The sequence below is a fragment of the Triplophysa rosa genome, linkage group LG10 (assembly GCF_024868665.1).
Source record: "Triplophysa rosa linkage group LG10, Trosa_1v2, whole genome shotgun sequence".
NCBI lineage: Eukaryota > Metazoa > Chordata > Actinopteri > Cypriniformes > Nemacheilidae > Triplophysa > Triplophysa rosa.
In genome coordinates this window covers 4,430,391-4,491,338 of record NC_079899.1, presented here as the reverse complement: position 1 = coordinate 4,491,338, position 60,948 = coordinate 4,430,391, and the positions used below count along the sequence as shown (strand labels likewise).

Below are 60,948 nucleotides of genomic sequence, written 5' to 3'. Positions count from 1 at the left end.
AACGTAGGTTGTTTCAACCTGACTGGGTCAAATATGAACATTTTCGGGGGTTAGTTTAACCCACGATTAGGTTCGTTCTACCATAGCTTGAAAATAACCCAGCATTTTTATAGTGTAGTAAAGAAGCAATAAAAGAAAATCCTGGAAGTATATCAAGATAAATTCCTATGTAAAATGTTTGCCTTTTGTAAGGCTGAGTCACTGTTACATGATATCTTCATAAATGATACAAATGAATTTTACATGATAAAATGGATGAAAACACCACTTTTATAGATAGCTTTTCTGCTTTTTAATTTTTGTTGCATAAATAACTCATAAAGTGTAGTCATCTGCACACAAATGTTCAGTCTGGAAAAGGCTAACCTAATGGAAAATAAAACGATTATATTTAAATTCAAACCCAAATACAGTATGTTACATTATATACATAAAAAATAATACCGACCAGGACAAAAGCAAGAGCACAGAGTAAAATTGGGGTAGTCAGTGCTTCAGCATTACTTCCTGTCCCTGTAAATGGTTTGTAGTGGTCACAAAACTACCCTCCAGATGTTAACGTTCCTTACAGTATTGCCATATCCTCTGTTAAAAACAAATATTAACCATATACAGCATCAGTTAACGGATATTAACCAACCTTTTTTACTAGGCATGAAAACATTGGTACATACTGTGGATGTCAAAATAACACAAAACACTTGACAGATGTTAAAGTCTTTTATCAGATTTTTGATAAATTGTGTAACTGAATTAATGCTTGAAGGGTTTTTTAAATGCACATGGCCTTTTTAGCATAAGTGTTTGTTTATTATTTTCATCATAAGTTAAATGTCTAACAAAAGTCCACCTGAACAGTATGGGGCTTAATGAGAAAAGCACAGGGCACATCAGCCTACGCAAGTCAGCTAAAACAAACAACTGATTCTGGAATGCAAGTCCCCAAAACAGAATCAACATCTTTGAGATTAACAGTTATGAGCAGTGATAACGTGTCTAAGGTCTCTTTGTCAAATATATAAAATTATCAATTACAAAGAAAAGATGTATACAATGTATAAACAAAACAAATAAGCAATAAATATATATATTCTGTTATATACACAACCTTTCCTGATCAGTTAAGGCCAAAGGGGGTATATATATATGCAGTCATTCACAAAATCTCAGTCTAATATGTTCCATAAAAGAAATCCAGCTGTTTAAGACAAATGCAGGACAAGCATCTTGACTCTTAGTTAGGCCATTTATTTATGCCTGAACATGGCAAGAGAGGCAACAGAAATGAAAAACTTATTTTTTTAAAAATACATATATACACAACTTTTGAATCCTTCCAGAGGAATTTTATGATCAGAGTCCTAACTTTAAAGAATACACTGGAATGAGATGTCCATAAAGTGTGGACAGATGTTCAGAGCATCCCAAAGCCTTCGCTCCCCTCACTAATCGCCAGCTTCAGCAGCTTGTGCAGCTCCTCGTAGGAGTCGTATGTTGGGAGGCACAGCTGGTTAAAACTGAAAAGGACAGGAGATTGAGAAGAAGGTAAACATGAATTCAAACAGATTTTCTAAAATCTAAATAAAACTGCTGTACACTTCATCACTGTGTTTGTAACATTTCTGACAAGTGGAACAGTTAGTCTGCATTTCCTATAATATGCTGATTAATTTAAAGGAATTATCCTGCCAATTTAGCTAACAACTAAATGACATCTGATAATCTGTATACATCATTATTATGTTTTTTCATCAAAATTACAGTTACGATACAAAACATCTGTTCAGCTAGCTACTATGAATAGTATTCACCCCTGTGATGTTTTTCCTGTTTTGTTGGATTACAACCTGTAATTAAAACAGATTTTCAAGACAATCACTTAATAGGTGACAGGCTATAGTTTGATGAAATATTTGACAGCAATATTTTAAAAGTTTGATATAAATAAACCCTTTTATTACTATAAGTGATGCACCGAAATAAAAATTCTGGACCAAAACCTAAATATTTTAGATGCACAGGTTTGAAATGACAAGAGGGTGAGTAAATGATGACAGAAACCATCACTTCAAGAACAGGCAAAATCTAAGTGGAACATTAGAACAAGAAAGAGCCACTGACAGTGTTGGAAAGTGATAGTGTTGGAAGGTAAAGTAAAAAAGTAATTAAGAACCAGAAGCAAACAGAAAGCCACAAATAAACCTAAAAAAACCCAAATGTTTTATATTTGATAAAGCAAAAAAATCACATATATCTCAAATATCTGCAACTGACCACTTTATAAACTCCATATAGAGCCTAGCTTTATGAGTTCAGCCCAAAAGTGTTTTTAATACAAGGGGCAATGCCGTATAATGACCACTTATCATGTGGTGTGACCAATAATATCAATAATTGTAATAAATTAAAAATAAAATATATCTAATTTTTGTGGCTGAAATATGAATCACTGATACAGTATCCTTAAGTGAATGGTATTTTTAAAACATTTGTATGCGATTTTCAGGAAAAATAAGTTTTGTTAAGACGGTAAAATTATAATGAGATGATTACTTATCAAAATTCAAAGAAATGCAAATACTTTGTTTCTAAACTAGGGATGCACGATAAATTATCAGCCATATCGGTATCGGCCGATAAATGGTTGTTTTTAATGTTATCGGTATCGGCCGGAAGTAAAATTTAGGCCGATATATTATAGCTGATCAATCATAAATCATTTCCTCTTGTTAAACTTCTTCAGCAGCACACTACTGTACAGTACAGTCTTTCAGCAATGATCATTCACTTACTGCTATTAGCAAAACATTGTTGATTTAGGTACAGTATGTAGATACAGTATTTATGAATGTGTAAATTACAGGAACAAAAGCATATTGCTTGAATCAGACTGCTGTCTGAATGCTTTCTGTCTTGAGACCTGTTAGACTTGTGGCTATTGAGAACATTTTTCTGGGTTGCTCTGGAAGAACATCTGTAATTTGTTTATTAAATAAAAAATACACCAGAAAAGTTTGAAGGTTAAAGAATCGCTAACTAGGTTAAAGTAGGCTTGGTACATGATTTTAAGAACCTTGTTCTGCAGTGAACGTTTTAAAATAAAAGCAGTTGTCCACTTTTTGCCTTTTGTTTCAGTCTTAGGGAATTTGATATTAATATTTACATACTGTATATCGGCAAATATATCGGTTATCGGCTACCAATGTTAAAGAATTATCAGTTATCGTAATCGGCCGAAATTTACATATCGGTGCATCCCTATTCTTAGCAATTTAAATACTAAATTTACATTACATTTAGTCATTTAGCAGACGCTTTTATCCAAAGCGACTTACTAAAGATTTGTATACAAATCAAGGAAATTGATTAATTTTAAGATAAATCACGGTCACACCACATGACATTTTTTCATGTCCAATTTATAAATTAAAAACACAAAAATCACTTAATTGACCATTTTAATCTGCATTTACTAGAAAACTTCAAGGCAGGTGTGTTGGAGCTAAACTCTGCAGGACAGCGACTCTTTAGGACCAGAAGTGCCCATCCCTGCTTTAAATCTTTCTCTGAAGTGAGGAAATGTTTTGAGTGCATACATGTGTGCTTACCAGGTATGTGCGGTGGGCAGCGTACTGTGTGTGGGAGCTGCTATGATCTGGAAGGATGGGCAAAGTGTGTTAAAGCCACCGGGTGGGAGTTGTGAAGAGCCAGTAGTGAACTGCAACAAACGTGCCAACTCTTCCTGTGTGAAGGACGACACAACTGCCCAGAACCACTTCATCACCTAAACGGTAGAGGCTTGTATTAACCCTTGGTTAAAAGGTTCATGAACGGTGAGCTAGCCTCTAGCTAATATATGGGACCAATTCACGACATTATAAAATGCCTGTCACTCACCTTTTCTCTGAAGTGCCATGACCCTCCAACAATTATGGCATGAGCTTTGAAGTCCTGCACATTAATGTCTCCTGTACCACACATTAACAACTAAAAACAGGAGAGAACAGTCAGATATCATGCTTAGATTTTAGAGAATGTGTAAAAAATGTGATTTGTTGTACTTTCAAGAAAAAGACATTACCTCCAGTTCATTCTCATCAAAAATAGCCAAAAGGTTTTCGGGTACAAGTTCATTCAAACCTGAAAGAAGATTCAATTTTGCTCAAGACCTAGTCTTCTCAGAGAACAGGAAAGAATAGTCTCAGAGAATACTTCAATTATGGGTTCTTACCTTTCAGAAAGTGCTCTACTTCATCTCGCACTTGACTGGCTAGTCTATATTGGGCCAGCAGGTTCAAATAGTGAATTTTATTCTCATTGGTCACAACAATCTGAGCACCACCAGTTATCAATTCCACCACCTGTAACGTTATGACACTGTTTTTACTGTGAGTGAAATAAACACACCCACATAGTAAAAAGGTTAGACCAGGGGCTCAAGGTTTGCCTGGTTGATTTCTACCTCCTTCACATTGTCAACACATCAATATCTATGTTACCTTGTTACCTCCATAGTAGGGGTGGGCGGAATGACCAAAACAAATTTTCATCATGAAGCCCAATTTGCAGAGCGCTGAGTTAACCACGCCTACTTATTTACATTCGGCAGAATACACGGAATAGAAAAATCTCTTACGGTTGACATTTTATTCCGCGGTAACGGAATATTCCGTGATTCCGCCCAGCCCTACTCCATAGCCTACCCAAAAGCAGCCATTAGTAAGGTCAAGGTGACAAGGAGAAAGAACAGTAAGTGACTCGGGTCACGTCTATCAACAGTTAATAGTTTTAATGAAACTATGTGCAATTTGATCAGTTTTTCAAGCTGCACATGCAAAAAAGAGCCAAACTATATTTAACATGTAGGTGTGACTGACATCAAAACCAACAATTCTTATTTTCTATGTAATATCGCAGTGTTTATTATAAATGATTTATCCGTATAATCGTTCATCAAAAACATGAACCTCCCTTTAACCTCACGTTGTCTCTTTTCTGCATGACATACTGTATGTCTTGGCATGAGAATGAAACTATATTATTGACTGTCCAATGGCCAGACTTCTAACTTCTAAAGTTCAGTCCATCAACTCCTAAAGGACGAAATCAAAGCTCTGTCATTCCAGAAGCTGGGATGAGTTTCACCCCAATGGTGTTCAAAAACACCATTGTGAAAACTCCAACCATTCCATTTTTATAACCCTGTAACCTTGGCCCTGTGTAGATCTCACTTTCACAAAAGTATGTAGTAGCAAACTGCAGTTATGTCTTTACATGTCAACATTTCGAATGTTCTGGGTCCTGGTCTTTCTCAAGTCATGCATTAGCTATACATTTCCAAGTGAAACCAGGCATCATTACGTCAGCATTATCCTGGCACTGCACACATGTACTCAAAGCCTACAGAAACTATGCCAGAAAACATTATGTTGGGGCGATCAGTCATGTCACATAATGTTAAGTATTGTTTAACCAATATCTACAATTTCATTTCCAGGCCAAATAGATGTACATTACCTTCTCTAGCTGTCCTGACTTGTTGTATTTTTCCTCAGCAAACACCAAGTCCATTTCACTGACATCGTTGTTCAGGATAAAGCAAACCTTCGTTTTGTAAAATTCTTCATCGTCAGTTTCAAAGTACTGCCAAAACAACAAAAGAATGAGCCGAACTACATGCAAGATTCACATCTAACTCTATAAGTACACACAGTGCTGAAAATGGCAAAGACTCACTGGGGAGACTCTAGATGGGGACATTTATATATTTAAACAATATATGCTGGAACATCATGCAATTTCCACAATGTTAAGATGTTATTTCATGGAATAAAAACGGAATAGACTCTATGCACGATCGCTTCCGCGTTTGGTCTCAGTCCGCTCAGTCACATCCGGCGCACGTAGTGTCCATAAGGAACAATGACGTTTTCACTCAAGATGTACACAGGGTTACAGTCAACGACGTGAGTCAAATTCTCCAAACACTACACCATACATCGACAACCAAAAAGAGGAAAGGCTTCAGGCTATCGTTTCAAGCTACATCCACAAATAAATATGATTAAAAAAAGGAAGTCAACTTTTGCCATTACTTGAGGCTTGATCACTTAGGCACTCAACAATGGGGAGTCACTGAAATTTGTTTTCATATCCTTATCACTTGGTGAAAAATGACCTCAGCCCTATGAGAGCGGAAGTGGCTTAGCCAGCTGAGATTTTAGCGGACGTACGTCATCACCCTACGTGCATAGAGTCTATTCCTATGCATTGTGAGTGGAACTCCGTCCCCCCTTAAAATGGACTCCACAGACTCAGTCCCCCTGTGTCCCCCCCATTTCCAGCCTTGGGTATACATGATAAATGTATGTGAAGTTTCAGCATATTAATACAGAAAGGAAGACTAAACAAAATAGTGGTAAGCCTGCATGCATCCGTGTATGTTATAACGTACGTTTATTTGCAGACTTTGAATCAAAGCATTTTCTCACCTTGTAGTTCATCCGTAAACCAATAATCTGGGCCAGGAAGGAGCGGGTGAACCTGGCCCGTACTAGCTGCTTGTAGGCCCCACCTAAAGCCGACTCATATAGACACTTCCCCACCACTCGCCCAGCAAACTCATACATCTTCCCTCTTAAGTGAGGGGAACGTTCAGCATTTGGATGGACCTGCTCGAAAAACAAAGGACAACATACCACCACCATCCTATGGCCGATATTATGTTGCTGATAAATGAAATCAACACCCAAGCAAAAAATGTTCGGTATCGGTTCATGTTGTAAATGGTTTAGGTAATGTCATGTTACATACTCAAATAGTTCATAAATAAAAATATTTGTAATGGTTCTATTACTCAAACTTCAAAAACTCAACATAGTATATTTGCCAAAATACCACAGCTACTGAAGTAAAACTGAGGTACTGTGGCATTACTCATTTAACATAAGAAGCAGAAATTCACGGTTATGTTCAAGGACAAGACATTTCCAAAACACACTCCAAATCAGGCTAGACGCTAGACACTTTGAATGTACGGTGAGAGAAAATAATGTTTTGAATTATTTTGATTTTTTTATAATAAATCCCCCTTAAATAAAATTATGAAAATAATATGGGCATTTTTTACCATTTTAGCTTTATCAAGGACGAATGAGAAAACAAGAAATAAGAAAAGCAGAAAAGTTCGTTTTACTTCAGACTGTAACACAATGCTTCTTGAACCATCATAAATTCAAGGCAGCACAACAAATAGTACCTTCACGTACAGTACACTATGTTTAGGGCTGGGCACATTTTTTTTTAAATCGATGAATCGTGTTTTAAAATGCAGTCGATTCAATATCGACTCTCAAAAGCTGTGAATCGATTTTTTTTCATTGCTTAATTAACATGGCGGATGCGGGTGTGTCGTCGAATTTAACATCACCTTCACATAAAAGGCAGCGGTTCATACGATTTACAGCTAATTTTGTGAAATTTTGTTCGTTATACTGTATCTTAAATGTAAAATAACCTGTTCTGTTTCAATATACCCAAGTGTGTTTATCAGAAGTTTAATACTGTATACAGGTTAGTGGGTCTTCATTTCATTTGTTAATTCACCATTGTAATGTGATATTGATCTTTTTTAGAAATATCTATAGGATTTGTATTAAATCTATAATCATTGACTCGAATCGACTCGAGAGCTTATGAATCGGAATCGAATCGGAACATCAGAACCGATGCCCAGCCCTACTATGAATATCAGCATCAACATTGCTTATCCTCTTTCTTGAAAACTGTAGAATATGTACGAGTATGTGTATATGTATTCAATCTTATTGTTATTACAATCATGATCATTTGTGTACTAAAGTAGGATTTTTTGCGACTTACCAAACCCTGGTTGTTGTCACTAAAGCGTATAAAGAGCTGGTTACTGGTGTCAAACAGAGCTTTACAGATGAGCTCAAACCATTCACGCCTCGGTCCTCCCCAGTCCAAAGCTAAACACACACATCAAACAACTCAGACATTTAAGTGAACCTCTAAAATTCCAGAATATCACAACCAATATTAGCTGAACGGACTTGAGACTTATTTTAAAACATGTATTTGTCAATTAGAATTTGCTGATCCATCCGTGCACAAATGAATAGTATTATTCAGTAAACTTACCTTCCTCATCCTGGAACACGACTTCAAAGTTCTTACTCCAATCAGACACTGAAAAGTTTCTTGTGGCCTTCAGAGACTGAAAAAGAACAAAATCGTCACTCACCGATTTACAATCAAGTAAATACAAAACATACCGTTTTATAGCAAAGACAATGTTTTGAAGAGATTTCAGACTCACCGACTCGAGGAGGGAGTGACGGTTGATTTTCAGGCAGGTTTTAGTACGAGGTCTTTTGGAGTGAATGTTTCTCAGCTCTCTCTGAAAGAAGTTCACCTTATCCTGAAACGTCTCTGATCCTCCTGCAAACACATGAAAAACAATCAAATAAACACAACCACATAGGAACGTGTGAAAATTCACACACAACAGGACTCATACTTACCAATGTTCTTGTGAAGAAACCGTATAAAGGTGGCAGCCATGATGTTCCTGTCCTTACAGCTGAGCTCTACTGGAGGCTGAATCCCATCATCCACCACCAGTGTCAAGTACTTGTGTACAGGGTCTGGCCCATGGTATGTGAACTGTGGAGGACGACAGAACGAAAGAAATCAGAAATATTTCTGGAAGAATACACAAGGCAGCAAAAAAAAGTCATTTTGACTAAATAACACAGAAAAGCAGAAAGTACAAAATTGACTTGAATTATTTCCGGAAAAATAAAGAAGAAAAGTAGAGGTAAGAGCAGAAGAAATAAAGAGGGATTTCACGGTGCAAGCACTACAATACACATCTTTGTGAGCTGATTTTAGGAATTATAAAAATGGTATGACCAATTAAAAGCAATCATTACATGATAAGATGATATTACAAAATAAGATATTTGGATAAACAAACATAATATAAAAATTGAGAATTCAAACAGAATACATTTTTCAAGTTGACTTCAAAGACTCACTGTAAGTAGTAAGCAATGTTAAGACTCGATGTCTAACCTTAGTTCCAGGACACACGCGAAAGGTGAAAAGGCGCCAGGGAATAATTTTCAGGTAAAACTCCTTTACAGAGAATTGCTAAAACGTATATAAATATGGGATAAATGTCGGTATCTAAATATGAACAAACATAACCACTTTCATAAAACAATTTATCCGCAAATTCTTTACCTTCGGTGAAATATAGCAGTAAACTTTTTTGGGTTTCTTGATCTTCTCTGACTGACCCTCTGCTGTGGAGTCCTGTTCCTCCTCTTCCTCACCCATAGAGGGCCGTCTCTGTGGAGCCAGCTGGGAGGATGCTGGGAACTGCCAGGGACAACTACTGTAGTTGCCCATGTTGTAGAGGTAAGCCTCAAAGCAGATGCTGATACCTGGGGTAGACACGTTTTTCTCCACACAGTTCTTCTCGTTTTCTGATACATAATAGAGATGATTATACAAATGATTTAGGTGTGTTCATTCATTTACACTGCTACAGCTATACGTAAATGAGCAAAAAAATATACTATTACGTACTTCACAAAATTACAAAGATTACATAAAATATTTTAGACTACAGCATATGTGGAAAGGTTCAAACTCCTACATAAACTTCAATGATTTTTCAAAGCCTGGGAACGACTATTAAAAGTCCTCAGCCAGTAATTATGAATTCTTAAAAGGTTATTTACAGACAGTGTTGGGTGTAACTAGTTACTAAGTAATTAGTTATTGTAATTTAATTACTTTTTCCTTGAAAAAGTAAAGTAAGGAATTACTCTTATTTTTTCTGTAATTTAATTACGGTTACTTCTGATGTAATTAAACTAAATACTTTGTGTAATATATGTGTGTGCAATAGTGGAATTGACATCAAAATTCAAAGTCTAACTTTAAAATCCATGCTTTAATGTATAATTCTCACATTTGTAATACTTTGGTCAGTTAATAAGAGAACTTTATGTAGTTTAATATTATTTATTTGAATGAATATGAGCCGTTTCATGTCTATCCTTGAATCACTTAACTAATCAAGGTGGATATAGAAAGTCATTAGTAATAAGTAACTAAAAACTTTTTGGAGAGAGTAATTTGTACAGTAATCTAATTACACTATTGAATATGTAATTAGTAACTAGTAATTAATTACTTTTTCAGAGTAACTTACCCAACACTGTTTACAGAGATGCTACAAATGCTACCCAAAGGTTCTTACAACCAAAGAAAAAATAGAGACCATTCAGTATCAGTTTTCCTGAATTTACTATTGACCATTTATAGGTATGTGTTTTTCTGTGAACTACTAACAATATATTACTACAAAATGTCAAAAAAAAGTTTCTCTTTGCATTTACTTGCAGAAAAAGAAAACTAGAGAAACAGGTTAAAATAAGAGATGCTCTATATTTTTTCAGACCTCAAATACTGCAAAGAAAAATAAGTTCATATCCACTTTTAAGCAATGCAACAGTAATATTTCTACATGCATTTAAGAATATTCTTCAAGTAGGAACTCGTGGGCAGTGCTCTGACATGTGGCGCGGTCGTGCATCAGGCAACCCGGGTTCGATTCTCGTGGTCCTTTCCTGAACCCACCCCCTTCTCTCTCTCCCACTTCACTTCCTGTCCCCTCTCTCACTTAACTGTACACATAAAGCAAAATTGCCAAAATTCAATCTTAAAAAAAAAAAGAATATTCTTCAAAATTCTTTTTTGTGTGATAACCTGGATTTTCCTAAGTTTTCATGTGTCTTATCATGCTGTCAGTCTTTCACATCTTGTTGGATGACTTTGTCACTCCTGAGGTTTGATTTTGTTAAAATTCAACAGACACTGGACTGGAATGGCCACATACATCTAGAAATGCTGATAAGATGAAAATGTGGAATGGTCTCTTATTTTTTTCTGCGGCTGTATAAAAACATTTTTTGGCTTCATTTTTAGTTTCCACTAAAAATAACTCTTTAGTTCTTAGGGAGGAGTAAACAGTTCTTTATGGAACCATTCAGCCAAAAATGGTTCTTCTATGGCATTATGAGGCAACTATGAGGGAACTTTTTTAAAGGGGATGTGCAACAGAGTTTCCAGCATTCTGACTTCTTTACAATGTTAAAGGTGCCGTCTTCTCATGCTTGACATGGTCAACTTGTCAAAAAACGAGTTGGCCGTATTACGTAGTATTTCTCTGCTCGATACACTCCCCCAAGGTTCGTACAGGTTTAGGAAAGTTTTATTCGAACATGAAAAACCGTTAAGCAACAACTTTTCTCAGTCCCTGATCGGGCAATTCTCCCGGAAAAACATGCCTACAGAAAGGCGAAAGAAATAGCCCACCCACGCGTCAACCGCCGAGCGATAGGAAGACCCGCTTACCATCAAGATTGGCTGCGCTGCGTCAAGATTGGCTGCACTGTGGTCCTGCAGCTGCAGCTCGTTACTCTTGCAATAGTGAGAGAAGTTGAGGTGTCTTTGTTTGTTCACGGCATTCCAGTGATGGATGTTATATAAACGGTGGATATAACGTTGGATTTGGAGATTGTTTGAAACTGATAGATAGAGCCATCCCAGTGCTAAAAGATGCAGGACATGAACCGCACGCGGTAAGTCAAACTAAGTCGTATGTCTTTGTTTTGTTGGCAATGGGTGCGCACGTGCTTTAGTTCCACACAGCCCCCCCCCGCACGCGTCGTATGTTTTCTGAAATAATCGTACAGCTGTATTTGTCTTTTATAAATGTGATCAAACTAAAGACTCTACGGATATTTGAAGGGTACGATACTATTCTGTAAATCCTCAAGATTAACATGAGATATGCAGAAACTGTCTGAGTTATGGCCACTTTAAGATTATACCTGTATTCAGGGGTTAAATTGGGATTTGTTATGTGCCGGGGCTCTGTGGGGATTTTGAGGGGTGTGTATACAAAGCTTATAATCTTATTAAATTCACAAACTGTAAAATATAAATTGAGATTGCCCTTGCTATGAACATTAAAATGCTGATCAAACTCATTCTAGATGCCAGCAGTTTACAAAGCTACATGTGATAAGAATAAAATCTTTCTGTAGGCCTGTGCCCTTTCCTTGTGTCAATATCAAATATCTTCATTTATTAATGTCCACAGAATTGTGTGTATGACCTGTGTATTTCCAGCACTATTCTGTCAAAACTTGCTATAACATTCACAATGTTTGAGATGACCCGTTAACTTGTGCATCGTTGCTGCTGTACACACCATGAACAAACCGCTTTAAATGCTTGAATTTGATTAAAGCAGCCCTAACATACGCGGTTTCTGCCAATCTCATATTAATATTGAGTACCCATAGAGTAGTATTGCATACTTTGTATCTTCGAAGAGTATTTATTTTGATCACATTTATAAAAGATAGATACAGATGTACGATTTTTTCCGAAAGCATACGGCGCGTGCGGGGGGAGGGGTAGGCTGAACTAAACCACGTGCGCACCCATTGCCAACAAAACACAGACATCAGTTTCACTCACCGCATGCGGTTCATGTCCGGCATCTTTTAGCGCTGGGACGGCTCCATATATCAGTTTCAAACGATCTCCAAATCCAGCATTATATCCACCGTTTATATAACATTCATCACCCAAATGCAGAGACCAAACAAACACCTGAACTTCGCGAACATATGCTCTCTCTCTCTCTCTCCTGCACACAAGTGAAAGTGAAGTCTGCGCATGCTCCTTCTCCTGCTCTCCTTGCTGCCGCGTGGCGTGCCGCGTGCTTTTCCGGGAGAATTGTCCAATAAGGGATTAAGAAAAATTGTTACGAAACAGTTTTATATGTTCGAAAAAAACTTTCTGAAACCTGTACGATCGCTGGGGGAGTGAATCGAGCACAGAAATACTACGTAACACGCCCAACTCGTTTTTTGACAAGTTGACCATGTTACGCATGAGAAGACAGCACGTTTAACATTGTAAAGAAGTCAGAATGCATGACACATCATTGCACCACCCCTTTAAAATGACATCATTTGGAAGTTGAGCCTTTCTTCACAAACAGCTCATTATGATTTGAAATGTTAAAAAAAACAGTGCGCACCAGACTAGAAACGGCGCCACGCGTCATGTCTACAACTCGCAAATAGGCAGGGCCCTACAGAAAGGAAACACAAGCGCGCATAGAGACACGGTGCGTTCCAAACAGAATAGATCTCCCTCCGAAGGAACCTTCAGGAAAGGGACCACCATACAAAAAGTCACTCCAAATAAAGAGAAAATGACATGGTTTTTATTGCTCCTTCTGCCAAGTGAATTTTTAACGGACAATTGCGTTTTTCCCTTCAGATCAAGAGCTTTACTCTTACTTAGCTTACTCTTCGAAGAGAGTAGGGCATAGGGATGATCACTTCGGAATGGAACGCAGGGAATGATTTCTGCGCGCACGCGATTAATGTGCGACTGCGAGTTGGGTTACTACGTTGCATATAGATCCGTTTTATCCGCGATTATCAATGCAAGTGTATACACTGACAAAAAGGTAAATTGTTACTTAAACTTGAGATTTATACTGGGGCACGACGGAGTGCTGCTCCATAACACCAAAACAGCCTATATGTGCCAGGGCTCCACCCCGGACAGCCCAGGCCCAATTTAATCCCTGCCTATTATCAAGCCACTGAACTTTTGAGAGCATATAATAAGTTGGTTACATTTTATTTCAATGTGTCCTTGTTACAGTATAATGATACATTAGTATACTGAGAACGAATAATTAACAACATGCACCATACAGTTGAAGTTACTGCATGAAATAATGCAGAAAATGGTATGAGTAAAATCTGTCCTCCACAAAACAATTTGAACTTACCACTGAGTACAATGATGTCAAACTCGCCATTGCTAAGGGGCTGCTCCTTGTACGAAATACATGCTCTGAAGCAGCCTTTCTTCCTGAATGTGAGCTTCATCAGAACCTGACACTGTGGCTTATTAAATGATACAGATGTGTTGTAGTAATCCTCGGAGCTCTCCTCCTCTCCAGGGCCCAGCTGCAGGAACACAAAGGAAATGCTGGAAACACACTACACTAGCAACATTATTCAAGATTACACTAATACACAAACCTATATATCTTTATAGGTTCATATCTTCATGTTCATGATCTGCTTCAGGAAGAAACATTTACATGACATAAATTGTGAGAACACCAACTATTTCTGAATTACCGAGTGGACATGCACACTGTAATTGACGTCATCCACGAGTGAGACTGTGTTACTGGTGGGGTTGCCATACTCGTCCCGTGGTTCTATTTGCAGCGTGTGTTGGTGGCCATAGGTCAGCACTATTGTGGAGAAATGATACGCTATCTTTGTTTTGGATGGCACCACTGTACCTGCAAAACATACATGCAATTCGTGAAATGTTAACATACAGCTTATTTCTGAAAGCCCTGAAAGACAGTGCTTTCTACAACACAATCTCATGGGAATTCGTAGGTATTTTATGGGGTGGATAATTCATATGAATTCATACAAACTTATTTGTAGAACAATTTGCTTTCGCACCAGTGATGTTAGGTTTAGGGGTGGGGCTTCAGTATTGCTTTTTTCTCATATTGTGCATTTTTGTAAGATTCTCGTCGTACGAATTAGCCACCTCATACAACATGTACAAATTCCTATGAGACTGGGTCAATCGAGACAGCTAACATCAAAAGTGTATTTCACACCTGTGAGGAACACTACAAAAGGGTATCACAATATATTGCAATGTTATCTCAATACTTAACATTAGGGCTGAAACGATTCCTCGAGTAACTTACTCGAGTATTTTACTTAGTTTTAGTCTATTTTGCGAGTGAAACTTGTTTTCCGGCTGCATTGAGTCCATCAAACTAGATTCGGACTAACGTTAGTGGATGCCGAATCATGTTATTTACATATGCCATCTGTCTGTTCTGCGTGTCTGAGTGAATGAACTGCACTTTATGAGGACATGAACTTCATCTTCAGATTTGCTCTGAGTTTATTTCAGAACATTTTACTGAGTGAAGCTAACACACTAAAAAATAAGCGTCTTCCGACGACCTGCCAAAATAAAAGTCCGGTAAACTCTGTATTTTTATGTGGACAAATATATTACTATTTAATAGTATATTATTGTATATTATTATTATTATTATTTTTCATCTGTGTTCTGTCCTGATGCTGTGTTTCTGTTGCACTGTGGAGCTTCTGTCACTATAACAAATTCCTCGTATGTGGAAACATACTTGGCCAATAAAGCTCATTCTAGTCATAAAAAATAAACAAACTAATTTAGATAACCTAAATGCATCATGCATAAGCTGAAGTTAGTTGTTTACCTTTGAAATGATTCTTTCTATTTTTATTAATGTTTCTTATTTATACATTTGTATTAGGCCTATATTGCATTTTGAATTTAATATGGCAATGGAACGTACTAAATGAGTTTAGTTTTCACAGATATTAATGTACGCAATTTCAGCAATAAATATATAAATTATTCTAAAAAGGAAACAAATTAGTTGTTCATTTTAAGAGACCCGTCTTATTTTCTCTTGTATATTTAGTATTGCTCTTTAATAAAGAAAAAGTACTTATTATGCGAATACCCGATTAATCGATGGAAAAATCAGTAGAATACTCGATTACTAAAATAATCGATAGCTGCAGCCCTACTTAACATAACAAAATGTTTAGAATTGCCAAAATTATATTGTGGCTTAAGTACAGTCTAGTATAGCAGAGCACCCTGCAGTGTATGTAGTACAGTAGTACAATATGCAGTTCGTAGAGGCGTTTAAATCAGATTTGGATGAGAGACACTCCACAAATGCTCATTTAGGAGCACCACAGCACTGGGATGCAGTAAAATGTTTCATCACTCTTTACTGTTTTCTTTCCCTCTCCCTTTGTAATCTAAAACATTATCACACCAAAGTTATTAATTCCCCCAGTAACATGTTATGGCTGATGCAAGGAATTATACATTTTACACATGTCCTCTTTCCTTGTTACTACTTCTTCGCGTGAACCTGAAGCTTGTTTTTCCAGCAAATGACAGTGAAGAAAGCTCCTGCACAGAGAAGACCATATCCTATCGGAACAAACCGAATAAAGCCGCGTTCGTCACTGGACTTACGACACGCCTGCGTCATTTGCCGGAAAAAGAACCCTCTGGTTCACGCGCAGCCGAGGGATAATGAAACCTAGACATCAACGTTAATAGCGCTCAACATTAATAGCTATGGATATTTTCGATTCGCTTCAGAAGACCTTTGTTAAGACCACAGAGCCGTTCTTTGATCGATGGATGCACTTTTTGGAGCTTCAAAAAATTGTCCTCCATTCACTCCCTTTCCCGCTTGAAAGAAAAATGATACGTGGTAGTATAACTCCGACTGCATTATTCTTCAAGAAGAAAGTCATATTCAGTCAGGATGCCTAGAAGGTGAGTAAAACATGGGGAAATTTTGTTTTGCCTCTGAAATATCGCTTTAGGGTAGAAATGTGCCGCACCGGTCTGATGCAGTGTCCTAAGTGCCTGGGCTCACATTGCTGTTGCAAAAGGATCAATTTCTAACATTTGATTAGATTTTATTTGATTTAAACAACAACAAAAACTAACCCTCCGTCTTGTCTTTTGCTCATTTTTTATACTTCACGGCACACTGCCTGAACTGAAAAGCCCACAGGTAAGCATATCTATCGAGAGAAGAGCATTTTACCTGGTTGGAATATCTTGTAGTAAGGACTGTAGGCGACATTGAGGCCTCCAAGTTTGACAGCTATCTCATAGCGTCCAGCCTTACGCACAGTAAAGGCCACTTTGACTACATTGGACTCGGGCTCTAGAAGAACCTCATGGGTGACGGGGACTTCTAAAGCCAGCTCTATGTGAGTGATGTTTACCCTCAATCCCACAGGCCTGTGTGCTGGAAACGGCTGGCCATTCTTGTAGAAAAGCTTAAATGGAGATTTTAAAAGAATTAATAAATCTCCATACACACACTGCAGGAATTTGAATTGAGACATTGGATAAAATAAGCAGTTACTGAATAGTCAGTAAAGAGTGTAATGAACTCAGAATGCTCTCACATGTGACTAAAAAAGCTTGGTTACCTCTACACGGAAACTCATGGTTTGGCCCACTTCCTGTGGCTCCTTCCAATCCCAGGAAACCTTGCAAGAGCGTGGGTCCAGATAGTTTCCCCGCACATAGTCATAGATACTGCGGTCCCCATGTCGGGCAGGATCGTCATTTTGTAAGAAGCTGACCACACGAGCAGCAAGTTCACACAGGAACTTAATAGTGAAGACGAATGCGATGATGGAAACAGTTATTCCACCTAGAGAGTGGAGTCATGTTAAAAGTAACCCTTTAATGTTTAAAATGCATGAAATTCATTATTCTCGATAACCCAACCGCAAGTAGTCTAAGCTAAAAAATGGTTTGAATTATTGAAAACTGATTTATGAACAATATCTCAAAAGTACTTGGTGTATTTGGTGAACAAAGCCGAGTATGTTTTGTTGTATGGAAAAGAAGTTAATTAGACATACTGGAAATAAAAAACTAAGATTATGAACTCACCAATCACGTAAAACATGAGGTCCCTTATTAGAAAGCACAGGGCAACGGTACAGCCAAATATCAGAGCTCCAGCTGAGAAGTGACACATTAAAAGGAAATTGCATATTAAAATGTTCTTGCTCCGATCCGTGCCTGTAAATTGCCAATTCTGTAAATCCACGAATTCATCATTGCTAAGGATTTTTTAAAATACATTACTCAAAAATGACACAATAATTATTAATAAGCGCCAGTGTAATACAATAACAGTATTATTTTTCTCTTAGTAAAGGTTAATATATTACAATATAATACATATAACACTAGGGCTGTCAAACGATTAATCGCGATTAATCGCATCCAGAATAAAAGTTTGTGTTTACATAATATACATCTGTGTACTGTGCATAATAATTTTGTAGTTATTAACACATACACATACATGCATATATTTAAGGAAAATCTAAAAATTAATAATTTATATTTTATATATAATTTCAATTATTAGTAAATATAAATAAATACATGTAAATATTTCCTAAATACAGTATGTATTCATGTGTATGTGTTTGTATTTATAAATACAAAATTCATATGCACAGTACATAGACATATATTATGTAAACACAAACTTTTATTCTGGATGCGATTAATCGCAAGTAATCGTTTGACAGCCCTAAACATAACATAAAAAAATATATTAGTATGACACTTACCAAAAGACCACTTCTCATTCAGTCGTCTTTCAGCGAGGCTGCGCACCAGCTGAATCTCGTAGTCCTGGTCTCTGCTTTCCTTGGATGCCTGAAGAACCCTGACACCTGTGGACAGTTTGATGTAATCTTCGTAGTAATAGCCCCAAGCTGCCAGAGAGAGTTGAAGCTGGCTGTCACACTGTGCTAGATCATCCAGGTTGGTGCAGCCCAGTGTCTTTAAACTGCCAAGATACAAACAAATATTTTATATAGGAAAAGATGGGTGGATGTGCCTTAGCAGAGATACCGTCACTTTCCCTTTTCGACTACAGGCTATTCACAACTTGAGCATTCTTGGTTTTAACAACAGATGATTCCCAAATATATTCAGAGTGAAGACTTGAAAAATGAGGACGTCCCCCATGTTTGCAGAGGTCAATTTACGGGCTATGTACAACTATTTGTAAAAATAAAGATTTTCTCATCCTCATTTTTATTCTGTCAAAAACAGTCTGAAGAGCCACCTGTTGCCTCTTCCAGAAACAGAAAAGTAACATATGTGTGTATGTGGATGGCCGTAGCCAGCTTCATTTCACTTGATGCGAGAGGCTGGCAGCGTCATCCAATTGAAACAGTTGTGAGTGAGTGAGTGCGACCGTGCGTGGTAATGCAATCTCCGCACTGCATACCCGTAATGTAGGGCTGAAACGATTCCTCGAGTAACTCGAGTAATTTGAATACAAGAAAATCATCGAAGCAATTTTTGTTGCCTCGAAGCTTTGTTAATCCATTTAACTACAGTACGCACGGAGCACTGAGTTTCCCCACGGACCGTTATTACTGACGCACAGCCCGCTAAACTCTATTCATGTTACAGGGCTCTCAAGTCTCACGCATTCACCGTGAGACACACGCATTTTAGTCTGTTCACACGCTAACACGTATTTCTCATGCTGATAAATGAGTGATAGCTTATTGAAATGGTGAACTGCTATTTTACTTAGTTTTAGTCTAGTTTGCGAGTGAAACTTGTTTTCCGGCTGCATTGAGTCCATCAAACCAGATGCGGACTTGTGGACACCGAATCCTGTTATTTACACATGTCATCTGTCAGTTCTGCGTGTCTGCGTGAATGAACTGCACAGTTTAATGTGCTACACGCGTGATGCTCATAAATTTGTCTGCGTCTGCGCTGAATGAGGACATGAACTTCACCTCCAGAGTTGCTCTGAGAGTTTATTTCACGAACATGTTATTGTTTGAATGAAGAAACAGACATACTAAAAAATAAGCGTCTTCCGACAACCTGCCAAAATAAAAGTCATAGGCTATATATAACTATTTAATAGTAAAAAAAAGAAACAGGCTATATATTACTATTTAATAGTAAAAAAAAAAGAAACTAATTTATATAAACTAAATGCATCATGCATAAGATGAAGTTAGTTGTTTACCTTTGAAATTATTCTTTCTATTTTTATTAATGTTTCTTATTTATATATTTGTATTATATTGCATTTTGAATTTAATATGGCAATGTAATGTACTAAATGGGTTTAGTTTTCACAGATATTATCCGAATACCCGATTAATCGATGGAAAAATCAGTTGAATACTCGATTAGTAAAAGAATCGATAGCTGCAGCCCTACCGTAATGACACACTTGCATACTCGTTTTCACGTAATGAAGTTAATATAGTGGGGAGTTGCGTATGGGAACATTTTCGTTTTTATTTTGGGCATGTTTTTCGACGAATGATCTCACAGCATGCCATTGTCGACTTTAGACATAAAATAACTTCCCAAAAACAAAATTGTTGACAGTGAGAATGCTGGTTGGCTAGTGTAACGGAGGCGAGTGAGAGAGAGAGCTGTCCAAGTAAACCTGACTCCCCGACTTCAAGGGTTGCTCTAGCAGCAGACGATTAGCATCCTCGTTAGAGCACTCGTCTCCCATACCGGACAGACTCTGGTCGAGTAGGACCAGTTAGTCATTTTGGAAAACCACTAGCCACAGTATCAAGCCCTGATTATAGATATAAGTTTATCATTTGTTAACTTTATTATTCATTATATTTATTAAAGTTGAATGATTTATAGCATTTATTGGTAATATTAGGTACAATTATTGACACACCACCAGAGACCTCGCTAATTTACAAACCCTGGCTACAGCCATGCATCCGTGTACTCATTTTACTGACATATTTACATCTACAGATGGAAAACATGGTATCCTCGCTGTAGCGTTAAGAGAACAGGTTTGAGTTGAAACCTCTTGATGTCAGGTATTTTGACACCAAAAAAAATGGCGGCCTCCGAGTTAAAAGTATTATTTTAGGTTTTCTAAAAAACGATGACAGTTAAGGTCTTTGCACATACAGTCCGAAATTTTCGTATGCGTTTTTTCGTATTTGGCTCTCGTTTGAACAGTGTCTCTGAATTGTTATAAAAGGCCACTCAAAATGCTTGCTACGGATGCGAAAACGCAGAAAATCGAACCCGGTCCGAATTTTTTTATGACGGACGAAAATATCGGAGGCAGTGTGTATGTGATTGACACAACGTGAGGTCGTATTTATTTTTTAACGTCGGGAAATTTCGGACGCAAATATCGGACTCAATGTGCAATGGGCTTTACACGGTTATTTATTTCACAATTATGAAGTCAATGCTAGTCTTGATCAACATACATCTCTCTGTAGGTGGGGCACTCATTAATGGTGTTAAACGTTGGCTTGATGTAAAATAAATGTTCTTACAGATATTGCCTATTGGGAATAAATACTTGGCCCTGTCTAAGACTGTGATACTTAGAAAACCCCGCAGCAGCATATTCTTGAATGTTTCTGAACTCACGTGTGGTAGTAGTGCTCCAAGCTCTGGGAACAAAGCCACTCCTGGAAGGCAAAGTCTCTGAGGAGCTGTACATGTGCCTCAGTGATCTCCCTCCAGCGACGCTTCTCCTTTACCACCTCCTCAAGTCGAGATAGCACACTCAAACTCAGCTCCTCCAGAGTCTGAACCTCTATACATATAGGAAGAGGAAGCAAACTCAGCACATTATACACATATTGCTTGCAGGACTAGTGTATTTTTTTAAAATCTATAAAAATAGATCAAATGCAATAGATAAAATAGATTCGAAAAAATGTAATTGTGTTGTGACTCAAATATGTTCATATTGCGTAAAACTGACCTTCAAACAAATACATGTATTCGGAGAGGCTGTGTCCCTGGAGCCATTCTTCAAGTTGACTTTCCTTGCTTTTCTTCCAGCTCACCTCCCAGAAGGAAGCCCACAAGACTGAACAAAAGATGGAGGTCAGCAAAAAGCGGCTGTCCATCAGATCATCTTTAAACTCCAAATTAGACCTCCAACTGTGATCTCTCCAAGCTGTCTTATTTGGTGCCGAGTATCTCGCTCATGTTCCTCCAGTACTGGGAAGATAAAAGAGATGCATATAAATCAGTTTGGTTCTGCCTTTGTAAAAAAAAAAACGTAACAAAAAAAATGCAATAAACTCTATATATTACATAACTTTCTGTTTTCCCTCATGTGTTTACTAAAAATGTATGTGCTGTAAAACTGCTTTTTACAACACTTCAAAATTGTCCAAGGTGTTATAGAGACACGTCCACGTATTTTAGGTAAGAGACAATGGACTGAGACTAATAATATTAAATCCAAAATAAATGGCAAGATGACAAAACAGTTTTATAATAAACATGACTCGATCATATTGCATCCGCCAAAAACACGTCTGCAATTCCCTCAAGCTGCGGGGGGAAAGTGTGACAAGACATCAGTTCTGTTCTTGTGGTCCTACATTTCTACTGCTGACAATGCAGACTCTGACAACACGTAATACTGTTTGTTTAGGGCACAATTAAAACAAACGAGAGCACCCTTAATATGTGCTCATCAAAAGACAATGTAAGTTAAAGCTAAAATGTTTCATAGTGAATTAAAAAGCTCATTCGATGCAGAACAATCACATAACAACAGATACAGACATAGTACCAACACACAGCACTGACATAAGATGCATTGAAAAGAAACCAATACGTCTGAAAGACAGATTTAAATAGTTCATATTTAGAAAACAGCATTGATATAATCATTCATCATTTTTACCTTGCTTTTATCTAACGTTACTGAGAACCGGAAAGACCGCAATATCAAATACGCCAAAGGACGCAGGAAATGACGTAGGCGTTTAATGTGTCGAAGGATGATGACGTCGGAAAACGCTGTGAGAAACACACGAGGGTTGGATTGAAAATCTCTGGTGTATTACACCGTGATGGTACGTTACATTATTAAAATAAACCGAATATTCAGACTTGGTTGGAAATATAGTTTTAGTGTACATCTATTTTCTGCTTGGTTGCTTGATGACGATGATTTGTCTCTTTGTGTATTTTTGTGAATTAGGGTAAACAGAAAAAACAGAAATATGCTGCGATGAAAAGAATGATAAATCTAAAGGACAAGAGAATGTGAGTATCACTAACTATTTCCGTAACCTTTATTTACAATTTTGTTTAAAACGTATCCTATACACTGAAGAGTACACCGAAATAGTATGAGAGATGAGTTTGTACCCAGAAATCGTTGTTTACAGATTGTAAACAAATACAAATCACAGAAAATAATTCACAAATGTATGCCTCACATATTCGTTACATATATAATCACAGTCAGTTTACTTGCATATACATAAAATATATGTGACTTTTTTATCTTTGAAAACCACGTATGTTGTACATACGTCTTAGTAAATAAGAGAGCAGCCAGATAATAACACTACAATATACTAAAAGTATAGTAGAGTAATACAATCTCGAAGATATACATTATAAACAAGGCCTCGCATTTACATATTGACTTACCATTTTCACAATTTACATAATATGCACAGTGATCACAATAATCTATTGCAGGGCTTTCCAAACTTTTTCATTCGAGCACCCATAGATTAGTAGTGTTTTATATCCCTTGTCATTATAGGCCTTTTTGCAAGATGTAACGAAGACTGGTCCAGAAGAACTTGCCGTTTCAGTTTTCTACACGTTTGAACACAATACAACCACCAGAACATTAAGAACTGAATTAAAATGTTGAACTAATATTTTTAAGACTCGCTTATATGTGTGAAATAATAATAAAAGAATCATATAAAACTGAAACAGGAAGTGCTTCTGGACTAGTGTGGTTTACATTGTCTAAAATGATGTATATGAATGATGAAATATTTTATTGTAGTACCAACACACATTACATTTAGATATCAAAACCATTGTCATTGCTGGATATTCATTCATTTTTAATTTAAAGGAGGTCAAAGTAGGGCTGTGCACGTTAATCGCGATTACCAATAAATCATGCTGAAATCGAGCTAGCTCGATTATGCAAGGCATCGATATTTTTTTTATGCGTAGCTTGTCCGTGTAGCACGGCTCTGGGATCAGTAGGAAATGCTGCTCGATTTAAAAGCAGTGCGAGTTTGAGTCGCTTATAACGTGCATTTAAAAAAGCAACACCCGTCAAACATGATCGTTATGAATATACTTTATTATCATGAAAATACCGGAGGAGGCTTGAGGAACAGTGATAAAAACATGTCCTTAGGCATTTCCTAGAACTACGTGTGTTATGGTCTTCTTCTGCAGTGCGTATTTGGAGTTTCTGCACGAGAGCGCCCTCTGGCTTTCGGGTGCAGCTGCAATTTACCGTACTTCACTCACAAGCTGTGCTTAAATCACGTGATATATATTTTGGTTAATCATGCACGACTTGCAAGAATAAATTCAAGGAATGGTTCACCCAAAAACTTATTTTAATTAATAATTTACTCATTCTCTTGCAAGTGTATTTTTGCGCAGACACAATTTGAGTCATTTTGAAAGATGTGCTGGCTCTTTCCAGTTTGGCAATGGCATTGAAGGGTAACCCTTTTTTTTTTTTGAGGCTCCCAAAAGCATATATATCCGTCATAAAACTAATCCATACAACTCCAGTGGCCTGTATCACTTAGCCGGTTTCAGTTTTTATCCAGGTAAGTTCGTGTTTAGTTTGAGCATACTCTTGAGTTTTCGGGCAAGAAGGTGGATTGGTTTTGAGCGGGTTGCGACACCATGGTAACTTACGCTTCATACATAACCTGCTCCGGAGCAGGTTTTATTCTGGGTTAGACGTCGCAAACCAAAACTGGACCAATCAGCTGTGAGTAAAGTGACATATCTGAGGCAATAAAGCCACTCCCCTCGCATCTCGCTCCAAATTAAAGAAGTTTAAAGTGATAAGAGGGAAAATCTTTATTTGCACGGTATATTTATTGATTATTATTCACTATAAATAAAAACATATTCATATAATTATAATATGAGTTGATTATTAATATTAAACATAGCATTTAAATTAATATAACAATATATGTATCAATACAAGCTTCAATATATAAAGCTTTTAAAACTGATGAAGCATACATATAATGAATTGTCGTTGAGTTACGTGAAGCCGGCATATCGTATCGCCATGTAGGGCTGGGCGAATAAGAGTTTATTTCTATTCCGTATATACCGGAATAGAATTGAGCTGAAGCAATGGCGTTTGACGCAACGTTCACGCCTAATACAGTCACGCATTTGACAAGAAAGATGAGAACAGTACAGGTGCATATTTAATAGAAACGAAGAATAAGAAACACGACGAGTTTTGTCATTTATACATGTTCAAAGTCTTGAAAACAGAGTTGTGTGGATTAGTTTTGTGACAGATATGTGTGCTTTTGGAGCTTCCAAAAATTGGAGGGTTACCACATGAGAGACAGTAAATTATGGATTTGAATTCATTTTAGGTGAACTATTTCTTTTACCATTGTAATGAATAGTGCAATTGTTGCTTTGCTTTTTGAATATGGGTCGAAAAGTACAAAATGTGTCCTACAGTTTGACAGCAACAATTTGGGAAACAAAGTGTTGATAATATAATTTTATATTATTCATATATTTATAATATAAAATAGCATAATAGAGATTTATCTTCATTGTTGTTGTTGTTGTTGTTTTTTCTCAAATTTTCTGTCACACCGTAGGGCATGTGCAATTTTTTAGTCAACAACCCATATCCTGACGAAAAGTTGTTTTGGCTATATTTTCTCTAGAAAGGAAAAGGATAGAGCAAAAACACAAAAAAAGAAGAAAGAAGATCCCTCTGCCATTAAAGAGCAAGAAGTGTAAGTAATTCTATAAATAAATCTGTTGTTGTGTAGTTTTTCAGCTTTAAACACCATTCCAGTTTGGTTTTGGGCAGGCATATCTGTTTTTCCCGAACAGTGACGATGTTTAGGAAATCAGATTGTGTCAGAGCCAATGACTTGTGGGCAGTGTTCTGACATATGTGGCTCGGTTGCAAAGTAGTGTTGCTTTAAACTAGATTGGCATTAAAATAAGCATCTGAATAAGGCTTTTTTCCTTTATTAACCGTTTATATTTTAGGTTACAATGAACGAAACTACTGATCCATTGCTTTATTTGTGATAGACGGACATCTGCGGATGGTTCAGTTGTGCTCTGAAAGTGCTGACAGTAAGGGCGTTTTCACACCTATGTATCGATTGCTTTGTTCCGAAACCGGGGGTTAAATCGCTACAATATTGAAATTTATTTTAGTTCGGTTCGCATTCACAAGGCAATATTTCCAAACGGACCAAACTTTGTTAATAAAAGTCACGTGGGAGTAAACTCTCATTCGATTGGTCTGTTTATTTTCCGGTCGGTAACGCGAGTGAAAATGAGCGTCAGCTGCGCGTTGCGAGTCTCTCACGGTGGAGCTCGGGAAGCATAAAAGGAGGAGAAGGATGGAAGAGAACCAGGCCTGGATTTTGTGTTGTTTTATTGTGTTTGTGTGGCCGGCAGTCGACTGTGAGGGAGCTGTCAGCACTTGTTTACTTTCGTTTTGTTGTTTGTTTATTTTATTAAAAGTTTGGTTTAACGTTCGCCGGTTTCCGCCTCCTTCCTTCCTTACTTTGAACATTGTTACAGGGAGCCATTAGCAAAACAATCCCTTTTGCGTCACGCAACTTTACATAATTACCCATCATACATTGTGATACAGTCTGGTTCGTTGGGTCGGATGGCTTTCACACATATACCGAACCACTCCAGAGTTCGTTTGCAATCGGGTCGAGACCACCTTGTTCAGGCGGTCTCAGAGCGATTGTTTTGGGGCGGATCCTAGCGCGATTGCCGTGTTCACATATGCCTAAACGAATCGAACCAAGAGAGAAAACGCACCAGGTTCCGAAACAAACCCTTATGTGTGAAAACGCCCTAAGAAAGCACAAGTGTTTTGTTTGCGCTCTAGTTGCCCATGCCGTTTTGCTTAGAATTAGCCATCTGTCTTGTGAAGAACATGTCTAATAGTGTGTATTATCATGTGTATTTGAGAGATGACTAAAGTTGTGTCTCGAGAGTACAGATCTACATTTATGTTGTATTTTACATCTTACTTTTTATTCCTATATGGATTTACTAATCTGTCCTAATTTATCAGTCTTTATTCATTTTTAATGATATTCCCCATATGAAAACTTTAAAAAACTTTCTAGATTAAATGGAGCCATCTAAATAACTAGACTGTTGTAAGAATAAACGGGTGCACCGGAGCATTCACACACGTGATAAACTATGTGGTTCCTCTCCTTTGTGTTTACTAGGGATGCAACAATACAGCTCACCCACGGTTCAATACGAACCTCGGTTTTCACCCACGGTTTTAGGTTTGGATCTTATGGCTTGGCACATTAAAGTGTTTTTTCATTGTTCTATGCTTATGTGATAGGAACAGTAAAAAGTTAAGAACTATTTTACTGAAATTCTCTTTATTTAACTTTACTTATTTTATTATCTTTAAGCAAAAATCAAATATTCCTGGCTCACAGCAGTTTTTGGTTTACTGTTCATCAACATGCCAGTAAAAAAAGCTTTTTGAAGAGGTTTTGCACATCAGAGTATTTAAAATAACGTAATGCAAAACTTTCGGTTGCTGTAATGGAAGTAAACGTGCGGTTAACACTGCAAACACTAGCGCTCGATGGGAAAGGCCAAAGATAATATATTAACAAGGTGTGCCACTCTGATTGCAATAAATTGAAAGAAATGCAATGCTAAATAGCTTCCTGGAGGTGCTCTTGCTATGACGTAAATAGCTGTCCGAAAGGCCGCCGAGTGGCATGACTTTCATTAAACGGACTTTGGCATGGTGCTGTAGACGCTCTTTCTGCATGTGCTGGGTGAGATGCAACGCTAACGTGCTGTTTTCGTATGCAGTGTAAAAATACATTCTTGATGTGCCAAATTCGGAGATTATCACTTTAGTACAACGTGCATACAATAAAGCCAGCCCGCGTCTCTCAACAGCACATTGCTTCTCGTGTTGCAGGCAGCCTCGCTTCACCGCCCGACCACCACTCGCTATTAGATACATACAAACACGGACAGAGCCAGTTCAGAGTGTAATTGAGCGCACGGAAATAATTTAAACGCAAAACAGGAAAAGCACAATTCACTACACGTTTTGAACCATGGAGGTCGTACAGAACTGTTCAATATTATATTGAGTATTGTGGCATCCCTAGTGTTTACGGACGTGACACAAAAAGGAACTGCTGCAAGCTGAAATTTCCAGCAAAGACCGACCTGATCATGCGAATTATAAATCATTATAAGCTTACTGTTGTGACTCAGGGTAAGGTAAGGTAGTAGTTTTGAACATTGATCTGTTTTTGCTCATTAATTCATTTCAGTTTTTTAACCAAAAAAGTTACATATTGTAGCTATAAGGAACCATTTTAAAGAGAACACCAAAATATTTAACAGTAACAGTTTTACCTCGTGGTTTAATTTTTTAATAACTTAACACATTGCATATTGGCCAGGTTTCCATTACAGATTTGTGCAAAACTTAAGCAATATTTTCTAAATGTCGATTAAAAAATATTGCGGAATGATGGCATTTCCATTAAATGTTATTATGTGACTATACGACGATTATATGAGTGTAATTTTTTTTTCGATAAGTCATTTTGGCCATACTTGTCCTTTTTAGGTTTTATGGCAGGTTGCGAACCAACTTTAGATGTGCATAGTGCCACCTACTGTGATGAAAGAGTGAAGAGAAATGTCTATATTTCCCTACATATTTTCATATTAACTAGGGCTGTTAACGCAGGCGATTAAAATTTTTTTTTCAGATTAACACGTTAAAAATATTCATAAAATGATGCTGTTAAAGAAAAAATGTGTGTTAAAAATGTGTGAATAGTCAGATAATTGTTTTAATCGATTGACAGCACTAATATTAACTCACTGTATCTAATAGATCTGCATACTGCACTCATTCGTTGTCCTGCATTTGGGCAATCAAAAAAAATATATTATTTAATGAGAATTCCTTACAACCTGTCTTTCCAAATGTTCTGCCCAAACATACAACGAATGGTCATATGGTTTTTTCGTACGCTATGTTACTTGTAAATGGACAAAAAGTAGGCTTCTTCGACTTCATGCGGCGCAGCCAGAAACGACAGGCGGATGATATCAAAGTACCGCGAGAGTGATTCGAAAGCAAACACTTGTGTATGATTTTTCTAATCGCTCTCACAGTACTTTGATGTCATCCGACTGTCAGATCTTGTTTGAAGTCGAACAAGCCTAGTGTTTCCATTGCAATTTTGCCAAATGTACCTTTATCGTATTGCCTGAAAAACCTCATGCGAGCGTGAATTTTTTTTTGTGATATATGCTAGTTTTGACGTGTTTCCATTAGGCGTATTTTCAATGCGCTATTGTTTACTCTCAAAGCAACCAGTCACACACAGTTGACATTTTATAACTGTGTGCGCATGTTAGGGCTGGGCGATACAGCTGAAAAATGTCATATCAATCGATATTGATAATTATTGATACATTTTAAAAGCCTTTATTAAGACCTGTAGAAAACGAGGTTTGAATTTTACCACTGTATTATTCACATTTTCCCCATTTTGACTGGATTACTGTTAAGTGTTTTGGTGGTAAATAACCTTATTTTAACATAGACAGCATCAGGTTTATTAGGTTACTGTCACTTTAAGTGCAAGTGCTAATGCTGATACACATCCACTGATATCTTAACTTATAACATTAGCCACTGTGTTTATGTGAATCTTGTGTTTTTTTGGCATAATCTTGTGTGCATTATAGCTATATAGCTAATTAGACGCGAAAGAGATCTTTGTTCTGTACCTGTGCTGTGTGTGTGTGTGCGTGCGTGCGTCGGATGTGTGTGGCGCACTCATGTCAGAAGAAATGTCTGTCAAATCGGTTCTTATACTAAAAATGAGCCACTTTTCAGTCAGACAACACAGCAGTACTTGGTTCTTTGCACTACTTATACAACTTTTTTCAACTTGTTTTTTTAAAGTACTAGTACTGAATGTCTCTGTTTGGGCAGTATATGTTTCAACCCACTAATTGTCATCTTTGTGTTTCAGAGCAAAGTATCCATCATGCATGTTCTTCCAGTACAATACTCAACTTGGACCTCCATATTATATCCTTGTTGATACCAACTTCATCAACTTCTCAATTAAGGCCAAATTAGATGTTGTTCAGTCAATGATGGATTGCCTTTATGCTAAATGTGAGTGTCCTTTTCTTTTTTTTTTGCAAATAATCATAAAAATGGGTGAATACGTGTTTTTTTACGTGTTAAACAACATTAAACGAGGGGAACTAGTTAGTAACAACAAACAAACTCTGCAATCCAGGAAACATTATAACATATAGATAAATCCTTGCAATGTTTAGCGAATGTTATTTTATGATGCAAAAAACAATTCTCTGGTTCTCAAAAAATAACCAAACAGTAGGGATGGGCGATATGGCCCTAAAACTCTATCACGATAATTCCTGGTATTTGTTGCGATAACGGTAAAAATTACGATATATCCATAACGCCATCCACCGCTGTTTTTTGCGTCAAGTGATAGTAGCTGCATGTAGTCCAGACCCTCAGAAAAACAAATATTATCAAAAAGTAAAACTTACCCCAAATCAAACAGCTCCTAAAATATACTACAGTATTGTTGAACATATAAAATATAATAGTGAGATTCGACTTCAAAAGGTTGTAGTAAAGAAAAGTTAAATGAACTAAAGCTCAATAAACACATCATGTCATACCTAAAACTGTATATATTCTAGGGCTGTGCCGATAAATGATATCATATCGAATCGCGATAGAATGTATTTCAAAAACGATGATAAGCTATTGGCATTTTGACTCGATATCGATTAATCGTACGTCTAACAGAACGCAGAAATAAACACAACAACAGTCAGTCAGCGTGCAGCTTTTATCATGCGCGTCAAAGTACAAAGTCCATTTAATACTGCACTTGGCAAAGAAAACTCGACATGAGGAGGAAAACATTACTGGAAGCGGAAACAAAGGTGAAACTAACCTCGAGTTGTCATCACGCGGTTTATCAAGTGTCTTATTATTTTTCGCAATCGCCGGTTAAACAAAACAAAATTGAGGCGCAATTGCAAGCACGTTACTTCAAAACTCAAGCGCAAACGTTTTTATATCCATCGTTAACGATATCTGCTAAAATGAGCTCGTGCTTATGAAACAAACCAGCGCTGCCCTGTACAGATTAGAGATGTAATGAAGTGAGTTTGTGTGCACATTAAAATATTGAACCTTGTATGTAAGATGCTTGCATGATTAAAGAAATGTACTACAGTTTATGTGAGATGTCTTTTTGAAAGACTAAGGTTCACTGAATGCATTGAATGAATCCCACTACTCGAGCAAGACATTATTGCAGCGTTATGTATGTGCGCAGATGCTGAGCCAATAGCGTTCGAATGTACACCGTACATTGGTTGAATGTACTGAATGATCACTCCCTTTACTTAACGAGTCAATTGAGTCAAAATGAGACTGAATGAAGTGGTACATGTTGTTTATGGCCTAATATCCTCTGTGTTGCAACAGTGCATTGATTTAATTGAATTTTAACTGGTTAAAGGTTAACTTTTGTTAATAAACTGTATTTAAAATAGATTATTTTAAATACAGTTTTTTAATTAAATATATATCGAAATAAATATCGTTATCGATCAATATAGAAAAAAGCTATCGAGTTTACTTTTTTGCCATATCGCCCAGCCCTAATATATTCTATTGTTGGGTGGAAACGATCGATCGCATCACGCTGTCAATCACTCTCTCTTGAACTGTGTGAAGTGAACCTTCTCTTCTCACAGCAACATACACTGAATCTGTCTATGACTCGCGCTACAGAAAGAAAACAGAAAAATGCGGATAAAAGAAATCTAATTAAATAATCCATGCTTTTATACGCTCATAAACGTATTTAAAATAACGTAATACAAACTCGCATTTTGTACTGTATGTGAACAGGCAGCAGTGCTGTGCACGCTGTGTCGCTATGAAAGCACATGTGGGCGCGAGCTGCGCACAGGGATGCTCCGTTCATCATGTATATAACAGGCAAGAAATCATAGTAAACAATTTGCGCACACGCGCATAACATCTAACGAATGTTTAAATAAATACTTTTAGCCAAACTAAATGTTGTGGTGTAACGTATTATGACTATCAACGAATACTTAACAAACGAATGAAATAAAATGAAAGTGAAACTAAACATCAACTCGGATGCATCTAGTGCCAACCTAAACGAGATTTAGAGCTTTTAGTGCAAACTCTTTCTCAGCTTCACGTCTGCCCTCCGCTATACCCGTTTTCGCTTCACACGAGCTGTGAATGGGTCTCACAAAGAAATACGTCATCAACTAGAATTTATCGTTTATATCGCGGGAAGACTAATTCCTATCATGTGGGGAATTTCTACCGGTATATCGCAAACGATATAATATCGCCCATCCCTACCAAACAGGAACTAGAATCTCATGTTAGGGCAACGTTCTGTATTTACTTATTTATGGGGCGTTCATAAATTCAGTCACACATTTCCAATATCACGTTTCACAAGTCATTGTCAGTGATTTTGAAAAAATGCAGTGGAAGCCTATTCAGTGCAGTGTTTGTATTTATAGCACTAAATTTATATGTCTGCACTAGTGATGCACGGATTGCGGTTATGTCCGTGGGCGCTGTGGATAATCCGCGGGTCGGGTGGGTAAGGTAATAAAAAAGTTATGATCAGAAAAAATTCTAATTAATCGTGGGTGAATAAGATCAGTCATTAATTATGCAAATATTAACTACATACTCTAAAATATGAACGTGTTTTAAATGAATTTTCATTTGGCAGACAGGCACTAAATTGCAGACTCTCAGTTAAAAAAAATGTGCCCTGTGAGGATGGGACAGGGGTCCATTCTTAAAGCAGAAATACAGGCGAAACCGATCCGAGAGAAAATTAAAAAAGGAGAATGAAATCAAATCAGCATCAACTGCACCGTACTTGGCTCTAATGTTTATTAGTTTATCCAGTCATTGCAACACAAAAACTATAAGTTCAGCCCAAGCAATGACAGAAACAGCGATATTCCCATTTAAATCTGAAGGTCGGGTGCCGATATCTAGATCAGAGAAAATTCTAGGTGCGGGTGGACGATTTATTTATTATTTTAGATGGTTATTTTAGATGGTTATTTTAGATGTATTCATATTTTAAAGTTGTACTTGGGGAACAACTGAAGCTCAGCAGTGAGAATAACGTAAAGGAGTAGTTCACTATAAAATTAAAATTTCATGATAATTCACTCACCCACATGTTATAAAAGCCGTCCGTGTGTTTATTTTTTTTTTGTCAAACAAATTGAGGCTTTTGAGAAAAGCTTTCCAGGGTTCTTATCCATGCAATGGATTTCAACGGGGGGATGTTGGTTGAGGTCCAAATTTCAGTTTCATCGCAGCTTCAAAAGGCTCTACAGGACACCAGCCGATGAATAATTCGATTGGATCAATTAGCTGTGTCTGTACCAGTGTCAATGCCCATCTTCCGTGTAAACTTGTGGGAAGAATAATATAGTCGATAGAATGTTCAAAAAGATGGTTGATGATATACAGTATATGATATTTTGTACTGTTATGGGGGGCTGTTACTTTTTCTATTATAATATGATGATTTCATGTATTTTGTTTAGGTGTTCCTTGTATAACAGACTGTGTGATGGCTGAGCTTGAGAAACTAGGCATGAAGTACCGAGTGGCTTTGCGGTAATGGCACACACATTTGTAAAGTTTATTCTGCATTACTGTGGTAAATGCATGCTAATTCTCTAAATATAGGTATATCCTTTATATGTGTACCAGTTAGGGGTGTAACGGTTCAAATTACACATGGTTCGGTTTGTGTCACGGGTTCGGTTCGGTTTGTACTATGTTCAGGGAGAAGGGACTACTGACAAATAAAAATAAGAACAAATAATCAAGCTACTAGTAACAGCACCAATAAAACAACAGAGCAAAGCAGAAAATAAAATAAGATACTGTATATATACCTTTTAAGGTATAGAAATGGATTACAGTAATCAAATAAAACATAACATTACATATGTACAAATTAAATAAAGATGAATCATAATTGAAGTTACAGAAGCTATTGAGTCACAAGCAGTGAGTGATTTCCTTGACTTTTAACAGACAGCAGGAATATGCAGCTGTCGCTTTAAGAGGAATGAAACCGATCCAGTACACTGATACTGTACACATGCGTTGTTTTTCGTCTGTTTCATCCGTTCACTTAAGACATAACCTACTATGTTTGTTAAGATACTCGACAAGAGGGGCATGTTGACCTACTTCGTGTGTGAATTTGTCCGTTTAAGTGCAAGACTTCAAAGACAGCTCAATACTTGCGCCATGTCTGAGACTTTCCTTATGCATCGCTTCGGATCTTCTCACAGCGCGCAAGCGAGTTTTCTTGTGCATCATCTGGCACTTAAATGTTTAAATTGGCAAGGCTTGAATGAGTGTAGTTTAAACGGCAACATGTGCTGTTCAGGTCTCACCTGCACTAGCGCGCTCACAACACCCGGGTGATGACAGCATAAATGACTGTACAGCATACGTCAATCCTTTTGAAATTTGTCTACGTTATTTGATTTGTTGTAGGTATTAAATGTGTATCCATCGACAAACATACATTAGCTGAACTTTGTCAGTCTGTTTTACGCATTATAATTTTTAACGAACCGTATTATACAGTAAATGCGTCGTCAGATTTAAGATGAGCCGAACCGTTGGTGGAGAACCGTTCAGTTCAATTTTTTACCAAGAACCGTCACACCCCTAGTACCAGTGGTTTAGTTTTTTTGGTTGGCTAAGTTATTTGTCCTTTTATAGGTTTTTTAATTGTATATTAGGAAAACACAACCAATATGAACTGCGTACATTACACAACACAAATTGTTTTCTCCGGGTTTTGTATTCATTGGAATTTTCTGTGCAGGATAGCAAAAGATCCTCGCTTTGATCGCTTGCCTTGCTCACACAAAGGAACATATGCTGATGACTGCTTAGTCCAAAGAGTAACACAGGTACACAGTTATTCCCCCCCGTGGATTAATTGCTTGCTTTACATTCTGACTGATTTCTTGTTGGTCCACTAGCACAAATGTTACATTGTGGCCACGGTGGACAGGGACCTGAAAAGGAGGATTCGAAAGATTCCCGGAGTGCCAATAATGTACATTTCGGATCACAGGTACTCAATGTCTGTTTGCTCTATTTTTGGGTTTCAGAAACGTCACCATTTTGGCGTGGGCGCCATTTTAAGGACCTAGCGCAGCCTCTCCTTATTACAGAGCCTATTAGGACTTCAGATCCAAGGCCACAGTTTTGTAATTCTTTCACTCTGTTTAACAAATCGTATCCATTTATTAATAAACCATACCCACGAGTTTCCAATCCGTGCCCTCAGTTTTGTAAATAGCACTATTCATTTTTTAATCCGTACCACAAATACATAAACTGTGCTCACGCTTTCCATTCCCACAGTTTTGCAAACTACACCCTAATTTTTACCTTGAAATTTAAAAATGTCATTTATTACATTTATAGAAATTGATTATAGAAATTTGAATTTTATAGAAACTAGATTAAAGAAATGTTTATTATTATGTTTATATTTAATAATGTCAATATTAAGTAAAGGAACAAATATTTATTTTAATTAATTCCCTGTTTACTAATTAAAAGCATTTGTTAATGGTATGGGCATTTCGCCTTATTTTCATGAAATTTCATAATCAATAAATAATAAAAACTCGCACGAGTTATTGTGTGTGAGCTCCACATGAGAAATATTGAAGCATTTAGCAGATGCGTGATAACTGTTTTCTGTCCACTGGCTTTTAGATTTTCTGCTATTTATTGTAACATTGATTAGGCTTTATTTGCAATCATGTTATTCTCCACGCAGCAAAGTCCATGTGAAATTAAATATATTAAAAAGAAACTACAGTAGCCTTCTACAGTAGGCTATCTATTATCTCAAGACTCGCCATTTTTTAATATTGGAATAGAAAAACATAATGTTACACTTTAAGGCCCGCATTCATTTTTCCTTTATGGCAAAAATCATAATTAGACTATTTATTACTTTTGTTGATATTATTGTTGATATTGGATTTTACTTTGAAGTCTGATAAAAATGTTTCACAACTTTCTGTAAAGTAAATGAATGCTGTATTTTTACATAAACATCCAAAACAAACTGGTCCTGAAATATGTCATTACATTTGTAAGGAATCAAAAGCATGAGCACCGTTTACTAATTTATTCGTGGGTACAGATTTCAGAAATTAACCGAGGGAACGAATAACAAAACTGTGGCCACGGATTTGCAGGGCATGTTTTTTCCTCCCAACAGGGACCTCACAGGGTCCATACTACGAGGATATTGTAAAACATGAACCCATTTCTTTGAGATTTGCTGTTATCACAGAGAGAGGCATGTTGCTGTACAGTCCTACAAATGGCGGCCGCACCGCTGTGTGACATCACGTGAAACCCATGAATAAGATAATTATCCTTAAATGAGACCTGTCTTGAAAAAAGTTACTTTTGCCATACTATTGTAAGTGGTTACACTTTACAATAATCATTAGTTAATGCATTAGCTAACATGAACTAACAATGCACAATAATTCTTCAGCATTTATTAATCTTAGTTTCTTAATTTCATCATTTACATTTATTCAAATAGAATGTTTTAACTCTTAACATTGGTTAATGTACCATGAACTAACATAAATAATTGTTTTGACATATTTATGTTAGTTAATGTATTAACAAATGCAAATTGATTGTTAGATTTTATTTTTTTTAAAAATGTAAATATATTTTTTCCTTTCTTTTTTTACAGGTATAACATTGAGAGAATGCCGGATGATTATGGTGCACCAAGGTTGTAATACAACGGATGACATTTTATTATTTTTTTATTGTTGTGATAGTAAATATTAATATCAAAAAGACAATTACCCCAATATAATTTTTCCTATAAAATACATTGGTTCAATATTTCTCAATAAAGATTATGATGTGGCAGATTTGTGTCGTTACTATTTTAGCACAGATCATTCAAATCATTCAATTGGAAGTACATTTTTAAATATAAAGATAAAGTACTATGCAGTTAAAATAATTTTGTAATTGATAATTTTCCCTCCTCTGATTGTTTGTCTTCACTCACATGTGCAAGTTTTTGCTTGTGATGTTATTGCACGCTTACACTAGTGCTTTTAAAGTTTTTTGTTGTTAAAAAGGGCAGATTTTACGTGTTGTACCCAAGGTAAAAGATCGCAATCTCGATTCAAACACCCACACGATCTCATTAATGAAAATCAACAATAATCCTCTGACTAAAATCATAACGCTTCAATCTGTGCTGGTGCTGCCGCAGAAGCAGAGAAAGCATTATCATCATTATGCTGGGTTCACACCATGCGCAAACAATCACGTTCCACGCTCTTTGTTGTTGACAGATATTTTCAACCTTCGCGGAAGACGAGTTTGACGCGCGTTCGTGGCCGTTGCGCTTCCCAATTCGCATCATTCGCACCACCTGCCGCGAATTCGTGTCTATACATATATGTAATTTACATACAATTTACGTAATGTGTTACACTGGGTTCACACCAAACGCGAATTAAGCGTTTTGCGCAAGTAAATTACATACAAAGTCAATGCAAAGACGCGTATAGACGCGAACTCGCGGCAGGCAGTGTGAATGACGCGATTCGGGGGGGGGCGATTGCCGCCAACACGCGTCAATCTCACCTTTCGCGAAGGTTGATTCGCTTAATAGGACTAGGTGTTATAATCCCACTATTTCAGCACAGTTGAATTGCCCAATAGGACATTTCCCACACCTTATGCATGACAGGGGAAGCAGTCAAGAATATGAATAGAGGAAAGTAGGTCTGAGGTTTCACTGGTTCGTCGGGTAGGCATCCTCTGTGTTTGGGGGATAAATGATTGTAGAAATACATAGCATACTTACCTTTCCTTGCCATTGAGTTGTGTGTCCCACTTTCATCACATCCATTATCCTGGGTGAAGCATGCCTTTTGGTGAGGTGCTGCTGATAATGCCCTTTGTATGATTCCCATCAATGCGACACATCGTCAGTTGTGCACCTCAGCCTCATTGGGTGTTTCGGCCCTTTATCACAAGACACCCTCAGCCAAGGGAGGCCCACCACAGGTTGATCAGACCTGTGTGTGTGTCGCATTGTTACAAGGTCATCTGGTAGCCCATGCTAGAGGTCTGCACGGGCTTTAAACGAAAGATCGAACCCGGCCCGTACCCGAGATTGTTTAACCCGACCCGGCCCAACCATTACAGTTACATTTTAAGCCCGAACCCGACCCGAACCCAAAGTGCGTATAACAGCAAGCTTTGTTGAAATGTGCTGCATTTTATGATTGCTTGCGATGATAATTAAACAAATAGCTACATGTAGGCAAACACAGTTTCATCAAGGCACGGCGGCCCCCTCAGCAGTGAACACACAAGAAAAAATAAGAAATACCACAGACTTACCAATAACTAAACTTTGCTGTGGGTGAACAGGTGTAAAAGTCAAAAATCATTTTTGAACCCACTGGAACTGTTGGTTTAAGCGCCGTCCTCCTCTGATTAAAAGTTAGCCCAGCTGCACTGAAGTTCCTCTCGCTGCTGCTGCTAACGTTACTTACAGGGATGCTGAGGACACTACGGGCCAGTCTTGACAGTAATGACAAGATCATAATTCTTTCAGAGTGAAGCTATTCCTGCATCATTTAGAACTGTAATACGTTTTCCATAGCTAATATTTTGCTTTATCGCACTCATCTTACCATCACCTGCTGTGTCGTGACAACGAGGACAAGAGCGGGTGCATGTGCGCAGAACAGTTTATGCGAAAAGTGTGTGTTTTCTCTCGTGTTTTTTTGTGGTCGCAACGCAGCAAACACTCAAGCAAACGCCACGGCATGCAAACTTGTTTGTATATAGCCTATATATTTTTTTAGTTACAAACCCGACCCGAACCCAAGGCTATTCATTAACCCGACCCGAAGCCCGCCAGTTTTTCGGGCCCCGTCGGGCTCGGGTCGGGTTGCAGACCTCTAGCCCATGCTGTGTCCTTTCTGCACCACTGACCAGTTCTTGATTGTCCACCACTGGACCTGTCCTCTGAGAGTGACCTATTTGTCAGCTATGGTGACCTCTGCATTTAAAACGTCCAGTGAGAAGTGAACTCACGCACTGCAAGTCGTGAACACATAAACACCAGAAGCAGTGGGCAGCTATTACTGCAGCTCAAAGGCACCTCAGTCGTTACCCGCCGGCCCTGAGAATCGAACCGGCAACCTTCTGGTCACAAGTCCGACTCTCTAACCAGTGTCACGACTACCCACACCGTTGATGCGCGCTCTGTGCCCCCGGTCCCATATGGTATAACATTAAAACACATTACCAAAATCAACGCAACTATATGCGCCAACCCGTTGGCTAAGGCTGTTATAGCCCTACTGGCTCCGTTAATGCATGCTCTGTGGCCCCGGATGGCATAACATTACAACACATTACCATAACCTCATCGCAACCATACACACCACCCCATTGGCTAAGGCTGTTCTAGCCCCACTGGCTCTGTTAATGCATGCTCAGTGCCCCCGGTCCCGTATGGCATATCAATACAACACACAACACCATTTTATTACATGGTCACTTGGCAGCCCATATTGCGTCCTTCCATTTCAACCACAGCCAGTGGCTGCTTCTCAGCAACAGTGGCAAATTCTTTGACTACCGTCCGTTGGGCCTGTCCTCTGAACCCCACTTCCTTAAGCAGCCTTGTAATGGAATTGGAAACAAAGCCCCTGCAGTCCACTTCCACCGGGAACACTTTTGCTGTCCCCGATCTTCAGCCTCTGCTGCCAAGTTGCCATACCGGAGATTTTCTTTCAAATGCTTTGTTAATGGCCTCTTCCCAAGGTACAGTCAACTCAACTATGAGGACTGTCCTACTGGAGCTGGACCACAGAACCATGTCTGGCCGCAGGTTGGTCACTGCGATTTCCAAGGGGAAAGTAAGTCTGTGGTTTAAATCAACTCGCATTTCCCAATCCCTGGCTATACTCACCAGACCTGAATCTGGGGTTAAGGGCTTGGCCCGCGGTTTCTGCCCTCCCGAATAAAGGGTTGCCTTTTTAGCGAGTTAGCCTTGGCGTTTTGGGGGATGGCATTTGCTGCCACTCTCTTGGTCTCTACTGCTGCAGCCAAGCACTTTAGTACTTGATTGTGGCGCCGAGTGCATCTCTCCCCTGTGTCAAGCTCTTCTTACGACCCACAAGAATATGTTTAAGGTTTGCTGGAGCTGCAGATAGGTGGCAGGCTGGATCCTGTCCACACCAAACATGCAGATTTGTTGGTGAGGGCAGCACATCATATGTAGCTCTTAAGATAAAACTTAGCCTGTTTGTTTCCATACTCCACAGCTCACTCCAAGTGATTTTGCGGCGTTCAATGCCTTCCCACCTCATCCAACGGACTTGCTGGGCTTGAGAGACCGCTCTGGCGCATCTACTTGCTTCCTCTTGACGCCGAACCTCCTCCACTACCAGGTGAAGCTGTTCCTTTGGTGTCGCTTTTCGCCACGTGGGTGTGGTTGATGCCCAACCAAGTCCCCCTCTGCCATGTTGAACTTGTCCCACGATGTCCTTATGTCTGAGGGCTGCCTTTGCATCTCCTATCACTGTTGTTGGGTTCCATTTCCTTCCTGTCACTACTGTTTGAGCAGCATATCTTACACAGGGATCACAGGATTCTTTGAGCGTTATCTCTAACCTTGTTTTGTTGCATTTATATTCCTAGGCTTGAAATGGGAAGAGAGAGAGCTCCATTCCCGTACAGCCCTATGTTGCTAAGACATCTTGGTAGCCCAAGCCATTTCCTCACTTGTGTACTCACCAATCTCTCCAGGTTACTGGCGTGAGACACCGTGAAGCTCATACATTGAAATTGGCCACATCAGGCATGGCAACAAGCCATATCGGAAGCACCAGAGTTTCAGCTTCCCAGGAAGAGCTGTATTATTGATTTTCTTGAGTCCACTGACTGTCTCTGAGTTGTTCCACCTGCTCGGCGTCTTTAAGGTCTGCGGTGTACTACCGTCCAAGGCTTTTGATGGGCTTTTCTGTGACCGTTGGTATGGGCTCACCCTTTATACAGAACCTGTCATTGGTAAACCGGCCCTTGACAATAGAAATGCTGCGGGATTTGCTGGGTTTGACCTCCATTTGTGCCCAAATAATGTTCTCCTGGAGCTAAAAAACATTTGTCAGATCGCGTTACTCACGCGAAAATAGCGAACTTTTCCTGCGAGTAATGAGCGAGGAACGCGATTGTTCGCGTTTCGTGTGAACCCAGCATTAGGTATGAAACGACGTCATAAACAGTCTTTTAATCCACACACTATCATTATTTCTGTTTCAAATGCTCACAGAAGTACTGGGATTAAAGCAGAGAATTTACAAGCTCTCACTCTGCCCAAATTAATCTCACACCAAATAACAGACCAACATAAAGTAAATACAGCCTGACAACAAAACTGCTCTATGATTGTCTTTCAGGTTTGTTACATTGTTCTGATTTTGATTGAAGTTTGAAGCGTGGATATATCCGAGTGCGCGCTTATATTTGTCATTACGGTGAAAACACGTCATGAGAGTGTGTGCCGCGCTATTAGAGCTTTTCATCAAGTTGCCACTTTAGTTTACCTATTTGTTGTTAAAAAAAATCACACTATAGTTACTGTAGGTTAACCATGAAATATTCATAATTTTGATGCAAATTACATAGGCATCCTAAATAAACAATTTTTTGTCAGAACCTCTAGTAAATGATGTATTACTTTGTCGTCATTCAGAATCGTAAAATAATCGCAATCTCTATTTGAAACGGAAGAATCGTGATTCTCAATTTATCCAGAATCGTACAGCTCTCCAAGGTGTAGTAAAAACAAAGTATTTGAAAGAGAAATAAAAAAGAAAACAACTTTGTAAATAAGAAAAAATGAACTAATTAAAAGTTTTAGACAGAACTATTTCTCTAGTGGGATGGCATTCTCACCCAAAATTGAATCTATTTTTTAAAGGTGTATATAAATTAGGTTTTTTTAATAAATCTGCAAACATAAATAAGCGGTTAATATATTGATGCTTGTGATCTTTTTAGTTAGGGTAGATAGTTTTTTTGCAGACAAAAGATCTGTAGACAAAACTGTATTTTGTTTTCCACTAAATATGTTTTGTGTCAGAGGATTTGCCAATCCCTCTCTCCTCCGTTTACTTTCCTGACTTCTCCCATCATATTTTTCTGTCCAATAAGGAAAAATTCCCATAAAAAACAAAAAAAAATTGTTCTGCATTATTTAAGAACTGTTTGGTCCTCCCACCTAAACTCCTAAACCCACAGGCAGACGAGCTGTTAAAGTGATAGTTCACCCAAAAATGAAATTTCTGTCAACATTTTCTCACCCTCTTGTCATTTCAAACCTGTATGACTTTCTTTCTTCCACAGAACACAAAATATATTTTAAATAAAGTTGGTAACCAAACAGCGCTGGCTAGCACCAATGCAAGTGAATGGGTGCTGTCGCTGTTGGGTTATCAACATTCTTCAAAATTTTCTTTTGTGTTCTGCAGAAGAAAGAAAGTCATCAGGTGTGAAATGACAAGAGGGTGAGTAAATGATGACAGCATTTTCATTTTTAGGTGAACTATTACTTTAAAACAAGCAGAAAAATAAAGTCTATTTCTATACCAGAAGTAAGCTGTGCAGATGTTTGCTGCTGTTTTGCTTAAAAGAAAAGAGACAATGATATTTGATGCACTCATGAGGGAGTCACGGTATAAAAACGCTATATCATCATTATACAAATCAACATGAATTGAGATGACAGAATATTTTCATGCCTGTTGTATTTTAAATAGGAATGATCTGAGAGTTTCTAAATCAATGCTGTGATCTGATATGAATCTATAGAGTCAGAGTAACAATAGACTGAATACTGTATGATACAATCCCCACAGCACTAGGAGTAGGATGAGGCTGATTTTGTGATTACAAAAGCTGTTGTAGGTCTATTTGAGCTGATTTGGTTTTTCAGTGTGATCGATTTTAATAATAATGTTATGCCATATGACAATATATTTCATCATTTTATGTGACTTTATGACATTGTTCTGAGGAGGATAAGGTCAATTGGGAGCAGTATAGAACATAAGACAGTACAGGAAGGAACAGACTGTGATAGTAAAGCTTTTTGGAGTGTCCTGAACAGGGTTTAGGCTAGTCCCAGACTAAAATAAATGTTTGAGCTGTCTTAACTGAAAACTGCTTGCACTACTTCCACTGAACAAAATTATAAACGCAATACTTTTGTTTTTGCCCCCATTTTTCATGAGCTGAACTCAAAGATCTAAGACTGTTTCTATGTACACAAAAGGCCTGTTTCTCTCAAATATTGTTCACAAATCTGTCTAAATCTATGTTAGTGAGCACTCGTGTGGGTGAGCCATCACCCTAACCCTAAACCAGCCATTGAAGAGGAGTGGACCAACATTCCACAGGTCACAATCAACAACCTGATCAACTCTATGCAAAGATGTGTTGCACTGCATGAGGCAAATGGTGGTCACACCAGATACTGACTGGTTTCCGGACCCCCCAATACAGTAAAACTGCACATTTTAGAGTGGCCTTTTATTGTGGCCAGCCTAAGGCACACCTGTGCAATAATCATGCTGTCTGATATGCCACACCTGTGAGGTGGATGGATTATTTTGGCAAAGGAGAGTTGCTCACTAACACAGATTTAGACAGATTTGTGAACCATATTTGAGAGAAATAGGCCTTTAGTGCACATAGAAAAGGTCTTAGATCTTTGAGTTCAGCTCATGAAAAATGGGGGCAAAAAACAAAGTGTTGCGTTTATAATTTTGTTCAGTGTATATCAGTGCCATTGTTTCGTATTAAGATGCACACCATTAATGTTTGTTTTTAAGGAATGTTTGTAAAAACTAGGCCTACCTAAAAATCCTAATTTAACTAAGGCCTAGTCCTGGCTTAAACTAATACCTGTCCGGGAAACCGCCCCTTTAATTTCTGTTCTATGGGGTTCTGTTATCCTGGATTTGAGATTAAAATGACACTCAGAATTTTAAATGCAAGCTCTTAACCGACCACCCTACTAGCACAGTCTTCAGAGATGCTGTCATCACACAATAAATCACTTAAAAATTACACTGCTCAAAATTAAATCAAATTAAGGGAACAAAATCATCACAGCTTTACACCAAGGGGCAGTTTCCCAGAAAATGATTGGCTTAAACCAGGACTATGCCTTAGTTGAATTAGAATATTTAAGCATCTTCAACACAATCACACTTGATTTGATTTATTTTAAGATATATCAGTGTAAATTGTTTAAGATCAAGACACCTCTTAACATTTAAGTTAGTCTGGCACTAGGTTTAAGCTCTGTCTGTGATACCGCCCCCAAGTCAGTTAACCTTCAGGAATATCAATCAACCCAGTTAGGAAACATAAGTGATTGTGAACCATTTTTTACTTGTTTTGATGCAAATAAAAGTGACAACAGGTACACTGGAGAGGCAACAGCAAGGGTGGACTGGAGAGGACCATCCTCAGAGGGTCTCACATACCTCCACCTGCTACGAAGTATGGGGATGAAATCCTCAGCTCTATTGTCAGATATTATGGTGGTGCAGTGCAGAGCCCTCCTGGTGCATGATAATGCCCGGCCTCATGTGATCAGAGTCTGTAGGCAGTTTCTGGATGATGAAGGCATTGATGCCATTGGCTTTCACGTTCCCCAGACCTCAATCCAGTCGAGAATCTCTGGGATCTCATGTATCAGAAGCCATCCAGAAGCTCACTTATGCTCTGTGCCAGGTTTGGGAGGAGATCCCCCAGGACACCATGTGTCACCTCGTCAGGAGTCTGCCCAGACATTGCTGGGAGTTCATACGGGCACGTGGGGCCATTCACATTACTGACTAACATGAAGAGTTACTGTGGTGAAATTCAAATAAGTTGAATGAGCCACTATTATCTTTTTTTACAGTGATTTTATTTTAATTCCGACCCTGGATGTGTTTATGATTTTGGCAATCATTGACCATTTTCACATTAACCTAGATATTTCATTCATTGAGATCTCATACAGTGTGATTTAAGTGTTCCCTTCATTTTTTTGAGCAGTGTAAGGTTTAAAAGTGAGAGAAATACGGTATTAAGTTGCTTAATTTATACAAATTTGCAAAAGACAAGTGTGTGCGCGTGCGTGCGATCAAAGTTTTTGTAAAAAAGAATTAAGAGGTTCCCAAAGTCTCTAAAATTTGTCTGACTTATGATAAAGATCGAAAGTTAATTTCTCCAGAGGAAAAACAGGTGATAATTGAGATGTCCACATAGTAACAGATGGGACCTGGGGTGTAGACCACTTCGGCAGAATACATTTATTAACTAGAAATGAAAGGGTTACAAAGGCTTAAAGTTATAGTTCAAAAATAAAATTCTGTCATCATTTATTCACCCTCTTGTCATTTCAAACCTGTAAGACTTTCTTTCTTCCGCAGAACACAAAAGATGATATTTTGAAGAATGTTGTTAACTGGCCCACATTCACTTGCATTGGTTTTGTGTCCATACAATAGAAGTGGGGGCCAGTACTGTTCGGTTACCAACTTTCTTCAAAAATCTTCTTTTGTGTTGTGCAGAAGAAAGAAAGTCATAAAGGTTTGAAATGACAAGAGGGTGAGTAAATGATGACAGATTTTTCATTTTTGGGTGAACTTTAATGTTTGAATCAAAAAGGTCTTTGGAAGCATCATTCCACAAATAAAGTGCACTTTTTGTCATTCGACTGCTTTTACATTTACATTTTTACAGGACCTAGTGCTACTGTACCAAGACAACAAGAGACACACTGAATTTTCTTTTAAATATACTAAGGCCCTGGGTCTAAATTGTTTTGATCGTGTCTTTTGACAACTTTCAGAGGTAGTCGAAATTTAATTTGACTGCATTGCGTTAATAGTGTAGATGCTTATGTGGTAGAATGCTTTTGAACAGCCAAAGACGACTGTACTCTCTGCCTACGGACAAAATGCATAAACATGATAAGAAGTGCGCTAGCCATACAGGATTTCAACTTTGCCGGCTTAAGACTAAAAAGTTTGATTTGAAGATGAAACAAAGAAGTTTTGTCACTATTCCAGATTTTTAACACACACTTAACAGTGTTGAAATGTACAGTGGTCTTGCGGCTGTCGGAACATTTTTTTTCATTTGTCGTCACGTTTATATGTAAATTGTGTGTGCTCTGTCCGCGAGATGCTTCTGTATCTCCTGCTAGATGGCAGAAGGGAGAAGAGTTTATGTGAGGGGTGTGTATAGGGTAACCCACAATTTGAGCTATTTGGAAGCAGCGTGTGGTGTAAATGTCTGTGATGGTGGGTAGAAAGACCCCAAAGATCTTCTCAGCTGTCCTCACAGCTGCAGGGTCTTGTGATCTGAGATGGTCCAATTCCCGAACCAGACAGTAATGCCGCTATGAAGAATGCTCTCAACAGTCTCTCAGTTAAAAGTGATGGATGGGTGCTGGGAGATGGTCTGCTGGGCTTTCTTCGCTATGCCTCTGGCTGTTTCTAATCTCGATAAGGAGATCCAGAACCAGTTGCAGAGAGAGGTGCATAGATCCAGGAGGGTCAGCTTTCCAATCAGATGCTGAGGAATAATTGTGTTGAATGCTGAACTGTAGTATGAGTAGACCACCACCCAAATGGAGGGTGATGGTGTGCGGTACACAAACTGTAGGGGGTCTAGTGGGGAGGGCAGCAGGGTTTTGATATGCCTCTCAAAGCACTTGCACGATGGAAGTGGCTTTGAGTGGCGAGCCTTGCTTCCTTGATGGTTTAGGAAAATGTGTAACTCGTTTGTGTTAAGGCCTCTGTCTTCCATGTTTTGGTGGAGTCTCAGGTACTGGTTTGGGTTTTAGTGTGTGGTGATGTACTTGGAGTCAGTGACGTCAATGATGCATTTGCTGATTTAGCTGGTCACTGACGCTGTTTATTATTCTCAGGGGAGATCCTTCTACAGCCAGTCACAAACTTTAATAAAGACCACTAACAGCCACCTTGGTTTAAATTACAACCTAGGCTGACTAACACTTTCCTTGTATGAATATAAATTTGAATTGTTTACTCTGCTGTAAGAACAACACAGTCCAAAATATTGACATGAATGGAAACTTCATGAAACACATAGGTAAAAAGAAAAAGATGTTCCTATGTCACGTTTGTGTTTCGCGTTCCCCGCTTTGTTTGGATTCTACCTGTTGTTTATGGATTACATTAAGCATTACTGCATCTGGATCCTGGCTGATTGCTTCCACATTTTCCACCATACATTACAAGAGTATCACAAGATGTTGCCTCTCCTACAGTAATACCTATCTGTTATTAATCATACTCTTCTCCATCTGTCATGGAAAATATTGAATTACCTTTGCATCAGGCATGAAGCAGCTCAAATCAAACCAAGGTCGTGTGGATATGCTGCAGTTGGAAAGATTAAGAGATAGTGAAGGCAAAGAAACATTCATCCTCGAAACTTGATACTGTGTGTATGCGTGTAAGAGATAAAGAACAATATTAAATATAGAAAATGTGTTACAAAAGCTGTAAAATAGAGCCAAGATTTTCTGCACAGTATTAATGTGTGGTTTTCCACACTTTAGATATTTCTAAGTCTTTTGATATTATGGCCCTGCAGTTACAGTACATATTCATTTCTTTCCTTCATTTACCTAATGGACAACAAGGTCAGTAAGGGAACAATTATACACTCAGACACGCACGCACGCACACACACACACACGCACAATGGGGGATACGTAAGCAAGGTACAAAAGGTATATAAACCTTTATCCGAGTGTTTTGCGTGGCTGTGAGAAGACAGATTGTTTCCGTCTAACAGGAACAAAGGTAATATTTCTAATTAAATACTGTATGTCTTGAGCTTAAAAATAAATGTAAATTCCACTGATCAAATGAAAAATTCTGAGAAGTGTGATTGAAGTGTGTGTAAATCAGTATTTATCTGTTTTTTATTGATATTCCTCTCACTGTTTTTATTATAGCCATCATGTTTTGGACCATTAGACATGCAGGATCCAGCATTTTATTGTTTTTAATGCTTATTCATTTTGGAGAGCTATATGCCAGAAGTGATACGACTAACTGTAAGTTTACAATTAGTGACAGAATTCAACAAATGTGCTGGTGCGCAAGTCTTTCTCTACATTATACTTGCATTTCTATTTTCCATAGTTGGATGTGAGGAATGCAAACTCAAGGAAAACAACATTTTCTCGAAGCCTGGGGCTCCTGTCTATCAGTGTATGGGATGCTGCTTTTCTAGGGCTTACCCCACACCCTTAAGATCCAAAAAAACCATGCTTGTTCCAAAAAATATCACATCAGAAGCTACGTGCTGCGTAGCCAAAGAAGTCAAGCGGGTAAAATAAAACTTAATACTACTACTTATTAATTCATATTACTTTATTAATCTCATTTACTTTTACATGTATAACAAATATTGTTTTTGTTTCCTGTAGGTACTTGTCAATGATGTCAAACTAGTGAACCATACAGACTGCCACTGCAGCACCTGTTACTATCATAAATCTTAAAGACACACTATGACATTTCTGATTTCTGGTTCAGATTTAGTTATATTCTCTTGTTTACCTGTCATTTATGCTCAAATGCATGTGTTCTTTATGTAAATCATGCTGACTATAGTGTATTTAAATTCTCATTAGTTGAAAATGCCTTTTTATTTCTTCACAGTAGTGCTATTATATGTTTATTACATATTTGATAACCACATTTAGATTAAGTCCATAAATTAGGTTAGAAAATGGTTTAAAAAGTTGCAATCATTGTTGTCTGTAGTCTAAAGGCCTGAAGATGTTTAAAATGCAAGGCTTGTCAAATAACTATTTTATTTTACTCTACATAAAATGCTATTGTTGCTGGATTAGACACAAATCTTAAATAAATGTATACGGCACAGGCCTGGTTCCAGAAGCAAATGTGACTGAGGGTATTCTGTCACTTTCCATATTTGACTGCCGGATCTCTGCGTTTTACAGATTCGTGGTGTTTCCTCAGATATAATCAAAGTGAGCACTTAGATCAAGATATTTACATGACATTACCCAGATGATGGTGTTTTAGAACAGTGGTTCCCAAGGGGACCAGGGACCCCTTGCTCTGCACATTTTGCATGTCTCCCTTATCTAACTGTAACCAATAAACTTTTACTTTTGGCAAGGGAACAGCACCTAGCCTATACGATACAAAAAAGGAAAGATTCATATTTCACAAAAATAAAGATTTATTAATACAAATAAATAAACCACGTAACAACCATGAAAATATAACACATTACAGAAATGTATTCCCCCTCAAAAATATTAAAGGAATCATATTGCACGGCTAAAACGAATATTATTGTTTGTTTTAGATGTAATGCAATGTATATACACAATTTAAAGTTTAAAAAACGTTATATTTGTATCTCCTCTTTGCCCCGCCTCTCTGAAACGCGCTGAGTTTTTACAAAGCTCATCGCTCTGAAAAGCGAGGTGTGCTATGATTGGCCAGTTCACCAGTGCGTAGTGATTGGTCAAATACTGCAAGCATTTGACGGAAATGTAATGCCTCTTACCATATTCAGAACATCAGGTTCCAAAGCAATTGTACAGACAGGCGATAGAATGAAATTTACAATTACGCCCACCTTAACTACGTGTAGATTTGGGCGGTCTTAGTCAAATCATGTTACGAAGTTACGTAGATTCGCCGGGGTGTGGTTACACGAGGCGTTTCAGGCAAGTCTGGTTGAGCATTCGCTTTTAGATAGAATGCATCTTTTGTTCCCACACTTTCATTTGTGCAATGTTACGTGTCTAATACATGCATGAGCAACTTATAACACACCAAAAACACAGAAAAACACGTACTTCCGCCATATGACCCCTTTAATAATCAGCCAGCACTCTACAACCGCAACACAATCGAGGCTTATTAAATAGAACAATAAAAAAGTAAATTACATACAGATCCCCAAAATCATAATATATTTCAAACAAAATACCCCCCAAAAAAACAAAACCAATTCCACCATAAATCATGCAAATATTTAATTCATATGATATAAAGCATTAATAAAGTGTTTACTGTGGTTTTACGGTGCACTTTAAGGTCTGCAGGTGACAGAGCAGATTGTCAGTATAGACAAAATAATTTCCCAACAAATACTCTAAACTTATCACATACAGACCCTTTTAGGGCTAAACACATTTTTGGAAATCTGCATATGAAAGGACAGGTGCCATAATCAACTTCGTCTTTAAAGATCGCTTATCACAGGCAGTTTCTGCCAATCTCATATCAATTTGATCAAATTTATGAAAGAGAGATACAGCTGTAGGATTATTTCCGGAAAAACACGAGCTGCTAGAGGTGGGACTAGTGGGGAGAGTGGGATGGAACTACAGCATGAGCAAGCAACACATCATCACATTATTCCCTTCTGTACATTAAACACGTACATGCCGATTGCCAACACAACACAGACGTATGACTTAGTTTGACTTACCGCGTGCAGTTCATGTCTGGGCCATCTATCAGTTTCAAACGATCTCAAAATCCAGCGTTATATCCACCGTTTATATAACATCCATCACTGAAATGCTGTGAACAAACAGACACACCTAAACTTAACTATCGCAAGAGTAACGAGCTACAGCACAGCGCAGCCCATCTTGACGACGCAGCACAGAAAATCTTGATGGTAAGCGGGTTTTGCTCGATTGTTGGCTTGTGGGAGGGCTCTTTCTTTCGACCTGCCGTGCTTTTCCGGGAGAATGGCCAATAAAAGGAATAGGAATAGGAAGTGACGACACAGGGATCCAGAATTATAAAAAACTTTCTGAAACAAGTTACAACACTTTAATTTTTGCAATTTTACATGTCTAATACATGCATTGGCAACTTATAACACACCAAAGACACAAAAAAACACGTATTCTCTCCATATGACCCCTTTAACACTTATGCAAGCTAACTGGACCCACAGCTAAACAGTAAAATCTTTTCAAAACAATAATGGTACATGCATTAGCCCAGTGCTAACCCTGTTGAAAAAACCAGCATTGGCTGGTTTGGTATGTTTTGATGCTGGTTTGTGCTGGCTTAAGATGGTCATGTGCTGGTCCTTAGCTGGTTTAAGATGGTCAAACCAGCATCAAAACATACCCAACCCAGCATATGCTGTTTTTCAACAGGGAACACGAGTTAAAAGACTGATGAAACATTACAGCTTATAAACAAAATCTATCCACATCCTTTATCATGAATCCAAGTAATAACAACGATAGACACTCTTCATTAAATGACACATTTTAATTGAGAAAATAGTGAGCTCACCTCTGTAAGCAGATATTTGTAATGTTTTAATGCTACTAAATAATTAGTACAATTAATGTTTTAATGTAACTAGGCCTAAATACTTTTAATGTTGCTAAATCCATACTGTCATGGTTCTGTCCCACCTTGTCTTGCTTTTCTTGACCTAGTGGCAGAACCATGATAGAACCTCTTGTTTTATGTGGAGAGAGTCAGTTTTGGCATTCCATATACTCCCTCTCTCCGGTGAGGCATCTCTGTTCCCGCCCTTTTGTCTCCTCGTTATTGTTTGTTAATTAGTTCATGTCCTGCACCTGTCCCCTCTTGATTTATCCCCTTTATAATGCCCTTGTGTCTTCTGTCTCGTGCTGGTTCATTGTACTGTCGTGATTGTGTAATGTGGTGAGTTCCTGTCTTTGAGTTAGTTTAGTTTATTTTGTAGTTGTGATGTGTTTTAGTCTAGTCCTGTTAGTTTAGTTAGTCTTGTTCCTGTGTCCATGTTTGTTACTTTACCCCCACGTGGGTCTTTGTTTTGTATTTATATTTTATTAAATGTCTTGTTAACCCCTTACCCGCTGTCTGCACCTGGGTCCTCTGTCCTTGTCATCACCACCCACGTTCATGACACATACGTTACTTCCGGGTTGAAGTGGGAATTATCGAATATCGAGCATTAAGTTGCCTTCACATGCTCTCGGAATTATCGGAAATATAGAGTTTCCGAGGTAAAAATTGCACATGAACTGGGAAGTTGGGAAATAATTTTGATACCCGAGTTCCCGAGATGAGCGGGCCTTACACAATCAACGCGGATGGGAGAAGGCTTTCTGCTGTGACAGAAATTATTTATTAGTTTTTCCGCAACAGCTTCGTTGCCTTGTCTTGTTGTTAAATTAGTAGGCCTACATATTTAAATATATGAATAACCATTTGAAGCATACTGCATATTTCTTATACACTGCGAAAATATCATATTTCACCAATATTCCAGAATAGTCAGCAAGCTGACTAGTAAAACTATACAGTATGTACCATATAACATTTTCCCAAGACACACGTAAGCATGAATCTGGCGTCCTCCATTCAACAAAGCACCTGAACTCAACCAGCTCGGAATCATGACATCAGAAGTGAGAAATTTCCGAGAGCACATGAAGGTAGCATTAGTAACATAAGTATTTAGTAACATTAATGTTACTGGTGATTTAGTTGCATTGAAACATTAGTATCTGCTAACATTAAAAGCGAAAGTGGGAATTATCGAATTTAGATTTTTTTCTACTTGATCAACATTATCAGGAGATTACCCAGCTAACACAGTTACGTTGTGAAGACGTACTTGGACCGGACCATATTCGTTGCCACGATGTACCATAATAACGTTCCAGTGACGTAACTTTGTGATTCCCATATTCGTCGTGACCACATAACATTGGACATTGTTGGGACATGGTAATTACCTCCTGAAGACATACCTGGGACGTATCGTCGCAGGGATGTACCAAATAACGTTTCTGGGACGTGATGAGCATGTAATAACGACCAAACAGTCACGCTGTTAAAATCGTTTTTTAATTTAATTTAAACAATTATCATCCCTCACATGGAGGATTAAATTAATTTGTGAGTTAATCTGTGCGTTAAAGATTTATGCACAATTGGAGTAATTCTCTATTCAAATATGTATAGAGCACAGTATAACGATTATAAAACTCAACACAGCACTGTACATCACAATCAGATATTTTATTTATACTGTAGTACGTTGACATAAAAAAACAAAGATTTCAACACAATATAGAGGATTTAAAGCAGATATTTACTGAAAGAGATGAATAAACATTATGTTTAAGCTTAACATTATATTGTTGTCTTATTGTGATCATTATATAGGTTGTCCGTTTTTAAAAACAACAATCAAAAGCTGTAGTCACATTCACAAACATCAGGGTCCGTTCATTTTTAAACGTGCCAAATCGATCGAAAATCACTAAAATATGTGTTTACTCTCACATATGTAAGGTATAAAGTAAAGAAAGAATATTAATAAACCGCTAAAGGAATATCAGGCAGCAGGCACGTCCGGAGGAGGGGGGGTGGCTTGAGCCCAGGCCCTTTTTCTTCCTCGAGAGAAAGTGCCCTTTTTTCTGGGATTTTTTTAAATAAATGAATATGTGTGTGTGTGTGTGTGCGCGCGTTTGTGTGTTTCTGTTCGCGCACAGCTTTCCCTGTCAAACAAATAGAACATCTCAGGTCAGGTCGGGAAATGTTGAGAGTTCCGATGCCTTTCTTCCATCCGCGTCTCGCAGGCGCGCAGCAGCGCATAGCGGGCACGCGCAGCACACTGAGCACAGCTGTGTGCAGCACGTTTGGCACATCAGGCAGAGAGCCGCAGAATTGAAGACCTCCCTACTTTCCAGTAGCGTTTGTCTTGGTGTGGAGGTGAGTGGTGATGAACAGACTAGCTACACGTGCCTCGAATTCACTGAGTTAGCTAAAGTTTCGCTAAGGCTGAGGCAGTATATATATATATATATATATATAAATAACTTACATGCTAACTAAATGAAGTAAGGACAGCTGAATACAGTATAATTAATAACGTCATCAGAATAGCCTCATTGATATGTAGGCATTAAGTAATTAAAATGTGCTAACTTGCAGGCAATGCAGATGAATAGGATAAAAAAAACTAAAGCATATCACCAGTTATTAGTTAATATGACTTACATCAAGAGTATTTCCCTTGAAATGTTATGTTTAAATATTCAGATATATATGCAGCTTGTTTTGGGTTAATTTAGCAGAAATCTACAGAAGCAAACAGACGAGGGTATAGTAGGCTTAAAACAAACACCTTAATGTGTATTTTGGATATTTCCTTTCCATTAGATTAGAGCAAGAATAGACATGAAAACAAAATAGACCAACATCTCAAAATTGAACAGTACATTAAGTGTCCCGCCTTAAACAATAACTTGATAAGTTTGATGTCAGACTCCTCATCTAACTATCCATTTTATATTAGATTAGATTAGATTTTATTGTCATTGCACATGTACAAGTACAAGGCAACGAAATGTGACCTCTGCATTTAACCCATCCAGAGAGTAGTGAACACACGCACAGCAAGTGGTGAACACACGTACCCCCGGAGCAGTGGGCAGCTATCACTGCAGCGCCCGGGGAGCAAGTAGGGGTAAGGTGCCTTGCTCAAGGGCAAGGCACCGTGAACTAAGAAATGTAGTTATGGTCACGCACTCCCACTGGAGTTTCCCATTATGGGCATTTCGGTAAAAGTCTTCTTTATAAAAGAAAAAAAATCCTACGCAATATATACATCTGTACCCTCAGTTGTTACCCGCCTGGGAATCGAACCGGCAACCTTCTGGTCACGAGTCCGACTCTCTAACCATTAGGCCACAACTGCCCCATTTTATATGTTAATAACACCAAAATAATTAAAACAGTTTATTGGCTTGTGCAAAATAAACAAAGTATTAGTGAAAATATGTCTTTTTCCTTTGTGCAGTCATTTAATCTATGTATATACTTGAAACTTTAGCATAGAAATCATACACATTGTGGCTTAGTTTCCTGTGTTGTTGCCTGTTCTTGTGATAAAATTAGTGAATTCTAAGGAAGACAAGACAATGGTCTCTATGTGAACTGATTATTTTGTAGACGTTGTTGGAAAATTAAACAACATGAAACAATTGGGTGAGTGAGAGGGATTTAAAAAAAAGTTGTTTTTAATATATTTAACATTTTGTTTGGAAAAAATTAAAACAAATATGAGAAGTGCCCTTTTTTCCACTTGAGCCCATGCCCCTCAAAATGTCTGTGCACGTACCTGTCAGGCAGTGACGAAAAAAGAAATGACCGTTAACGTTTAAATGATGCGAGCGCGCGCGGCTCTTTGCAGAACAGAAAAGGCGCGTGCGCGCACATATCAGACGCGTGTAACCAGTCCCACTTGCACCGCTCTGCACGGGCCTCGAACCGGCGACGGTCTGGATGGGAGAAGGGCGCTCTAACGAGGAGGCTGAAGACCTCAGTCTCTAGCGTCTGTGGCTAGAGCGTCTCTGTTGGTCGGGGAGTGAGGTTTACACACTGCACAGCTCTTCACTAGCTGGCCTCCGTTACACTCACCCCCCAAACCTCACTCCCATCCGGGTCACGGCACCAATGTAACCGGTCCCACTTGTACCGCTCTGCACAGGCCTAGAATCGGCGACGGTCCGGATGGGAGAAGGGCGCTCTAACGAGGAGGATGAAGACCGCAGTCGATAGAGCGTCTCTGTTGGTCGGGGAGTGAGGTTTACACACTGCACAGCTCTTCACTAGCTGGCCTCCATTACACGCGCACACTAAATAAATAGAAACGCAGTTTTAATTGTGCTATCGAATTAAACTCCTGTTTAATAGCTGTCAGAAGCAGTGGAGGCTGGTGCTAAAAATATTTGGGGGGGCGCAAACAACAACAACTGTCAGTAATGCAGGACTATAAATAGCCATTAATCAGGTGATGTATCATTATTACAGTCAATGTTAATACATGCAAATAAATGTACTATGAATCAGTGAATTTGAATTGAATGTGGGTTTATTATCAGTAATGAAGTAATCAAGGTAATCATTAAAAAAAAAACACAACACACTATAGTTACCTAATCATTGGCCATTAACACTATTTGAAAATAAATGTTGCTCTCAATTCTTTCTGACTTGCAAATTTCTCAATGACCTTCTGGTTAAAGTCAATGATCTCAGTCACCATTCTCTTCTCCATTGACAGCATGGCCAATGCATTTAGTCTCTCCTGGGTCATGCTATTTCTCAGAAAAGTCTTAACTCTTTTCAAAGTTGAGAAACACCTCTCAGCCTCTGCTGTGGTCATGGGTGTGGTGATGAGGATCTTTAGGAGAGTGACAGTCTCTGAAAAGACTTCTTCAAGATTGTTCTCCTTAAACAGCTGCAGTAGGTCCACAGCACCACAACAGGTTCTGAACTCTTCCTTGCAGTAGATGAGACTAAGCTCTGTCTTTAGCTTACTCCCATTGAGCACTGGATAGGCCTTCAAAGTCCTACTCAGTGCATCTTCAGGAAACGCCACTGTGTACTGTTCAAACCTGTCTGCTTGCAGCAGGGTGGCACTAACGAGGTGGCTTGTGAAGCAGAACCGTTCCATGGTGTGTTGGAGTATGGTGTCACAGACCTACAGAGTGAAGGACAAAAACAAAAATGATGTAGTGATGACAAAATGTCAATTTCAACTGCAACATGATCAGTTGTAAGTCATAGAGAGACGGAGACCAGTTTCAGTGTTTGAATCCCTGATTTATCCAAACTTCATACATATGGACTAGACAAACATGCCAAGTTTCATGAACTTCTGATGCTTAGGGCGCTAATAGCATTTTTTTATTATCAGCCATTTTCATATCAATCAGATAAAAAGGGCACACCACTAGAGGAAACCTAAGAATAACAAATCTATTTAGATCACTATTTAAAGACTATGAAAATGGTTAAATAGATTGACTTGTAGTAAAATATGCATTGCAAATAAATGTAGTAGAGTTTCATAAAGTTTAATAAAGCCCAATATCAAAGGATCTACTCTTTGCTACAATATTTAAGCAAAAAAATTATAAACTCAAAGACATGAGAACACATTTAGTACCCAAAGAGGGTAAATGAAACCATGCCGTTTAACTTGTTGTTAATATTTACTTTCTTTTTGATAGCTTCCTTTGATAGCTTTTCTATGAAAAACTGCAGAGTAACAAGGACTACAATAAACCTACCTCTGTTGCAATCCGTTCATGGACGTCTGGACTAAGCAACCGCCGCCTCTTTGGTTGAGAAGCTCCTTCACTGCTTTGGTTAACCAGAGAATGGAGAGAATTTCTGCAAAGGATTAAGAAAATGTATGACTAATAACAATAATAATGATAACAAATTCAAAAGAAGGAATACAGCTGCTACCTGATCTTCTGTATGTCCTGCTGGAACTGCTGGATGCTCCCCTTAATGTGGACTGAATCTATGTCCTTCTTCTGGAGTTTGGCATAGAGGATGTCCACGTGTGGCATGATGTTGTGGAAAAGTTGCAGAAAAAAATTAAAATCCTGATCCTCCAGCAGCATGGCAAAGCCTCCTGCCTCTCTGGTGGTAACAGGGTCAAAGTCACCTGAGTCTCGAATAGTTTCAAAACAGCGAATGAGGCCCTCTCTGTGCTCAAACACTGTATTGATGGCACGGCTGTGGAAGTTCCATCTAACACTGCTTGATGTTGGTAGTCTATGGGCAACTACTTTATCAAGAACATCTGTGCGCTTGGGTGATCTTGAAAAAAAGCTGGCAAATCCTCCAAGGTTAGAAAAAAAATTCTAACTTTGGGTATGTGAGAAGTGGCCTTTTGCATTATTAGATTGAGCTGATGAGCATAGCAGTGGATGTAATGGGCATTTGGGTACACATCTTGAATCTTCCTTTGAACACCTGCAGTGGCACCTCTCATCACGCTGGCTCCATCATACGCTTGGGAGATGAGTTTACTCTTCTGATCCTCTGGAAGGATGACAGTAAGATGCTCTTTTAGTGCTGTAGCGATGGAATCAGCTGTAGTTGAATGCAGATGAATAAAAGCAAAAAACCTCTCCTGTACGTTGCTTTTGCCATCAATGTAGCGCAGCACAAGCACAAGTTGGCACTGTGTGGCAATATCGGTGGTCTCGTCGGCCTGGATTGATAGAAAATCGCTGTTTTGTGCTTCTTGGATTATGTGTTCCCTCATAACAGACAACATACAGTCCAACAGCTCGTTCTGCACGGTTTTCGAAGTTCCCTTAAACACAGAGGCATTCTCGAGGTGCTCTTTCAAAACTCCATCAAGAGAAGCAACAAAGTCGACCAAGCCACGGAATATCCCGGGGTTATCTGAGCTCTCGCTCTCATTGTGGCCACGCAAAGCCAGCTCAAATGCGCCACAAAATTTTACACAGTCTATTATTCTAGACAGGATGTGTCGATTTTTTGTGACCTCTTCATTGTGCCTTCTAATGCCAATCCTGTAGCCTTCATCTAGCTGTTCAGCAATGCTAAGCTTCCCAAAAAACTGGAGCCTCATAGCGTTGTCAAGATGGCTGCGGCTACTTTCATGTCGCTTGCACTTATCAGAGAGATGTTTTAAATCGCAAACCCCTGTTGTTGTCCACAACGTTTCGGTGCCAAGACTTTGAAACAGCAAACAGGGAAAACAATAAAAGGCATGACTTACATCGCATCCAGCTAGCCAACTCCGTTTTCCATAAGAAGTGCCGGAAAAGCACCGAGTGTAAGATCGACCGCGATCACTTGACTGCTGCTGAATTTGCAAGTTGGGTCGATCTGGTCCAAGCTCCTTGATCCGTTTTTTTTCTTCATCTGAACGCCTTTGGAACGGGTATTCTTGTAAAGATAAAACCGAATTTTCTTTCATCTCGAGATAATTTCGCTTGCTTCCACGTTAATCAGTACCTGTCAGTCAAATGACAATCTGCTGAGCGGTAATGAGAGGCGTTAAGAACGGTCCAATCAAATGAGGCCAAAAATATAAAAACAATATTGATTCGCTTACAACAAAAGTGGGAGGGTTTGGGGAGCAGAGTGCTGCGCCCCAAGGACGATTTGAAACAAGCCAATTAGAGCACAGCCTCAAATCACATGCTTTTCAAAAATGTTCGTGCCTACATACACACTCGTTTGTCCGGAGCCCCGCACACGTATGAACAAAATACAATTTTGATTTTTTGATTTTTTAATAAATGATAATATGACTAACGGTGGAATAGTACGACTAAATTATTTTATTACGTTATTAATTTGCGATATATATATATATACATATTAAAGTAGCTTTCTTCTCTGGATAACTTTAAGGGGGCGGCGCCCCAGCACCCCCTATTGACCGGCCGCCACTGGTCAGAAGTCGGATTTATCACCAGCGGAACGCTTACATTTACTTCAATATTTGGCATGTGAATTCTTATCTTATCATGACAAACTATATATCGTTGGAAAGGTCTAAGCCTCTAGAAAAGCATTTTCATCACTGTTTTATAAAATAAAATATGTAGGAGGAGTAATCTATTTATAAATGACGAGAATGTGCTTCAAAAATTGTTTCCGCCTGCCAGATGCCTGCTTTACTTCCGTATTTTGCATGTGAATTCTTATTTTATCATGACAAACTATATATTGTTGGAAAGGTCTAAGTCTCTAGAATACATATTTCATCACGGTTTTATAAAATAAATGATGTAGGAGGAGTAATCTATTTATAAATGATAAAAGTGCGCTTCAAAAAAAATATGTCCTGCTAAATGACATTGTTCCACCAGCGGAACACTTACATTTTCTTCAATATTTGGCACGTGAATTCTTATCTTATCATGACAAACTATGTATCGTTGGAAAGGTCTAAGTGTCTAGAATACATATTTCATCACTGTTTTATAAAATAAATGTTGTAGGAGGAGTAATTGAGGCATAAATGACGAGAGTGTGCATAAATAAAACAATATAATAAATAAAAAAATGCAGACATAAGATATTACATTTCATGTTTTTTCATTATGTTGTTCACGGTCCTGTCTATATTTTCATTGTCTCTTCATGTGAAGAATTTAAAAAAATGAAAAAGAAGAATCTCAATGTTTGTTGTGGTGTTCAATGTCAGACCAAAAAAAGGTGGCCCCTATTGGATTCTTGTGGTACTGCGGCTAAAACACTCGCAGAAGACACATAATTTGGTCTATCAAGCTCAAACTTCATAAAAATATTGGTGGTACTTGGGACTTTGACCTTTTGACATTTTTTAGGCATGTTTTTTTTTTTTAATAAAATCTAAACATAATATTTTATAGTTTGTTATAGTAATAAACATAAAATACAATAATAAAAAATATAATTTTTTTAAATTCAGGAATAATATTCCAAGTGTCTTCTTTCAAATGAGACAAACCGTATGTCTGTACTCCAAAGCATTCATGATTTACAAACATTTTAGTTCCAACAGTGCATTTTCATGTGTACACACTAAATAATGTTGGGTTAAAAGTAACCCAAATATGGATTGGTATAGCACCTTCCCAACTGTGAGTTATTTTAACCCAATGAAATGGGTTTAAATGCAGTTGGGTTAAAAGTAACCCAACCATGGGAAGGTGTAGCACCTTCCCAACTGTGGGTTATTTTAACCCAATAAATTGGGTAATGTTTTCTACTCAGTCAGTTGAGTTAAAATTACCCAACAGTTTTTTATTCATGTCATTGTCTTTATAAACAAAAACAAATTGTATTCAAATTCAGATAATTTATTTCAAGTACAGTAAGTATGTTTATAACTACAATAAATGTTTTAAAATGTGTATTTTAATGACAAATATTAACTAACTGTAACTAATAAGACTTAGTCAATAAAGTTTCTGACTACAAATCCTT

The 60,948-nt window shown here is 38.1% G+C and overlaps 4 protein-coding genes across 5 annotated transcripts; 2 read left to right on the top strand and 2 right to left on the bottom strand.

Annotated features, from left to right (window-relative positions):
- Positions 1 to 266: 266 nt before the first annotated feature.
- Positions 267 to 22,563, bottom strand: arel1 (apoptosis resistant E3 ubiquitin protein ligase 1). 2 transcript variants are annotated; one of them, XM_057343752.1, is made up of 22 exons: positions 22,490 to 22,563; positions 21,551 to 21,792; positions 21,211 to 21,379; positions 18,372 to 18,592; positions 17,677 to 17,748; positions 17,205 to 17,431; positions 16,811 to 17,048; positions 14,283 to 14,452; positions 13,925 to 14,105; positions 9,271 to 9,515; positions 9,100 to 9,177; positions 8,547 to 8,688; positions 8,342 to 8,463; positions 8,164 to 8,239; positions 7,882 to 7,991; positions 6,492 to 6,674; positions 5,518 to 5,643; positions 4,232 to 4,361; positions 4,082 to 4,140; positions 3,898 to 3,987; positions 3,609 to 3,784; positions 267 to 1,517 (listed from the first exon to the last, which is right to left on the bottom strand). In XM_057343752.1, exons 2-22 carry the CDS (start codon positions 21,696 to 21,698, stop codon positions 1,415 to 1,417), a joined length of 3,066 nt encoding a protein of 1,021 aa, XP_057199735.1. In that variant the 5' UTR covers positions 21,699 to 21,792; positions 22,490 to 22,563; the 3' UTR covers positions 267 to 1,414. The 2 variants fall into 2 exon arrangements, with proteins under 2 accessions (XP_057199735.1, XP_057199736.1); XM_057343753.1 differs by having other exon boundaries at positions 6,492 to 6,671.
- fcf1 (FCF1 rRNA-processing protein) lies at positions 22,548 to 36,955 on the top strand. Its single transcript, XM_057343754.1, has 8 exons — positions 22,548 to 22,661; positions 22,790 to 22,854; positions 25,521 to 25,592; positions 29,892 to 30,040; positions 33,547 to 33,619; positions 34,854 to 34,941; positions 35,014 to 35,108; positions 36,771 to 36,955. Exons 1-8 carry the CDS (start codon positions 22,659 to 22,661, stop codon positions 36,817 to 36,819), a joined length of 594 nt encoding a protein of 197 aa, XP_057199737.1. The 5' UTR covers positions 22,548 to 22,658; the 3' UTR covers positions 36,820 to 36,955.
- A 10,879-nt stretch (positions 36,956 to 47,834) lies between these two features.
- On the top strand, positions 47,835 to 49,071 carry cga (glycoprotein hormones, alpha polypeptide). The gene is made up of 3 exons (XM_057344910.1): positions 47,835 to 48,224; positions 48,313 to 48,500; positions 48,600 to 49,071. Exons 1-3 carry the CDS (start codon positions 48,128 to 48,130, stop codon positions 48,672 to 48,674), a joined length of 360 nt encoding a protein of 119 aa, XP_057200893.1. The 5' UTR covers positions 47,835 to 48,127; the 3' UTR covers positions 48,675 to 49,071.
- A 7,078-nt stretch (positions 49,072 to 56,149) lies between these two features.
- On the bottom strand, positions 56,150 to 57,611 carry LOC130560318 (uncharacterized). Its single transcript, XM_057344033.1, has 3 exons — positions 57,451 to 57,611; positions 57,270 to 57,372; positions 56,150 to 56,677 (listed from the first exon to the last, which is right to left on the bottom strand). Exons 1-3 carry the CDS (start codon positions 57,609 to 57,611, stop codon positions 56,150 to 56,152), a joined length of 792 nt encoding a protein of 263 aa, XP_057200016.1.
- Between the last annotated feature and the right edge of the window lie 3,337 nt (positions 57,612 to 60,948).

Excerpts from the sequence above, each read along its gene's own strand:
- arel1 (XM_057343752.1), bottom strand. The coding sequence starts at position 21,698 with ATGGACAGCCGCTTTTTGCTGACCTCCATCTTTTGTTCAGTCTTGTGG. Across the intron at positions 8,689-9,099 it reads GCGTGTGTCCTGGAACTAAG|TTCACATACCATGGGCCAGA; the intron begins GTTAGACATCGA and ends CGTCCTCCACAG. Across the intron at positions 6,675-7,881 it reads GTGACAACAACCAGGGTTTG|CAGGTCCATCCAAATGCTGA; the intron begins GTAAGTCGCAAA and ends TTGTTTTTCGAG.
- fcf1 (XM_057343754.1), top strand. Across the intron at positions 22,855-25,520 it reads AATCTAAAGGACAAGAGAAT|AAAGGAAAAGGATAGAGCAA; the intron begins GTGAGTATCACT and ends TATTTTCTCTAG. Across the intron at positions 30,041-33,546 it reads GGATTGCCTTTATGCTAAAT|GTGTTCCTTGTATAACAGAC; the intron begins GTGAGTGTCCTT and ends TATTTTGTTTAG.
- cga (XM_057344910.1), top strand. The coding sequence starts at position 48,128 with ATGTTTTGGACCATTAGACATGCAGGATCCAGCATTTTATTGTTTTTA. Across the intron at positions 48,225-48,312 it reads CAGAAGTGATACGACTAACT|TTGGATGTGAGGAATGCAAA; the intron begins GTAAGTTTACAA and ends TATTTTCCATAG. Across the intron at positions 48,501-48,599 it reads TAGCCAAAGAAGTCAAGCGG|GTACTTGTCAATGATGTCAA; the intron begins GTAAAATAAAAC and ends TGTTTCCTGTAG.
- LOC130560318 (XM_057344033.1), bottom strand. The coding sequence starts at position 57,611 with ATGCTGCTGGAGGATCAGGATTTTAATTTTTTTCTGCAACTTTTCCAC. Across the intron at positions 57,373-57,450 it reads CAGGACATACAGAAGATCAG|AAATTCTCTCCATTCTCTGG; the intron begins GTAGCAGCTGTA and ends AATCCTTTGCAG. Across the intron at positions 56,678-57,269 it reads ATGAACGGATTGCAACAGAG|GTCTGTGACACCATACTCCA; the intron begins GTAGGTTTATTG and ends TTCACTCTGTAG.